Source organism: Phyllostomus discolor, chromosome 3 (genome assembly GCF_004126475.2).
Source record: "Phyllostomus discolor isolate MPI-MPIP mPhyDis1 chromosome 3, mPhyDis1.pri.v3, whole genome shotgun sequence".
Classification (NCBI taxonomy): Eukaryota; Metazoa; Chordata; class Mammalia; order Chiroptera; family Phyllostomidae; genus Phyllostomus; species Phyllostomus discolor.
This window is the reverse complement of record NC_040905.2, coordinates 175,036,585-175,108,673: the sequence shown is the minus strand read 5'-3', so window position 1 is coordinate 175,108,673 and position 72,089 is coordinate 175,036,585.

Sequence of the window (72,089 nt, the reverse complement as noted above, 5' to 3'; positions counted from 1 at the left end):
TTTAAATCAGTCAGTTTTAAGACACATGACCAAAATAGTATTACTCAAATTGCGGACATTATCTATTTCACTTAGCTAACTTCATTATGTTACTTCCTCATTTGGAAATTTTGAATCAATTCCCATTGTCCACAGGATAACTGTCCCATCCCTAAACCTAAACGCCAGGTATTTTACAGTATTCATTAGTCAGATTATGTATTCATTGTCCTCTCGACACACCCTGGGTATTCTGGACATTTTATCTTTTGCTATTTTCATTGCCCTTGCTAAACATAGCTTCCTTCCTCCTCTCCACTTGTCTATTCTTGCTTTGAGAATGGGTTCAATGTCAATGGACAGATGCAGGGTGAAGGCTGGTGGGGAAGGGACTGAAGGAGGTACCTTGTGAGGAACTCACTTGGCTGATCCAGAAGAGAGACCTCCCCACTAGAACTGAGGAGGTGGCTTTGGGGGTGAAATGGTTAACTAAATTCTGGGAGGAAGCATGATTGACAGCAACTTTGGGGCTATGGGAGATTGCCAAGAAACTCCTCAACAAAAGAAAGGAGGGTTGAAACTTGCTTTGAGAGAAAAAAGTGATATAAGTTTTTCACTGGGTTTCTTTCACCCCGTATTTCCCTTCCTGGATGTGGAAGCCTTCGTCCAGAATCGGACTGAGGAGTCCTCACTGCCCACTGATCCATGTCTTCCCCTCTACGCCCTGATCCCTCTGCCTTTCCATCGACTGCTGTCCTGCCACTCAGTGCTGGCTCTGAAAGGGTATGGAATGTTCCAAACTCACCCCTGTTTTCAATTCTAGAAGTGGACAGCATTGCTTTTGCTATTCCCAGCTTACCAGGTCTATTACAACTAACAGGATGGCCTGACTTGACCTCTTGCCAACAAATTTTGAAAAGTGACAACTCCCTTTGTCCTTGGTCTTGTGCGGGTACAGCAATGCATGGCCTATAAATGCACAGACAATGGAGCTGCAGATCCAAATCACACTGTAATCCTAAAGTACCCCACAGACGGCATCCCATCCCGTCAACAGTTAATGCGGGGAATTATTAGTACGCAGATCTGATCCTCGATTCCAATAATTGGGGCCATTCTAGCATCCGTAACTGGAACGATCATAGATTTTATGATGCTTTCAGATAAAAATTCCCCCTTTCGATTTTTAACTGCTTATTCATCTCTCCCGCCCTCACCCTTGTCTATATACCTTTCTCTTTAAATGGAAACATAAGTCTGCCATTTAATAAAGTCCCAATAACGATCCTTCTTGAAAGGGCTAATAATTACCCCCCATTTAACATTCCAGTCACATGATGGTGGAGGAGAATAAATCAGTTAAACAGCGAGATACAGCACAGCTAATTTTCATGTAAAACAGAGGTGATTGCTTTTTTTAAAAAACCATTGTGATTTTTTAAGCTGTTGAAGCCCAAACACCCTTGTCTATCAGTTTATGAATTATTAATTAAAAAAAAAAGAAAAGAAACGAGGCTTTCTTTTTCTAAATATCATCTGTTAAGCCACCATGGCCTGAAGAGGCTCACACTGATTCCTGATTTACATAGTCCCAGTTGGAAGTTAATGAAGACTGCTGAGCCACCTTTCAACATGCAGATAAACCTCCATGTATTTAAAAGCAGGGAATCTGTGCTTGTTCCTGGCAAATTATTCATCTAAGATCTGAAGTTTCTGACACTGCCTGCGTCAGATAAACTGTCACCCAAATTACAAACTAATTAGTGATTCAAACATTTTCGAGCTGATTGATGACAGAATAATTTACGCTTGTTTCTCAGTTTCCAGCTGGCACAGGCTGCTGACTGGAGCCCTAATTAACGCGAGTACATCAGTCATGTTCTGCCAAGGCAGCACGTACAATTAAAAGGCAGTTTAAATGGAATATCACATTAAAAAGGCTGGGAGATGCAAATGTGAGGAAACAGCGCTTTAGGAAGAAATGACAACAAAAACCCACAAACCAAAACAGAATGAAAAAAAAAAAAGATTTTTTTTTAATGGAGAAATAAATTGTACTCTATGTTGAGTATTTAAAAAAAAAAAACAAAAACCTAAGAGGAGGCAGACCGGGCATACTAAATATTTTTGTATTTAAGGGCTTTCATTGAAATGAGTATTTATTGCGCTTTTCAGTGCAAACAGTTCAGATAATAGCCCTTTACATTTGTTCCTGGGAAAAGGGGCCTCCTCCTGCTCCTCCTCAGCAACATTTGGGTGGGTGGGATCTCTTGAGATCTCATGGATGGTTCCCGGGTTCCTCCACCCAGCCCAGTTCTGTCTGGAAGGCCGAACTCACATTGCATTTTGTTGATGGCCCTGGTCTCTGCTGATCTCTTTTAGCACTTCAATCTGTCCCACACCCTTGACACTTAGGACTGCCTAGCATTATCTCTTCTTCTTCTTTTAAATAGACTTTGTTTCATAGAACAGTTTTCAGGCCACAGCAAAACTGAACAGAAAGTACAAAATTCTCAGATACTCCCTGATGCCCAACACACTCAGCCTCTCCCACCCACTATCAACACTGTGTACCCAAGTGGTACATTTGTTACCAACTGTGAACCTGCATGGATACAACATTATCGCTCAAAGTCCATAGTTTACATTAGGGTCTGCTTTTTGTGTTTTATATGCTCTATGGGTTTGGACAAATGTAGTGACATGCATCTCCATCGTGGTATCACACAGAATAGTTTCACTGTCCTAAAATTCTCTTGTGCCTCTCTCTCCCCTTATTCTTGGCAACCACTAATTCTTTTTTTTTTATTGTCTCCATAGTTTTCCCTTTTTCAGAATGTCATACAGTTGGCATCATGTAGTACATAGCCTTTTCTGATTGTTTCCTTTCACCTAGTAATGTACATTTGAAGTTCGCTCCTGTCTTTTCATGGCTTGATAACTCATTTCTTTTTAGCTCTGAATATTTTTCCAGTGTCTGGATGGACCACAGTTTGTTTTATCCATTCACCTACTGAAGGACCTTTTGGTTGCTCCCAAGTTTTGGTAATTCTGAATGCTTTAAAGATAGGTGTGCAGGTTTTTGTGTGGATATAAGTTCTCAACTCATTTGCATAAACACCAAGGAACACAGTTGCTGGATCATTTATTCACTTTTAACATGGACATGTGCTACTCTGTCTTTGAGACTTGAGCTACTTGAAGGAAAGGAACACATGTGATATGTCTTTAGATCTCTTTGTATTTTCAGCAGAACATGGTATAATGTTTTGCAAAGAATAATAATACCAGATTATATTATAATTTCTAGTTTATAAGCCTTCCTATAGCTTTTATTTCTCTTCCTTTTTTATATTTATTGATTGCTTTAACAGTCTAAGATCACTACCTAGTGTTTTCTTATACAATAATACCCATGACAGCCTATACTGGGGGTACAATTATTGTTTTCTGTTTTTGATTAAGAAAACAGACAGAGGTTAAATAAATTGCCCAAGACCACATAACAAGTAAATGAGAGAGCTGGGCCTCTTACAATGGCCTCCATGGCTTCTCCTTCAAGGCTACAGACTTCCCATGGTGCTTTTAAAATTCTGAGGATCCCAGAGCCAAGCTCAGGCTGGAAATCAGATCTTCAGAGAGCCTCTAATCCATGTCCTATTATGGTATTTATATTGAGCAGACAGGGAACATCGGAACATCTGTTCAGTTCTTCCCCTGGCTTTGTTTCTAGAGAAGACTCTCTACACTTAAGTAGAAAGTAGAATTTTATTCTACAGATCATCAGTGAGAACCTAGTCTAGGCATAGAACTTGGTTCTCGAGACACTGCTGTGGACAAGTCTGAAGGCCTGCTCTGTGAACCTATTGTCCAGAGGGATACACGCATACTGATGCTATCAGACTCCAGGACTTACACCAGCAGCCCCCTGATTCTCAGGGCTTTTCAGCTTTGGGCTGAATTACACCACTGGCTTTTCCGGTTCTCCAGCTTGAGGATGGCTGATTGTGGGATGTCTGGCCTCTATAACTGCATGGGGCAATTCCTGTAATAAATCAATCTCTCTCTCTCTTTCCCTCCTATGGGTTCTGTTTCTCTGGAGAACCCTGACTAATACAAACATCCACTGTATAACATAAACAGTGAACTATGACTGCGATAGCTGTTAAGGGAAGGGTGTGACAATGGAGTAAAACGGGGGAAGCTGTTTAACCTACTTTCAGGAGTTGCGTCGTGAGAAAGCAGCTTTGCAGCAGGGACATGACAAAGGATGTAGATTGAGGCAGGAGCATACTCCGGGCTCCGATCCATAGTTTGACGTTTATGCCTGCGTCAGAGGCAACGGAAGGAAACTGCTCGCTGTCTCTCGTGAGCAAAGGGGAGGAGATGCCTAATCATGAGTTAGCACACAAACTATGTGGAAGCTGTGAGTTTGTAGATCAATACATCCCTGGAGAGCAAGAAGATAAGCACCTATTCGAGGCCCGAAGATCATTTCCTTTCCCTAAAAATCCCAAAGCAAGAATGTGTCATGGGAATTGGCTTTTGTAGCAGGGCCCGCCCTGAATGGACGGGCACTTCAGAGTCTCCTGAAAGTCACCTGCTGCATTCCGCCTGGTGTCCTGTGAGTGCAGGAAAGAGAGAGCCCACGGCGATTGTATAGGAGAGACTGATTACATTATCCTTTTTAGCCTTTAAAAAACATGTCATGTGTTATCCAAAATGAATACGAAATACACAAAAAATATAAAAATGTAATACATAGACATTTACTTGTCAACCATGTAGAAAACAGACGCTATGACTTCGCCACACTTATGCTGGCTCTTTCTCGCTTTAATGAAGTGACCGTGAGATGACAGCTAAGGCACAACACCCCCCCTGTGCCCTCTCCCTCCCTCCTCAGAGGTAACTATCATCTGAAGTTAACCTGCATTTCTTTAAACTTTTACTTTGTTTTTACCTTAAAACTCTATTTACAATTTTACTATATAAACATGCCTATGAAAATTTATAACTTTGTGCATTTAACAATTTTAAGTAAATCGTATGCTACTGTGTATTCCTTTTTGCAATTGCTTCTTAATTCCCCATTATGTTTTTCGATGCATCCAAGTAGAAGTGATTAATTCATTTTAACTCTTGCATAATTTTACACATATTGAATAATCCCCAGTTCTGTTATCTAGTTCCCTGCTGAGGAAGGCTGCTTCTCCTCTTCTCTATCACAGATGGCTGTGAAGAACATTGTTGGACAGTCTCCCCATGCTCCTGCTCATATGTGAGGATTCCTGTAAGGTCCATTTCTAGAAAAGGAATTGCTGGGTTGCAAGTATGCATGCATGGTGTCAGCCTGAGAGTTCTCAAGTGTTTTCCAAAGTGGAAACACAAATTATGTACCCACCAGCAAAACAGGTTCTCCTTTGCCATATTCTTACCACTATTTCAGGTTTTTACATTTTAAAATTTTTAATATTTTCCCACTCTTTTGGATGTGAAATGGTATCTCATTGTTGCTTTAACTTGCATTTCCTTGATTCTTAGTAAAGCAGAAACCATTTTCATATGTTTATTGGACATTGAGATTTTGTCTTGGGTGAATTGCCTGTGCATATACTTTACCCATATTCTTACATTTGTCTTTTTTAAAAGTATATTTTATTGATTATGCTATCACGGTTATCCCATTTTGTTCTCCCCTTTGTCCACCTCTGCCCTGCAATCCCTTCCCATAGCACCCCCCTGCCTTAGTTCACATCCATGGGTCATACATGTAAGTTCTTCGGTTTCTACACTTCCTATACTATTCTTAACCTCCCCCTGTCTATTTTCTATGGACCATTTATGTTTCTTATTCCCTGTACCTTTTCCTCCACTCTGCCCCCTCCTCCTCACTGATGATAACCCTCCATGTGATCTCCATTTCTGTGATTCTGTTCCTGTTCTAGTAGTTTGCTTAGTTCATTTTTGTATTTGTTTTTAGGTTCAGTTGTTGATAGTTGTGAGTTTGTTGTCATTTTATTGTTCATAGTTTTGATCTTTTCTTTTTCTTAGATAAGTCCCTTTAACATTTCATATAATAAGGGCTTGGTGATGATGAACTCTTTTAACTTGACCTTAACTGGGAAGAACTTTATCAGCCCTTCCATTCTAAATGATAGCTTTTCTGGATAGATTAATCTAGGCTGTAGGTCTTTGCCTTTCATGACTTGGAATACTTTTTTTCCACCCTCTTCTTGCCTGCAAGGTTTCTTTTGAGAAATCAGCTGAGAGTCTCATGGAAACTCCTTTGTAGGTAACTCTCTCCTTTTCTCTTGCTGCTTTTAAGATTCTTTCCTTATCTTTAATCTTGGGTAATGTAATTATGATATGGCTTTCAGCCACTTCCCCTACTACCCACAAGGAAATTGGGCCATCCTGGTGCTGCTTCCTGGGTGGGTGGGTTGTGTACATTCTGGGACCCCATGTATCTCTCCAACAAATTCTCCTGTGGGACTGGCAGTTTCTCCCACCACTACAACCCCCACAGGTTTCTACAGCCAGAGATATTGAGGCTTTAGTTTCCCTTGATGGAACCCTAGGATTGTGCAGTCTGTCTCGCTCCCCAGTTGTTCCTCCTGGCTTATTCACACATGAATGTGGGACCAGCCGGTCTGCCAGCTGCTGCCTTGCCTGCCCCATTCCACTTCCTTGCCGGGCATCCTCTCCATCTTGGCTTCCCTTCTCTGCTTCTCCTGCTAGTCTGGATGAATGTTTCTTCTTTAACTCCTTGGTTGTTGGAATTGCATTCAGTTCAATTTTCTGGCAATTCTGGTTGTTTTTTGTTTTTGTTTGTTGTTATCCTTTTTTGGTTGTGCGAAGAAGCAAAGTGTATCTATTTATGCCTCCATCTTGGCCAGAAGTCCTCTTATGTGCCTTTTTATTATTGAGATGTGGTCCTATATCTATTCTGGACACTAATCCTTCATCAAAAAAATTTTCTTCTACTATATCACTTGTCTTTAAGTTTTGTTAAAAGAATTAGGGTGTATCAATGGACACTAGACTGCTCCCAAATTTTGGCTACTGTAATAATGCTGCAATGAACACAGGGATGCATATATGTTTTTAAATTACTGTTTTGGATTTCTTTGGATAAATACCCAGAAGTAGATTTGCTGGACCACTTACACCATATATGAAAATAAAATCCAAATAGGTTAAAAACTTCAATGTAAGGCCTGAAACCATAAAACTTCTAGAAGAAAACATAGGCAGTGAAGTCTTTGACATAGCTCTTAGCAATACATTTTTGAATATGTCCTCTCCAGCAAGGGAAATAAAAGAAGATGTAAACAAATGGGACTACATCAAACTAAAGAGTTTTTGCACAGCAAAGGAAACCATCAATAAAAAAATATCAACCTAGTGAATGAGAGAAGATATTTATTTATTTATTAAATTTTATTTATTTATTTTTAGAGAGATGGGGAGGGAAGCATAAAGAGAGGGAGAGAAATATGAATGTGTGGTTGCCTCTCATGAGCCCCCTTCCGGTTGACCTGGCCTGCAACCCAGCCATGTGCCCTGACTGGGGATTGAACCAGTGACTCTTTGGTTAACAGGGTGGCACTCAATCCACTGAGCCACATCAGGCAGGGCAAGAGAAGATATTTACATATGATATATCTGATAAGGGATTAATATCCAAAACTGATAAAGAACTCATGTAACTTAACAACAAACAAAAATACAATTAAAACATGGTCAGAGGACCTGAATAAATATTTCTACAAAGAGGATGCACAGAAACCCAATAGATGTATGAAAAGATGGTCAACATCACTGATCATCAGAGAAATGCAAATTAAAACCACAGTGAAATATCACCTCATACCTGTTAGAATGGCTGTCACCAGTAAATCAATTAACAATAAGTACTGGTGAGGATTTGGTGAAAAAGGAACCCTCATGGACTGTCAGTGGGATTGTAAATTTGTGCAGCCTTTATGGAAAAAAGTATGAGTGTTCCATAAAATATTAAAAATGGAACTACACTTAGACAAATGGATAAAGAAGCAATACATATATAATGGAATATTAGCCACAAAAAAGGATGACATCTTGCCATTTATGACAACATGGATGGACCTAGAAGATATTATTAGATAAGCTAAGTGAGATAAGCCAGAAAAAAAATACCATATGATTTCACTCTTATGTGGGATCCAAAAAACACAATAAAGAAACAAACAAAACAGAAATAAATATATACATACAGAGAATATATTGGTTGTTGCCAGAAGGGAGGAGATTGAGGGGATGGGTGAAAAGGTGAAGGAGATCAATAAGTACAAATTGCCAGTTATAAAAACAGTCATAGGGATGTAAAATACAGCATAGAAATATAGTCAATAATATTGTAATAACTATGTACAGTATGAGATGGGTACTAGACTTACTGGGGTGATTACTTCATAAGGTATATACATGTTGAATCACTATGCTGTACACCTGAAATTAATATTGTATGTCAATTGTAATGAAAAGAAAAAGAATTGGTATATGAGTGACTAAATCTTTACCAATTTCGTGGAACATACATTTTCACAAGTAATATTTTCTAAACCATTTTCTTAGGGGCTTCTATAATTGGTCCTACAATGCTGGCACACCTAAAACTTTTGGGAATTTCTATCTTGGAGTTACGTTCAAAGTCAGTAGGGCAACTTAAAAAAGAAATGAGCTTTGCTCCTTTAGAGCAAAGGTCACCAAATTCTTCTATAAAGGACAAGATAGTAAACATTTTAAAATGTGTGGGCCAAGGGGCAACTACTCAACTGTGCTGTTGTGTTGTGTAAAAACAGCCATTGACAGCGTGCAGGCAGGGAGTGTGCAGGTGTCGCAGTGAAACTGTACCTGCAGAAATAGGCTATTCACAAAGAGTCAGTGCTTTAGAGTCACATACTACTTTTGACTAGTAAACTCACTGCTTAATTAATCTGTTTTGTTACAGGTTTTTAGAGTTTGGTTAATCTTTACTTCAAAAATGTGGTATCAAATGTCATTTAGTTCTTGCCCATATTCAAATTCACCCTTGAACAATGGAGAGCCAACCCGCTGAGAATATGAACATTCAAATTAAAGTGAGATAGGGTGCAAAGGAAATAAAGTCAAACAGCTAGAAACACTTGAGCCACGGCATATCATCTTCAATAGAATCACTTTTGAATATTTTGGGCTGATTAGAAGCTATAAAAACAACCCCCAAATTGTAATAACTTAGCTCAGTAAGTTTATTTCTGCCTTTCCTCATAGTTCAATGTAAGTTGGGGCGGGGGGCTCAAAGGGAAGTGCTGTCCCCCAGTGCAGTCATTTAGGGATCTTTTTCCTTATGTGTCCAACCTTTTGGCACCTATGGGCCACACTGGAAGAAGAAGAGTTGTCTAGGGCCACACATTAAACACATTATGACACATAATCACAAAAATGTCTCATAATGTTTTAAATAAATTTATGATTTTGTGTTGGGCTGCATTCATAGCCATAGCAGGCCATGGATTGGACACCCCTGTGTGACCCGGTCACCTTTCAGATGGTCTTTGGGATGTCCAGCAGATTGTCTGTGTATGACCAGATGTGGAAAGAAAGTGAATATGGATGCATTGCTGAAGGCTTTATTGGCAGGTCTGGGAGAGGCAGGATAGCCTTCTGCCCACTTTTCATTTGGCCAGAGCTCAGTCACATGGCCACACCTATCTGCAATGGAGGCTGGGAAATGTAGTCTAGTCGTAAGGCCAGAAGGAGAGGAAATTGTCAGGGTGAAAGTCTAGCCAGTCTGTAATACATCTTTTAATGAGTACAAGGCCTTTGAGGAGTAAAAGTTATAGTGTATTGGCTTTTTACAAAGTGAACATATTACTATAACATAATTGTGCTTTTTAGCTAATCAATGATCAAGAGTCTGAGTTCTAAGGACTACAATAACATGTAAGCCTGTATGATGAAACTAAATGCTTCATTAGCCTGACCTAGTGCATACCTAATGAACAACAGGAGTATTCCTGCCAGACTTTTACATTTTGCCCCTTGAAAAGGAATCAACATTTCTAGATGTTCATCCTGACCAATTTAATTTTAGGAAAGAATGACATAAGGCAAATCTATAAATGACCAATATTATTATATGAAGCTTGTCAGAACTATGCCAAGGGTAAGGTGCATGTGTGGTAGTTTAAGAAAACCACAGTTTTGAACCTAGAAAATTCACTTTACCTTTCTGAGCTCAGTTTTCTCATCTGTAGAATAAGATGGATTAAATGATATCCAAATTTCTTTGAACTCTAAAATTCATGGAGAATAGATGAAAGTTTCATATACATGATTTTGGCTCAGCTGGTATATATTGGGACTTTAATAAAAATAACATTTTGAAAATAAAGTCATCCCTGAAAAATGCTTTTTATAATCTTGAGTGTGTGTGGGGGGGTGTGGGGGGCAAAGTAAAGAGAGACTAAAGGGGCCCATTGTGCACTGATTCTGATTTTTGGTCACATTAACCAGGATGAAGATATAAGATAGAGTACAAGTGTCCATCTCTATGCCTTAAAAAAATCAAGATATAATTGACACATAACATGTTAGTTTCAGGTGTACAATATACTGATCTGAAATTTGCATATATTGCAAAATGATCACCACAATAAATCTAGTTAACATCCATCACCACACAGTTACACATTGTGTGTGTGTGTGTGTGTGTGTGTGATGAGAACTTTTAAGATCTACTCTCAGCACCATTTAAATATATAACACTGTATTATTCAATATACATTGCATTCCCAGGGCTTATTATTCTATAACTGGAAGTTTGTACCCTTTGACCCCCTCCCATCATTTCACCCCCTACGCTGCCCCCAGTTGCCTCTGGCAACCACCAGTTTGTTCTCTGTACTTATGGGTTCATTTCTCCCCCACAGATTCCATTGATGCCTTTTGATATCTTCCCCTCCTTTGAATATTCACTGAGGTCAAACATCCTTTATGACACTGATCTTCCTTTATCTGTCCTTAAGTTTATTATGTACATCCTATCCTAGATTGTACTTTCCTTGAGAGCAATTAAAAGATCCTGCCATAATGACTAGTATAAGCAGGTCTGGCAAACTTTCTGTGAAAGGCCAGGTAGGTAAATATCTTTGGCTTTGCAGGCTGTACAATCTGTCACAGCCACTCATCTCTGCTGTTGTAGCTCAAAGCCAGACACAGCACATAAACGAATGAGGGTGGGAGGCTGCGTTAAAAAAAAAAAAAAAAAAACCTTTATTTATGGACACTGAAATTTGAATTTCATATAATGCTCGTGAAATAGTCTTCTTATTTTGATTTATTTGTAACCATTCAAAAATGTAAAACCATTTTTAGCTGATGGGTCATATAAAAACAAGTAGCAGGCTGAATTTGGCCCATGGGTGATGGTTTCCTGACCCCTGTTGTAAGCTGTATGTTTTTATTAGTGTTTGCTGCCAAATTCAATTAAATATGACTTATTTACAAAGTTTTATTTTAAAAAATGGCATGTAAGATGATCTCTCTCCCTATTTTGTTAGATCTAGGGGTTTTTTTTTATGAGTGATTACCATTCTAAAGAGAAATAGAAAGGATAATTCATGTAACAATTTTTTTTCAAAAAAGAACAATTACCAGTGATGCTAATAAACTTTTCTCATGAATATAACATGAATGATGTTGGTGTTACCTTTTATTAAGTTGATGGAGTGAAAAATATCAAGTGTTCATGTTATGATAAAGGAGACAGACAGTAAACTTTGGTATCTGAAATAGAATGCTCGTTCTGTTTCTCGATAACTTGTCAGAGTCTCTTTTTCCTCTTCTACCATGTCGGCATAATAATACCTTTCTTGTACCATTGGTTTGAGGGTTAGAGGTAATGTATGTGAGCATCCAGCACAGTCCCAGAAGCATGATCCACTTTTAGAAAACATAACTTAACATTCTATCTTCTGCTCCTTCTGAAGAGTGATCAGCTTGGGATACTGAAAGCTTGAACCACCTTTGTAACATAAGAGCAGGAATTGAGAATTCCCTGTGGATACTTAAACCTGGAATGCAAACATGGGAGGGCTTCATGACTTTGATTTTATAGCTTGTGGCCATATGCCGCTCCATCCCAGTAGAGCTTGGAACTCAGGTAAGCTGCAGAGAAACACTGTAGCCATAATGGGAAAAATTAATTTGGAGAGAAAAAGCAGACAATTTTCTCTGTTACATACTAAGACTTTGCTCTCATCTATTGTCAGTTATTGGAGGATCTTGAACCCAAGAAACTCATGCCTTTGTGTTTCTAGGGGAGAAAAGGAAATAAGAAATGCATGATTGATATAAGAAAAAGCATTAGATAGAGAAATCTATAGTGAATAGTAAGCATTGTGAACTTTTTGAGGTTAAAGTATATCCCCTTGATTGGAAGATATAAATCAACTCTTTTAACTTAACTTATTAAAGCCAAACCTTCATTGAATTATGATACATGTTCCACACATCCTGCCCCTCTTAGCTCTCAACTTAGCTAAGCTGCAAACCCAGGACAGGGTGGGGGTGATTCTGAGAGTGAACAGCTGCTTTAACAGCAGGTTGTGGGAAACACCACAACAGGAGGAGGGTCAACCTACATGACTCGTCTAGGTCAAAACACAAATCAGAAAACAAACAAACAAACCCAAAAGACAGGTTGACTTATAAAAGAAAGCAACTTACACTTTAAAGTGTACAGCATTGACTACTGTTTTAAAACATCAGAGGCTAAAAAATTTGATTATTAATCATCTAGTTATAATTACTTTTTCTTCTGAATCCACTTGAAGTATCTGGTGAATGAAATGTTTGCTGCCTGCACTTTCTACGTATGCCCTCTTTTGGATGGGAGAGACGTGCCCTGCTCTTTCTATAATCATATAGTATACAGGTTTTGGCTAGAGGCTTGCAATTTATAAACCACAATCTGTTGAATTTCAATTCAACAGACATTTATTTAACATCTGTTATGGGTTGAGTTGTGTCTCCCAAAACTTGTTGAAGATTTAATGCCTACTGCTAGTAAATGTGACCTTACTTGGAAATAAGGTCTTTTGCAGATGATCAAGATAAGATGAGGTCATTAGGGTGGGCCCTAATCCAATATGATTGGTGTACTTGTAAAAAGGGAACTTTTAGATGGAGATAGGCATGCACAGAGGGAGGATGCCATGTACACATAAAGGCGGAAATTGGGGTGCTGCATCCATATGTAAGCCAAGGGATGCCAAAGCTACCAGAAGGTGGGAGGGAGCCACTAACAGATTCCCCATCAATGCCCTCAGAAGGAACCAACACCTTGATCTAGGACTTTTTCTTTGAGAACTGTGAGACAATAAGTTGTTGTTACTGCAGCTGTATCAAATGAATACTGCATCTATGTGACAATATTTACAATATTTCTGTAAGTGTTGTCATTACTCAAATTTTTTTAAAAGGTGGTAGAATGGACTGGATAAATCACTGTGAATTTTTGGTAGCAAGACAAAGGCAAAGAGTTGTGCTTTGTAGTTTGCAAGGGGCGTGGGGTTTTTAAAGACTACGCCTGGGTAGTCTACAGAAAACTATTGAAGCCAAGGATGCAACTGGTAAGAAAGCATATCTCCTTTGAACTCTAAAATTAGGTAAGGGAGCAGTAGTAATCAAGTCATCGTTTGATCAGGTCATATTTATGAGATGGAGATGGAGGCAATAGCTGGTTTTGGGCATTGATAAAGAGTAAGAGAACAGATGATTCTCACAGTAATCATGATGAGGTAGCTTTTCTCCATTATTGCATGTCGTGTTTATTGCACTTATGACCGAACTGACATTTTCAGAGAAGTAGACTCTTGTTGCATTACCTTGGGATTATGACTTTTTTTTTTTGCCACAAGCAGTATTTCAAATCCCTGACACATTTTGAAGATGCTAAAATCTCTGGAATTGGAAATTGAGTTAGGTTCTAGGGTAAAGGGCCTTACCAGCAAAAAGAGGCTGGACTTGGTTACCTAGTTGGTATTGTGGAGTTTATAGTCACAGAAGGAGATGACAACCCAAATGGATTTCCATGAGTTCATCGAGTAGGATGCCTGAGACTTGACATTCTTTCTATGGTATTCAAATGGTATAAAGCAGAAGAAATGGGAGAATGGCATCATCTTTCCTTCTGTTCAGTCATAGTTTGTCTCCGCTGTTGCAATTTCACTGATTGGCAAGTCTAACCTGCTTGAGTTTCCATGTCTCTTTGTTTTGAGGATTGCCTTCAGAGTCTATGCTGAAACCATGACAGAGAGGACGCCTACTCAGAAGTAGGGAAAGAACTCACTTGTGATTCTCAAGAGGTTTGTTTGTCCAAGTCTACAAGGCTGATGAGATGTTTGCCTGTGAAACATTCTGTGTTAGCCAAGGGGTGTGAAATGTGACTCATAACAGCACTTGAACTCTGGCTCACAGTGTGCACTGCCAACATGCTCATGGGAAGAGGGAAGTGTGTGGAGCCGCTTCCGCCAGGTCCTCCAGTTCCAGAGCCCCATTCTGCTGCCTCACAAATGATTCTGGCATTACCAGCGGTTCATCTGGACAACTCCACTTCTACTGAGCATGTTTTAGGAATGTGGAATTTTCGGGGGAAGAAATGGGAAATGACGGATTAAAGGTAGATAAAGAGAAACAAGGAATAATTGTGAACAGGCCTAATTGGCAAGCAGCAAGTTTTTCCTTCTAAAACATATATTAAGGAATTGTCTTAAGAAGGTGAGTTCTTTTGGCAGTACAATTCCCTGCCCTCAGGACCTTGGTGTCCTCACTTTCTTTTCAGCCTTCCCCTGTACTAACTGTTTGCTGCCAGAGGCAATTTTAATAATGCTTGTTAAGCCAGTTACCGCAAAGCCTTTCTCAATGACAGCCGATCATCTCCTCTGTATATATCTATGGTGCTCTGTCAGTGTAGCTGTCCCTCCCTCCCCTACCCTCTTTAGTGACATCCTACACTCTGTGCTACTCACTGGAGCTTTTATTCTGAAAAATAAATTCAACAAAGAGTGATGGTATTTGTGTGCCCACCATGGGCTCTTACAAATGTTTTAAAATGTGTTTTCTAAAGGTTTTACAAATAATAAAAATGTGCACCGTTTTGAAAGTTGCACGTTGAATCGATTGTATTTGCTTGGGATATATCCAGTAAAGTCCTATTTTTTCTTTTTGACTTAAATTATCTCTCCTTTCAATGGGCACTGAGGGAAAAAAAGTGTATATGAAACAGGCAGGTCCACAAATAATTCTTTAGATAGGTAATGCAACTCACTTCATTTTACAAAGATGGGATGTCACATCAAAACCAGAAGCTTTTGTGCTTTTACTAATATGAAAGAAAGAGTGGTCTTGATAAGGGGAGATAAGTGAAGGAATGAAGGAATGAATGAAGCAGATCATTGAAAGTAGCCAGTTTGACCTACTGCATAGCTTGATTTAAGTTAACACTTTTGAAATTGCTTTAAATCAAGCACAGTTTACTCTTGAATGGCACAGGTTTGAATTGTGCAGGTCCACCTATATGTGGATTTTTTTCAGTAAATACCTGTCTTATTTTCTACCCATGATGGGAATCCACAGATGCAGAAGGATGACTGTATGCATTTTATATAGGGGACTTGAGCATCTTCAAATTTTGGAATCCAAGGGTGATCCTGGAATGGAGCCCCTGTGGATACTGAAGGATGACTAAGTTTTGGGATTCAAAATTTACATGCAGATTTTTGACTGCTTGGAGGGTTGGCATTGCAACCCCCACATTGTTCAAGAGTCTATTATAATTCTAAGACCCTGGTTGAAGTTATGAAGTACTAATGTATTTTCAGGGTCCTTAACCATTAGTGTAATTTCTAGACTCTACTACATGCTATTACCAGGAAAGAAACTTACATCACAGGAGTAACTTCTATTCTATTTCCTTGTGTAAGCCAAGGTTATGAGCTGATTATACTAGGAACTGCACGACCTTGCAAGAGTTCTTATGTGCTTCTCACAAATATAAAAGAATGAGTCAACAAACAAAGACCCTTTGAAGGTATAAAACAAGACTGTGTTCAACCAAGTTATTTTGAAAATAATTAACTAAATATAGAAGAATATATGGTTTCTGAGCAGTTGTTTGCAAAATAAACAGTGTTTTTCACTTTGTTTTCCCCCTACCAGTGTGTGTTTGTAGACACAACTGAAGTGCCTGCATATGTGGCTCGCTGAGAAGGAAGTCAATGGCTGGTGCTGAGAGGGCTTGAAGTGTTTATTGCTGTGATGATAGACTAGCACACTTGAAAAAGTGGTGTACTAAAGGGACCCAAGTGGCTGGAAGGAGTGGCTGAGCCTGTTGTGTGGGGCACACCTGAATCATTCACTCTGATGGGGTTCCCAACCCTAAAGACTATGATCTGGCAAAATGGCCCAACTATTTTGGAGGTGGCAAAAATGATGGAGGACTCCACTAAGTAGAGATTCAGGCTCTCTTATATTGCCTCTCTCCTTTCTCATGTTTCTCTCTCTCTCTCTCTCTTTCTCCCATGCCCACATGCAAATATATTAGATGTGTAATAGACACATTAGGAATCATAAAAGTCCTTAAACGTTAAGAGTAATGATTTTCAAATTAATTTTAGCAGCAGAAAAGTTACTCCCAAATGGGTTTTCACTCAGGACTCCTAAATATGAAAAAGACAGAAGTGGAGATTTAGTTGACATTTCTAAAGTATATCCCACTTACCCCTGGCCCACCTCTCCTCTCCATTTCTAGGCCTCTAGAGTATCTCCTGGAATCCAAATCCAAGAGAACTTTTCTATTCGGCTTTACAAGGAAATGACCATAAATTATCTGTAGTAAATAACTTTACAATCATGTGATTAAACATTTCCATAAATAAACGTGGAGTAAGTTTTAGTCTTTGTGGAAAGGGAATGAGACATCCTAGCTCATACACCTTGGCAATATTTTTCTAGCTCATACACCTTAGAGATATTTTTGCACAGCACAAACTTTATTTTATATGTCTTTTTGAAGCACATCAAGTCATCAATTATATACAAAGATCTCAAGCCACATTTTTAGTTTAATATGAATTTGTGTACTAATATAGTAATATATTTCAAAAACGCTAAAATGATTTTCAAATACAAAATCTTTTTTCAGGTATAGGACAATCAACAAGGGCTTTGAACTATAGTTTTACAAGCCCCCAGGAAAGTGGGCAAGCTGCTTACATTTCTGATTTTTAGTTTTCTCATCTATATAAAACAGGAATAATACCATCTGTGATAGGCTGAATACTGTCCTCTCCAGATGTCCTCATCATAATCCTAGAACCTGTGAATATGTTACTATAAAAGGTGAAAGGGACTCTGTAGATGTGGCTAAGTTAAAGATCTTGAGAGAGAAAGATTCTTTATGGGATCTAAATGAACATTACAAGTATCCTTAAAAGAGGTGGTTAGAGGAAGATATTTGACTACAGAAGAGGAGACTGTGATGTGACTCAAGTGATGCAGCCACAAGCCAAGGAATGCCAGGAACCACCAGAAGCTGGAAAAGAAAAAGAGCAGATTCTCCCCAGGAGCCTCCAGAAGGAACCCAGCTGATGACACTGATTTTTAGCCCTGTAAAACTCATTTTGGACTTCTGGCCTCTACAAATGAAGGAGAATAAATGTCTGCTGTCTTAAGCCACCAATTTTATAATTTATTGCAGTAGCAATAGGAAACTATTAGAGCTGTCATGCATGATTTTTGTGATGACCACAATAAGATCACGCATTCACATGCGCAGAATGTTAGTGTACATAGTTTTAAGGAATAGTGTCACTGTCATTGTTCCTCCTCTATGAAACATATATAATTTCAAAAATAAATTTTATGTTTGAAAATCAAATCAGTGAGTGCCTATACAAAGGAAGGCTTAACTACTCAATGGCTGTCAAAGATGACAAGGCTGTAATCAATACACAAACAAGTATCTAGATTTCCAGGGCAGAGACCATTATTGTGGAGACGTGGTTTGATTTCATGTGCCATAGCTCTTTTCTGCATCAGCATTTTGGTGCCTATTTTCTTATTGTCCTAGCCTAACCCCATGGATTATGGAGAGTTTACTGAATATCTTTATTTTTTCCCAGTGGATTTACTCTTCTAATTATGTTTGGCAGAGGCTAATTTTAAAATAAATTTGAGCTTGTGATTGATGATGGCAGGAGAGGGGAAAGCCAGCCCATTCCTCCCCTTGATGATGAAGCCTTCCCAGGTGGTGTTGTAAGAACTGATTGCCTATATTTTGAGTTGGGAATGGAAAGACTATGTTTGTAGGTATGTGTGTGAGTAATGCATCTGAGTCTTCATTACATATTTTTAAATTGGAAATCATATGAGAGAGGACTAACATTTGGTAAAGCAAAAATCTTGTGGGAGAAAAATAGTTATTGTAATAATACATTATGATATTTTCTATTAGCAAGTAGATGGCATATAATCATCTCTTTTGATTCCTTGAGGTTATTTAACTTTTTGGATATTTATTTATAATTATATGCTTTTCTGTTCATCTGTATTGAAACCCTGTAAAATGGAGATGTAGAATTATTGGTTCTTAATGTGTAGCCTCATTCCCTCAACAGATATTTTACAATAGCAATCAGATCATTCTTTGCCAAGAAATTGTGTTAATATTCACTTTTAGGGATAGATCTTTTCCTCCATTTATAAAGGTAGCAAAGGGGATATTCCTTTCAATGTTGATGATGTCTTATTCAATTTAAAGGACCGGTGATATTTAACACCTGTAAAGAGAGCCAAGTGTGAAAGATCAATATCCTTCATCCAGTGCACAAAATTTGATAGCCTGATGTTTGTTTAAAACAACTTAAATAACCATTTCTTTCCAAAGTTAGACTAAACAGTGTTGGACATTCTGTCTTGCATTCTGCATGTGAGCATAGTGAAGGTAGAGAAAAGCTTTAGGAAAGATTACAGGTTGTTCTGTTTTCTTTGGTGGAAGCATTGTTCTTTCCTTTTCATTGGTGAGACTCCCAAAAAGGGCCCTTCCAATGCAGATTCTTTCATAAAGAGAAATGGTCAGTTAAAATCCAGCCATTGTTCTCAGCAGAGTCAGAAGGTGAGTGTATGTGGTGAGGGAGAAATGAATACAGGGTGTTTCAAAGCTGCTTGAAGTTTTGAACATTGCCTACTTTTATGTAACTATTAAGTAACTACTGAAATGTTGAGGAAAGAGTTCCTTGAGAAAAAAAAGTTTTAAAAAGTGGAGGTAACTTCTTCAGGTCTTTGGGAGTTATGAGACTACAAATCTCATGATAAATTTAAAGGGTGAGTCTTGAAGTCTCTACTGCAAGACCAGTTTTTTTTTTTCTGTTTTCCAGAATTTCAAGAGCAAACATTCAAAGTTTCTAATGGTCCTCAACTAGCCAGTCACAATGGATGGAACTTGGTTCCTGAATATTGGTCCAAGGACCACAACTTTTAGATAGTTCCATACCTATAATTTTCTCTATGGTTACCTTTAATTCTTTATTGATTTCTATATTACTCAGTTTGACTTCTTCAAATCTTAGGCCTCATATTTCTTAATGTGTGTTCAGAAACGTCTATTCTCACATATACTTCTTAGTTTGCTTTTATGTAATTTTTTTTGTTTATTTCTTGAGCTCTGCCTGCTCATGAGTTTTTCTGTCTTTGCTCTAGCTATATCATCACTGATTTTAGTACATATCCTTTATGTTCTTGTGTTATGTATAGGTTTAAAACATTCCTGTTGATCAGGCGAACTGTTCATGTATTCATTGCAGTCTCTCCAAAGTGTTTTTAAATATATTTTCAATTCTATTACTTATTTTTGAACAAGGTATGTTAACCGGAGTTTCATGTGGTGAGAGGAATAAAAATCAGGTTATAGGCTATCAGAAAACCATTTAAAGAAGTGGGGCACTGTGAGAATGAGCAATCCCTTTTAGGCTTTACTTGTCCTAACCATGTGTAACACTGCAGAACTACTCACAGTGCCAGGTTTTTTCTTCCCTTTTAGCCTCACAAACAAAATGTGTCCTGCAAATATGACTGGCCAGAGTGTTTCTGGAGACTTAGTGCTGCTTTTGCTCCAGGAAAGTTATTGCACCTCATTGTTCCAGAATAGGGACTTTTAATTTTACCTCTTTGTTTGGGCCAGCGATTTGGAGATCTGTTTCTTGGGGTTGTTTCTGAGGTCTGCACACATAGGTCTCCTCTCCCTGTGGTGCCCCTGTTGGGACTTCAGTTCACTTGTTAGGCCTTCCTTGAATGTGTAATTTTAGGTTTATAGATGCCTCCAAAATTTGGCAAGGTTGAGTTGGAGTTTTGTTTTGTTTTGTTTTTCTTAATGTTCTTGTTGCTGTTAGGTGATTTCAAAGAAAAGAAAGGTAAAACAACCAACTTTATTCATCTACTTAAAAATTGGAATAAAAAACTGTGTTCTAGGCTATAAGAAACTCTTGTAAAGATATATGATTGTGAGTATAAGTTTTATATATGCACTGTTAGCATTCTCTAGAGAAGCAGAATCAATAACAGAACTCCTTCTTGCTCTTCTTTCTCTTTCAGTGTATAGATGGGTAGATAAATGGATAAATGGATAAATAGATAGATTTATTATAAGAAATTGTCTCATACAGTTATGAAAGCTGAGAAGTCCCTTGATCTGCTAGCTACAGGAGAGCCAGTGGTTTAGTTCCAGTCCAACTAGGAAGGTCTGAGAACCAGGACAACTGATGGTGTAAGTTCCTGTCCAAGTGCAGGAGAACACCAAGGTCCCAGTCCAAAGACAGGCAAAGAGAGCGAATTTTCCCTTCCTCTGTCTGTCAGCTGTATTCAGGCCTTCAACAGATGGGTGATGGCCACCCACACTGAGGAAGGCAACTTGTTTCCCTCAGTCTACAAATTGAAATGACAATCTCACCTGGCAGCACTCTCACACAAACACCTGGACTAATGTTGAACCAAATACCTGGGCATCCTGGGCTCCTGTCAAGTCAACATGTAAAATTAACCATCATATGCACCAAGTTTTATGTTATCACCCAAGGATTAGTATATTTAATGCTTGCATCAAAGCTGAGCTGAATGCCACTTCTACAAGGAGATTTTTCCTAACAATTTATTAGAACAACCACCTGGCAATATTATCCTTACAAACCAACACTGTATCTTTATTCTTGTTCATTTAATATAAATACCCATTCCTTATCTTCACCCTTATCTCCTCACACTGCAAGTTAAAGGCAATCTACTATTTACAGATCGCCTGTTATATTTTGTCTTAAGATATTTTAGGGTGACTTACTACTTGGTGACCAAACCACTATCTTAGTAGTTCTGGTTATCTCAAAGAAAAATAGTGGGGCAAACATATTGTTTTGACAAGATTGCCAAACCTTACTATAAACCGTGATAAAAATTCATATACTTAAAGGTGCTTTCGTAACCATGATGTGGAAGAAATAAAAGGAGTGGGTGTAAGTAACTGAACATAAATTCTTGATACTTGTGTACCCTAAAGGCAGTTTAGAAGTAAGCTAACAAAAACTTGTGTGTTCTTCCTGTACCGGAAAATTCTTAAGATGTGACAGTGTGATGGCAGCCTTGTCAGGAGGAGGAAAAATTGGATGACTGTAGATTCCTCACCCAATGTCTAAAAACAGTACTCAGATTTCCACTCATCAACCTGAGGAGATGAATAGCTGAAATCACATTATACCTATATTTTCTGAAGTAAAAACTGTCAACATTACTGTCACTGACAGTGTTCTGACTGAGCTGGAAGGACATTTTTGGCAGTTCACAATCTGTTAGCTCATATTTCCACAGCTCAGGGGAAATGGCCTCAATACTTCAAGACCCAGTGCATGGCTTGTCAGGGAGAAATCAGGGTCAGAAGTAGAGTCATTAATCCAGTACTTTCAAAGTTCTAGAAGAAAGATACAATGCATGATGTCAACAGATCTGATCAAGATAAAAGAACAGATCTGATGGAGATAAACATGTACGCAGTGTCACATGTAATGTTATTGTTTAGATGTGGCTAATTGTTCAATATATTTTACATAAAGAATTATTCAGTGTTCATTTATTTGTTGCCTATATATTAATATGATTCCATGCACTATTCCAGGTGCTATAAATATAACAGCAAATCAGTAAATTCCTACCCTTTAGGAATTAACTTTCATGTCTTGTATATTTGTGTGGAGATAGGGATAGCGGAAACTGAAGGGACATATAATGCACAAATTAAAAAATAAAGGTATTTCCAATTACACTAAGTGTTACGTGGGCAACAGAACAGATTTAGCACACAGAGTGATTAGCAGGCTGGTGGTTCTTTGGAATGGATGATGGGAAGATCCCCTCTCAAGAGGCAGCATTTGCACTCTGACATATGTCATTGCGTAAGTGCACTGTGTGTGCTATAGTGCATATAAGTCTTTAGAGACTGTAGTTGACCTTATCGTAGTGACTCGGCCAGTGATAAGCTCCATGGGCCATGCAGCTGATGCAGGATATTTTATTTGAGGAATTGAGGGCTGAGGCAGCCATTTCTTTGATTTCACTTTAAATTTTATGCATGTTTTATACATGTACATAAAGAATTATTTAATGGCTGTGTTTTAAATATGGACATAGAGAATTCTGTGACCCTGTTTTGTTTTTTAAACATGTGGAGATTATGTTTTTTACAGAGAATTTAGTGAACAAGTTTCATGCCTGTACATAGAGACCTATGCTTTTTATAGATCTCTACATAATGTATAAAACATTCATAAAACTATAAAACACAGGGTACTTGACTTTACAAAGCTCAGACACAGGGATTGTCTCATTTAATCCTCACAACACAATGCCTCACAGTGCCCACAGGTAACTGTTATTATTATTGTCATTTCATAGAAAGGAAAGTGAAGCACAGAATGATACACAAAACCTGCTCCAGGGGGAAATGCATACAAATCATTTGACTTTAAATTTGGCCTTCTCACCACTACAGATGTCACTTTGTGTGGGGGGGCACCACTTGAGTATTTTCGGAGAACAACCTGGTATTAAAACATATTTAGGTTCATATCTAAAAAGTTATATGATTAAGACAGGGAATACTAAGGCAACAAAAAATCTAAATGTCAGAAATATTTTGACTCTGATTTTGCAATAACTTTATTTTGTAGTATAATGAGGCAAGCTCAGACAGATAATGCCTTCATTTAATAAACTTTAGCCAAAGAGTATTGCTGAGATTGTTGTGAACTTTGCAATGAAATAACAATGAATAAACACACTAAGTATTGATACTGTACAAAATATTAGTTATTAAATTCCTAGCCCAATAGACTAAAAAAAAAAGTCTATTTTTAAAATGGAAAAGCATCTATCTATCTATCTACCAAATTATTTTTCTTTCTTTAGGGATTCAAAATGCTTCAGGAACTTTTCTGTAGACATTCTCAAAATGATGCACCTTTAAGCTGAGATTAAGCATGTCGCATTTGTTAAAAAATGTTCTATCTGTTGCCTCTAAGTGGGCTTGCTGCTTGATACAGGGATGAAGTATACAAAGTGAATGCTTATTGCATTCCAGTCTCCTGGGTTAAAATCCCCTTTCCCTTGAGTAGGTTTTATCTTCAAACTTTCAGGAATTTCGTGACCTGGTACTTCCTCTTCCCAGCCTGACTTATCGAAACATATTGTCAGGACAAACTCTGACATTTATTAATCCTTAAGTACAAATGAACGTATTCAGGACAGATTCTGACATTCATTAATCCTAAGGTACAAAGAACTGATAGCAGCTTAAAGCAATGGTCCCCAACCTTTTTGGCACCAGGGACTGGTTTAGTGGAAGACAATTGTTCCACAGTTGGGGGTGGGGGTTGGGGGGGTAGGAAGCAGAGCTCAAGTGGGGATGTGATAGGTATCTGTGCATCTTCCTGCTGTGTGGCTGGGTTCCCAACAGGCCATGGACTGGTTCTAGTACAAGGCCTCAAGGGTTGGGGACCTCTGGCTTAAAGTACTTATTCTCCCAATGGACATTTATGTTTTAATAAGAACCAGAAAACAAACTCAAACAATAGAATTTCAGATACCAGAAAGGGAGTAGAAACCTCTCTGAAATTATAGTAGGCAGTTTTATCATCTACCTTATTTCTGAGCAGTTGAAAACTGTCTCTGTGAACTGTCAGAAAATGTAACTATCCTACCTTTTAATGATGAACAAACTAAAATGTATGTCTGCCAGACTTTTTTTCACAGCATTAGCTTTCTTCTCTACCTCATGACCACGCAGGTTCTGACATGCACTGAAGTAATTAAATGCCATGAAGCATCTTCAAATTTTGTTCATGCTCAGTGAAATCATATCTTTTTCCACACTTCTTAGTAGGTGTGGAGTCAGAGCCTGAAGGAAGATCACACACATTAGTCCCTCCAACAACGATGAGCTAGGCATCATCAAAGTAACACTTCTCTCTGATGGGGCAATCTCCACAGCCACCATCTAGGTGGGGCCCTGTCCCCACCGATTTAATTTTAGTGAGCTTTGGTGAAAATCAACATCAAAGGAAGCCTTGGAATAAAAGAAAAAATACTGATGACTAACAACAGGAGACACAATGTTAAGCATTTTATTGCCAACATTTCATAGAATCCCCACAATAAACCTGTGGGGAAGATGTTGCTATATCCACACCCAGTTTAAAGATAAGGAAATGAAGGCACTGGGTAAATATGTGACTTGACCCAGATCAAATAGATAGGCAGCAGACAATGGGATTTCAACTCAGGTGTGGCTGACTCCGAAGTCCATTTTCTTAGCTTCTATTTGTGCTGAAAAAGTGCACATGGATGGAAGGAGATAGTATTTTTGCTGGGCATTCCTAAGTGGGTCCTTGCTTGCTCTCATGTATTGGAAGGCCATTAAGATAGAGGAATTTGGACTGTTCAGGGCATCATGGAGGCAGTGGATCATGGAGCTTGGGCTGGAGAGGGATGGAAATGAGCAAAGAGCTGTAAGGGGAGAAGAGGTGGTGTCCAAAGGCTTCAGATCTCAGTAAGTTCCAAATATCTGTGGTGAGTGAGTAAAAAGAGTGGAAGGATTTGTAGTGGTGGTCAGGAGTAGGATATTTAAAATAGTTATTTCTGTTGTAGAACAGTCTTGATAATAAAAAGGTCCAAGGTGTGTGTGGTCATGGGTGTCAGTGACTGGGGAGAGGGTGAATGTGTGGGGTGAAGAGGGAGCTCATTGAAATTGAAAAAGTCAAGAGAGAATCAAAATATTAGGCCATTAAGAAAAGGGCTGTCCATTAGGAACTGAAGGCACATTGGGTATTAAGAGTTGAGGATGGAGAGACAGGCTATGAGTTCAAATCTTATATGGAAAGTGGCTATGAGTTTTGTAGATGACTTTGAAAGAAGAGAAAAACTGGAAGAGGAGAAAAGGTTATTATAGCTGAATAACATAAAATACAAAGAAACAATTTTTTTTATTTTTTAATAATTTTACTTATTTATTTTATAGAGAGAGGGGAAGGGAAAGGGAAAGAGAGGGAAAGAAACATTATTGTGTGGTTGCCTCTCGTGCACCCACCACTGGGGACCTGGCCCACAACCCAGGCATGTGCCCTGACTGGGAATTGAACTGGTGACCCTTTGGTTTGCAGGCTGGCACTCAATCCACTGAGCCACAGGAACACATTTTTAAAATGAGAAGTAATGTTTACATGTTTGAGCTTATTTAGCACAATTTCTGGCGCAGATTAGGTTGTCAACAAATGTTTGTAGAAGTGAATTCAGAAGGAGGAAGAAACCTCAAGTGATCTGAAGAAAAGGAAGAAAGCTGGACTATGGGGAGGACTGTAATCAGTGGCAGACTAATTTAGAGAACAGATAAAAGGGCAGTGCATTTGTTAATAATTTCCTCCTGATTCTGGTTTATTGCCTGTTAGAACTTTTAAAACAGAGATTGGAGAGTGCAAAGGTATTCCTTTCATATCAGAACAAATATTGGAAAGAAATGAGTGTTATCAGCATTTTCCAAACTTCAGGCCTAATCTTATTAAAGACCTACCAACAACCATAAATATAGTATCGGCCACTGGATCTGAGTGTTTCATGTGTTTTAACCCATTTAAAATCTCCCCAGGGATTATTTAAAGCCATTCAGTTCAAGAACTGATGTAAAGTCAAGGAAAGTACATTTTCTTACTGATCAGAGGTCCTCAGCTCTTTCAACCATGACACACAGGATTTTTATAGGTATAACACACTCTTATACTAAAATTTTGATAGTTCAGTGAAATAAATAAAAACTTATTGGCACTACATTTCTTTTTTTTTTAAAGAGTTTATTTATTTATTTTTAGAGAGGGAGATCGAGAGAGAGAGAAACATCAATGTGCAGTTGCTGGGGGTCATGGCCTGCAACCCAGGCATGTGCCCCGACTGGGAATCCAACCTGCAACACTTTGGTTCACAGCCCGTGCTCAGTCTGCTGAGCTATGCCAGCCAGGGCAACTGACACTACATTTCAAATAGCTTCCCATGGAGGTTCTTGCAAGAATGATGGAGTAAAGGTAGGGATAGGGTCTCTCCTCAATGACCTGCTGGTTACCTCTATGGCCGCCTATTTCACTCTCCCTCCAGAAGTTTGAGGTACAGGGGAGGAAGACCAATGTTACTATAGGAATGACTTTGAATTTTATCTAATTCATAACAGATTAATTATTTATAAATATTGGTGTTTTAGCACTTATTAGAAACATCACTCCACATAGTCAATTGTAAATCATCCACATGTCTGTCCCCTTAAATCAGTGACACATAATACTTTTATTTGCATATACATCTTCTGGCCTCTGTCTCCTCAAAAGAATAAGGGTGGAACAGGCATATAAAAACACTATCCTCATGTTTTCAAGGCATTCAGCGGCAGCACTCTCCTGTTCTCTCTCCATAAAAGTAATTAAATCTATGGCAGATGAAGTTAATAGGTGGCAGACTTCATGGCAAATGAGAATTTCTGGTTCAATTTCCTGTGAAAATAAACTGATTTTTACAACTGTATTCCTGTCAGACTCTAAAACCTATCGTGTTTTCAGGGCTCTGTATAGCTTTCTCAGAAATCCTTGCATTGGCCTAGAGGTTTCTCAGCCTCTTTCTTAGTATCAGGCTGTAATGGTGGGGTCACAGAGGCCACTGGAGCTGCTGTGTGGAGCAGAGTGAGGGAGGGGACTCGGGGCATAAAATGCAGCTTTATTTTTTGCCTCTTTTGGGGACTTTATGCACAGCTTCTCGGTGGATGATGTCCTTTCCAATTGGGACACTGGGCAGGTTGATTCTTCCCTCTCTGTCTTAATCAAACAGTGAATCAAATGGGGATGTTAATGTAAACACGGGTCTTCTTATTTCATTTCAGCACTGAGGTGTCTCTTGGCAACGCAGGGTCCTGGCGCCTTGATGGACTGAAAAACCAATGTTTATAAACCATTCTTTTCTCTAGATTTGCATAATGGTTCAGAGGTTTTGTTATCAGTTCACAAAGTAGACAGTCTTTTCCCTTTTATAGTCTTTAAAATGATTTGCATTTAGGAATGGAAATTTTTTCCAGGATCATGACTAGAAACCAATGAAGTTCTTTCTTTGTAATTCTCTTCCTTCCCTCTCTCCCTCCTTTCCTTTCCTTTCCTTTCCTTTCCTTTCCTTTCCTTTCCTTTCCTTTCCTTTCCTTTCCTTTCCTTTCCTTTCCTTTCCTTCCCTTCCCTTCCCTTCCCTTCCCTTCCCTTCCCTTCCCTTCCCTTCCCTTCCCTTCCCTTCCCTTCCCTTCCCTTCCCTTCCCTTCCCTCTCTCTCTTTTTTGTCAGCAGTGGAATTCTTTCAAGTGAAATATGTGAATTGATTGAAAGTATTTGATTGATTGAAACTGAATTGCTCTGATTGACGTTGAAGAGAGAAGCCTACAGACTACCCACTAGGAATGCCTGTCCCTTCCCCTTCCTAATGGTTCTTGATAAATCACCAATGAACCCCATGACTCAGTGGAATGTGGTTTGTTTTGGGAACAAAACACCACTCTTTTGGTTGTTTTTAAAATGTGGACAACAGTCTGATGACAGCAGAATGATCTCAGTGGATTTCCCCTGCTCAGTCTTCTTCTTGGTAATCCCTGCATATCCCTGCTCACCTTTCAAATGTGAACACCATGCATGCCGGTAGGTTTGGGAACAAGATGACTCAGACATCTCCCAAAGCAGGGATCTGAGAACTGCTGAAAATGTGTCATTCTTTACCCTAAGGAAGTCTGACTTAACAACTCCTTGAGAAAATATCCCAAAAGAAATAGATATTTTTGTCCAATGCATATTATTCATTATTAATCAACTGTGTTTTAACCACCATACCACAAACACTTGGGACTGCAGAATTATTTGGCACAGTTACACTTTTCAACAACTGTTTTCCTAAAATATTGTATTATCATGGTTAAACTAACAGGGGATCCAAAATAATTTAAGAAGCCTATATAAAGAAAAAGGAGTCATAGATTTCTACCATTCTGTACAAATTATTGATTGTCTCTGTCTAGTCTTAGGAGATGGATTTCTAGTGGTACGACTTAGGTGAGGTGGCATTGGAGGGAGGCCTTTAGGGAACATGTCCCTACCTTGTGCTTTTAAAGTCCTGTCACCAAGGAGACCACTTCCTCTCTTAATACACAGGCTGTAATAGCAATTAACATTCATGAATTCTTCAAGCCAGTTCTTAGGGTTTCTCACTAGTTTAGTCTGTTCCACTCAAATAATTTTTATGGCAGCTGTCTTTGGGTGTTTTATTAATAAGCAAACAATTGTGAGATCTCTCTTTAGGTTATATTTTCTGTCATGATTGCATGAATCCATATATGCTATTATGCACACACACACACACACACAAGTTAATCCTTACTTCTGTTTCTTTTCACTAATCTCCATAGGATATATGATTTTCTTTGTGTAACTTTGTCCTAACATTTGTTTATATGAATACATTCATTTCCTCCAGTCTCTCCTTCCTTCATGCTTTTAATAGCAAATTATCAAACTCCAGTCAATTATTGCCCTTTCGTGTGCATATGAGCACCACATCTCTGCAGCGTGAAGGGTAATTTAGTTTTACAGACATTCCTTACTTACAGAATCCATCATAGACATTCTCATCTCTGTATCTCTGTTGCGAAGATTAAACCTTATTTGCCACTCTGGGAATAGATAAATAATAGAACTGATTTTTTAAAAATCTTCAAAAATTTTAACTCAATATGGATTGGAAAAACTTGGGGAAGCAGAGATAAGAGGCAAAAACCCCTACAGATAATATTTGTGGCTTTTCCAGATTGACAGAACACATAATTTATATTTATAACACCACTCTATTTGCCATAAAATACTAGATGTTATCATGAAATGAGCTAAAAAAATGTACGAACAGAATGAAAGTTCACAAGAATACTGCACATGTGAAAATTCATTATTGGGTTGAAAGATAGTTTAATTATGGTGTATTACATTTATTAAGGCCCATATCTGGGGATATGGATGTGAAATTTCCTTCCTCAGTTTTCTCCTTCCTTCAGTTGGTTGAATGAAAAGCATGGGATATAATGTTTTATGTTTTTCTTCCATAGTTAGTAGGTTTATTCCTCTGTTTTGCCAAGGAAGAATGAAAAAAAATATCACTTGAGTAATAATGAAGGAACTATAGGATTCTGTCTGGGATGGCTACAGGGTGGTTCAATTGAATTTCCTAAAACATTTCTGGGTTTACATTCAATTCCATCATCATTTACTGAGACCTGCTATGAGCAGTGGTTGGTGTTGGCTGCTGATGGAGAGGAATCAGGATTAAATAAGATCAGATCCTAGTTGTCAGGGAACCCACAATTAAACATACAGAACTAATACAAATCAACATGAGACTCGAGCTTAGTAATACCAGTACAGCATGTCTTTGAATGCTGTTGTTTTGCTCAGTGTTGTTTCATTATAAGATTGATGAAAAAAAACCTGTCTATTCCCAGCTGGGGCTACTGTCTTCGTGGAGTTTTCATGTTCCTTCCATGTCTGAATGGGTTTTCTCTGGGGACTCCGGTTTCCTCCAAAATCCTAAGACGTGCCCATGAGGTGAGCTGGCATGTCTGCCTAGTGCCGATCTGAGTGGGTGCAGGTGTGTGTGAGAGCGCCCTGCTGGAAGGGCCTCCTGTCCAGGGTGGGGTCTGCCTTGTGCGCTGAGCTGCCTGGAGGTGTTTCTACCACCCATGACTCTGAACTGCAGGAAGTGGGTTGGGAAATCATTATCTTACCTGTTTTTATTCATCTTCCTTAAAAATATGTATAAATCACATTTATTTCAATGTTTAATATTAAAAGTAGGGTCTTTAGAGGCTGGTAAGGTTTTTGTGACCAAAAATATGCCATAGGGTCTTAACTGTTGTTTATATCAATTAGCCTATAATAAAATTGGTTTTGTTATACCTTATTTCACTTAAAGATGCAGTTTCCAAAAATCCGCCTGCCTTCTACATTAAGTGAGGACTAGTGTGTCAAAACAGTACAATGAAAATACTTGGGAGGGGGTGGATAAAGATGGGAAAAGTATTTTTGGCTTACCTGAAAAATCATCTCAATAATATTTTGATTATTAAATAATAAATACCAATTTGATTACTCTAATCTGAAGTACTTTCATAATCTTCTGAGAGAAATTGAATTTACTGTATAGTAACTTAAAATTATCATGTGGCATTTTCTCTTAAAGGCAGGCAATGACACGGATTTTGCCTTGGGAGGGGAGAGGTCAAAGTAAAAAATAGAAATCTTTAGCAAGAGGTCTTTTTGTTGGCTCCAAGAGAATTTGTGTTCCTCTTCAGGCTTCAGGAAAAAGTGATTTTGAAAAGGATAACCAAATCTGGGGCTGGTCCGTGTAATGTAGGGCAGTCGGGCGAGTCCCTTCCTCTGTGCCAAAAAGGCGGACCCTCCTTCCCCTGTCCTGTCAGCAAGAAGCCAGGAGCTGCCTCTGAAGCACAACCGCGCCCTCAGGTTCCCCGCACAGCAGCTTCCGTTTTCCACAGCACGACTAATTTGGAAAATCTGACACTTATCCAAACTGTATTTTCAATATGGGCTGAGATGAGGAGCATGCATTTATCTTAACAAAGCTGCAACTGCATTTCAAATTCCACCTTGCACGGAGTCTCTTTTAATACGCACCTAAACAAATAAGGGAACTGGGGGATTTTCGGGTGCCTTTTCCTTGGTTTTGTTTTCTTTTCTTTAGATATCCTCTACCAAGGCCTTTTCTTGTTAATTTTGTCAGCTCGTTGCTACTTAAAGCCGACATCCACAGAGATGTGTGTATTTGCAGGTCGGCTTCATCAAACATTCATTGTTCAATAGTGTGACAGCTGGTGGCAGGCATACATACTCTTTCTTGTTTGGTTTTCTGATAAAACCTGTCAAGTACTGGTTGACTATAACTGAATTTGTCACCCTCTCAGCAAGGTTATACCTCTTCTTACTATGAAATAAAAACAATAAAACAACATTTCCAACCTCTCTCTTCCTCCCCCTCCCAATTTGACAAGCAAATAGACAAAGAGTAGGTTTTAACCGGACTCACACCAAGTTTCATTGCTGATGAGAAATTCTCACACTTCCAAAAACCTCAGGATCACATTTGTGAGAGAACTTGCTCGTGAGCAATGGAAGATGGAGAAAGGTCAGAGAACCAGAGTACTGGACTTGTGTGTGGCTTGAACTGAGCATCTGAAAACTGTCAGTTCGGACAACAAAGCATTGCGACTAGACACTTGGTGGCCTGTGGGCTGCCTCTATGGAATTTTTCAACTTTTCATATTAGTGTATTGGTATAGATGCCCCAGAGAAAACTGATAAAATCTATTCTTACAGGTTGTATGGCTTTTAAAGAGGAGAGTATATAATAAAGTTGGGATTTGAATTTCACTTTTAGATGCAACAAGGATATAAAATGTTTCAGTAGGAAAATTCATCTTTAAGCAGCTACTAGGTGGACCTGTATGAGAATCCTGTCTGTCTTATATGGAAATTATATCATCTTCAGCCTGTGTGTTAACTTTCTCTAAACTTCTTTTTCCTTCTTTCCTTCCTTCCTTCCTTCCTTCCTCCTTCCTTCCTTCCTTCCCTCCTTCCTTCTTTTTTGGCATTCTAGGAAATGCAAAAATTAACAACTTCCATGCTTATATCAAGATTATTGTTAATACAAATGAGTTAATTTGGCAAAAGAAAGTTTTAAATTATAAAATCTATTTAAATGTTTTTTAAATTAACTATTATTATTTATGATTAGTCTAGGAAGAAAGTACTAGTCCAAGAAGAACTATGCAGAAGGTTTTTCATTCCTAACATGAAGACCAGACTGAAAGAATGCTGAAGAGAAAGCAGAAAGTCATTAAAGTGAATGACATCAAAGGTAATAATAGTTACTGTTCTAGTATGATAACAATATGCGCTGGAAAAAATCAACCTAAATATCCCAGGACCATAGCACCAAAAAATTTATTTCTCGCTAATGCAGTGGGTTGGAGAAGATGACTGTGGTCCACTAAGCATTCAGGAGTGGAGATAGCGCCACCTTCAGTTCATAGCTCCTGTGATCTATGCCAGGTAGTTGCCTTCCACTGGTAGATTGAAGAGAGAGTGTGGTAGAGATATAGAATGTGTATGTGGTTCATCACTGAAAGCAATGGACCTCACTTCAGCTGTATTACATCAGCAAAAACATGATCACATGTTTAAGTCTAACAGCATGGAAGCTCAGAAATACAGTCCAGCATCAGGCCAAGGAGAAAAAGGAATTGTGTTTGATAAATAAATACCCACCACAGTTATTCATTCTTTTTCTTCTTAAGTTGGATAATTTCTATTGGTCTATTTTTATTTTCTTATTCTTATTTCTTATTCTTATTTACTTCTTTGTTTCCACATTTTTTCTTGTTGTTCAAGTACAGTTGTCTTCATTTTTTTCTTTTTTTATTATATTTTAATCATTGTTCAAATACAGTTTTCTCCTTTTTAATCCCAATCCTTTCCCCCCTCCCACCCTCCCCACTTCCCTCCCATTACCACCCTCCCCTTAGTTTATGACCATGTGCCCTTTAAGTTTGTTCCTGTGAGCCCTTCCCACTGACCCCTTAAATTCCCTCTTCTCTCCCCTCCCGTCACTGTGAGCCTGTCCTCTATTTCAGTGTCTTTGACTATATTTTGCTTGTTTCTTTGTTTTGTTGTTTAGATTCCTGTTAAAGGTGATATCATGTGGTATTTGTCTTTCACTGCCTGGCTTATTTCACTCAGCATAATGCTTTCTAGTTCCATCCATGTTGTTGCAAAGGGTAGGAGCTCCTTCTTTCTTTCTGCTGCATAGAATTCCATTGTGTAAATGTACTATAGTTTTTTGATCCATTCATTTACTGATGGGCACCTAGGTTGCTTCCAACACTTGGCTATGGTAAATTGTGCTGCTATGAACTTTGGGGTGCATAGGTTCTTTTGGATTGGTGTTTCAGGGTTCTTAGGATATAATCCTAGCAGTGGAATTGCTGGGTCAAAAGGCAGATCAATTTTTAGTTTTCTGAGAAAACTCCATACTGTTTTCCATAGTCGTTGTACCAGTCTGCAATCCCACCAACAGTGCACTAGGATTCCCCTTTTCGCCACAACCTCTCCAACACTTGTTGTTTGTTGCTTTGTTTATGATGGCCATTCTGACTGGTGTAGAGTGGTATCTCATTGTGGCTTTAATTTGCATCACTCTGATAGCTAGCAATATTGAACATCATTTCATGTGTCTTTGGATATTCTGTATGTCCTCCTTGGAGAAGTGTCTGTTCAAGTCCTTTGCCCATTTTTTAATTGGGTTGCTTGACTTCTTAGAGTGGAGTTATGTAAGTTCTTTGCATATTTTGGAGATTAAACCCTTGTCTGAGGTATCGTTGGCAAATATGTTTTCCCATACAGTTGGTTCTCTTTTTATTTTAATACTGTTTTCTTTAGCTGTGCAGAAGCTTTTTATTTTGATGAGATCCCATTTGTTTATTCTTTCCTTTAGGTCCCTTGCTCTAGGGGACATATCAGTAAAAATGTTGCTGTGTGAAATATCTGAGATTTTCCTGCCTATGTTCTCCTCTAGGACTTCAGTGGTGTCACAGCTTATATTTAAATCTTTTATCCACCTTGAATTTATTTTTGTGTATGGTGTAAGTTGGTGCTTGAGTTTCATTTTTTTTGCATGTAGCTGTCTAGTTCTCCTAAAACCATTTGTTGAAGAGGTTATTTTTACTCCATTTTATGTTGCTGCCCCCTTTGTCAAATATTAATTGACCATAGAGACTTGGGTTTATTTCTGGGCTCTCTGTTCTGTTCCACTGGTCCACGTGCCTGTTTTTATGTCAGTACCAGGCTGTTTTGATTACAGTGGCCTTGTAATACAGTTTGGTATCAGGTATTGTGATCCCTCCTACTTTACTCTTCTTTCTCAAAATTGCAGCAGCTATTCGGGGTCGTTTATGGTTCCACATAAATTTTTGAAGTGTTTGTTCTATGTCTGTGAAATATGCCATTGGTACTTTAATAGGCATTGCATTGAATCTGTAAATTGCTTTGGGTAGTATGGACATTTTGATGATGTTAATTCTTCCGATCCATGAACATGGTATATGTTTCCATTTGTTTGAGTCTTCCTTAATTTCTTCAGTGTTGTGTAGATTTCTGCATACAGATCCTTTACCTCCTTGGTTAGGTTTATTGCTAGGTATTTTATTTTTCTTTTTGCTATATCAAATGGGATGTTTTTCCTGATTTCTGTTTCTGATGTTTCATTGTTAGTATACAAAAATGCCTTTGATTTCTGGATATTGACTTTGTATCCCGCTGTTTTGCCAAATTCATTTATTAAGTCAAACAGTGTTTTGGTGGAGTCTATAGGATTTTCTATGTATACTATCATGTCATCTGCAAACAGTGGCAGTTTTGTTTCCTCCTTTCCGATTTGGATGCCTTTCATTTCCTTTTCTTGTCTGATCACTGTGGCTAAAACTTCCAATACTATATTGAATAGAAGTGGTGAAAGGGGACAACCTTGTCTTGTTCCTGATGTTAGTGGAAAAGATTTTAGTTTTTGCCCATTGATTATGATATAGGCTGTAGTTCTTTCATATGTGGCCTTTATTATGTTGAGGAATGCTCCCTCTATTCCCACTTTGCTGAGTGTTTTTTATCAAAAATGGGTGCTGTGCCTTATCAAATGCTTTTCCCCATCAATTGATAGGATCATGTGGTTTTTGTCTTTGCTTTTGTTTATGTGATGTATTACATTTACTGACTTGTGAATATTGAACCATCCTTGCATCCCTGGGATGAATCCCACTTGGTCATGGTGTATGACCTTTTTAATGTATTATTGGATGTGTTTTCCCAATATTTTGTTGAGGATTTTAGCATCTATGTTCATCAGCTTTATTGGCCTGAAGTTTTCTTTCTTTGTTGTGTCTTTATCTGGTTTTGGGATTAGGATGATGCTGGCTTCATAAAAAGACTTTGGGAATCTTCCATCATTTTGGATTTTTTGGAATAGTCTGTGAAAGATAGGGGTTAGCTCTTCCTTAGGTATTTTGTAGAAGTCTCCTGTGAAACTATCCGGTCCAGGGCTTTTGCGTGTCAGGAGTTTTTTTTTTTTTTTAAGAAATATCTCTCACAAAAAGATTTTATTTATTTTTAGAGACAGGAGAGAGAGAGAGAGAGAGAGAGAGAGAGACATCAAGGTGCGGTTACTGGGGGCTGTGGCCTGCAACCTAGACATGTGCTCTGACTGGGAAGCGAATCTGTGATGCCTGGTTCTCAGCCCACACTCAATCCACTGAGCTACACCAGCCAGGGCAGGAGTTTTTTGATTACTGCTTCAATTTCAATAACTGTGATTGGTCTGTTCAGGTTTTCTGCTGCTTCTTCATTGAGTTTTGGAAGATTATATTTTTCTAGAAATTTATCCATTTCACCTAGGTTTTCAAATTTCTTGGCATACAGTTCTTCATAGTAATTTCTTACAATCCTTTGTATTTCTGTAGTGTCAGTTGTAATTTCTCCTCTTTCATTTCTGATTGTGTTTATTTGGGTCCTCTCTCTTTTTTTTCTTGATGAGTCTGCTTAAAGCCTTGTTGAGTTTGTTTATCTTTTCAGAAAACCAGCTCCTAGATTCACTGATTCTTTTTTTTTATGATTTTATTTATTTATTTTTAGAGAGGGAAGGGAGAGAGAGAGAGAGAGAGAGAAACATCAATGTGCGGTTGCTGGGGGTTATGGCCTGCAACCCAGGCATGTACCCTGGCTGGGAATCGAACCTGGGACGCTTTGGTTCCCAGCCCGCGCTCCATCCACTGAGCTACACCAGCCAGGGTGATTCACTGATTCTTAGAATTGTGTTTTTAGTCTCTATGTCATTTAATTCTGCTCTGATCTTGGTTATTTCCTTCCTTCTACTTGCTCTGGGCTGTCTTTGTTGTTGTTCCTCGAGTTTTTGTAGATGTATGGTTAGGTTGTTTGTTTGAAATGTTTCTATCTTTTTTAGGTAGGCCTGTATCGCTATGAACTTCCCTCTCAGGACTGCCTTGGCCGTGTCCCATAAGTTTTGGGTTGTTGTGAGTTCGTTTTCATTTGTTTCCAGAAACTTTTTGATTGCTTCCCTAACTTCATTCTTGACCCATTTATTGTTTAATAGCATCCTATTCAATCCCCATGATTTTGAGTGTTTGGGGGCTTTTCCCTTGGGGTTGGTTTCTACTTTCAGTCCTCTGTGGCCAGAGAAAATGCTTGGTATGATTTCAATTTTCTTGAATTTGTTGAGGCTTGTTTTGTGTCCTATCATGTGGTCTATCTTTGAAAATGTTCCATGCAGATTTGAAAAGAATGTGTATTTAGCTTCTTTGGGTTGGAGGGCTCTGTGTATATCAGTTAAGTTCATTTCACCTAGGGCATTGTTCAATGCCACGATATCTTTGTTGATATTTTGTTTGGAAGATCTGTCCATTTTTGACAGTGGGGTGTTAAAATCCCCTACTATAATTGTGTTGCTGTCAATATCTTTCTTGAAGTCCTCTAAGATTTTCTTTATGTATTTGGGTGCTCCTATGTTGGGTGCACACATATTTACAATGTTTATGTCTTTTTGGTGGATTCTTCCCTTGAGTATTATGAAGGAAGTCTCTCTCTATGGCCCTTTTTTGGAAGTCTATTTTGTCTGATATGAGTATTGCTACCCCGGCTTTCTTTTTCCTGTCCATTTGCTTGGAAAAAAATTGTTTCCAGCCCTTCACTTTCAGCCTGTATAGGTCTTTTGTCCTGAGGTGGGTTTCTTGTAGACAGCATATATGTAGGTCATGCTTTCTAATCCATTCAGCTATTCTATGTCTTTTGATTGGAGTGTTTAATCCATTTACATTTAAGGTTATTATTGATAGGTACTTATTCATTGCCATTTTTTGTACCTGTGTTCCTCTCTGTTTCTCTCTTTTCCTTCCTTTCCTTAGACCAGTCCTTTTAGCATCTCTTGCAAAGGTGGTTTGGTGGAGGTATATTCTTTTACACTTCTTTTGTCTGGGAAGCTCCTTATTTGGCCTTCTCTCTTGATTGAGAGCCTTGCTGGGTAAAGTAGCCTTGGTCACAGACCTTTGGACCTCATTACTTGGAATATTTCTTGCCATTCTCTTCTGGCTTGGAGTGTTTCCTTTGAGAAGTCAGCTGCTAACTTTATTGGGGCTCTTTTGTATGTTACTTCCTGTTTCTCCCTTGCTGCCTTTAAGATTCTCTCTTTGTCTTGAAATTTTGCCATTTTAATTATGATGTGTCTTGGGGTGGGTGTCTTTGGGTTCCTCTTGATTGGGACTCTCTGTGTTTCCTGGATTTGTGTGGCTTTTTCTCTCATCAAATTAGGGAAGTTTTCCATCATTACTTTTTCAAATAGGTTTTCTATTCCTTGCTTTTCTTCTTCTCCTTCTGGTATCCCTATTATACAGATATTATTACATTTCATATTGTCTTGCATTTCTCTCAATCCCTCTTCATTCTTTCTGAGCCTCTTTTCCTTTTCTTGCTCTTTCTGGTTGTTTTTTCCTACTTTGTCCTCTAGCTCGCTGATCTGATCTTCTACTTCATTGATCCTGCTTTTGATTCCTTCTACTGTGTTCTTCAGTTCAGAAATTGTATTCTTCATTTCCTCTTGACCCTTGTTGATGGTTTCTATTTCCTTTTTCATGTTGAAATAGTTTTCAGTGAGTTCATTGTAGCTTCCCTGTAGTTTCTCGTAGCTCATTGTGAGCTCATTGAGCTTCCTAACAATCATTGCTTTAAACTCAATATCTGATAGTTAAGTTGCCTCTATTTTATATAACATTTTTTCTGAGGCTTCCTCCTTTCCTTTTATTTGAGGATTGTTTCTTTGTCTTCCCATTGTTTGTGAGACTCTTCTTGTTAGCTTTAGCTTCTTAAATTGGCTCTCTGTGTTTATGGTGTGAACTTCTGCGGTAGAATACCAGTGAGATTCAGTGGTGCAGTCTCCTTGATCTCTCGAGCTCACTGGTCTTGGGCTATTGTTTAAGTTGGCTTGTGTTTTTCTTTGGGTTTTGATTGTTGTTGGGTCTTTCTTTGGTGGGCCCTTCCCACCAGCTCCTTAACTGAGGGTCACTCTGTCCACCACCCTTGTATTTTGTTTTTCTGGTGAGGGCAGGTTGTGTTGAAGCTGGTTCTTCCATGTGTATAAGGTTTTAAGGATTCTCCTTTGCTCTTGTTCTGTTGTTTGTATTGGGTAGTTTCTCCACTGTTTAGTTGTATTTCCAGATAGGTCCCGGATTGAGGTTTGTGTGGTTTCCACTCCCTCCTTCACCTTTTTCTGTTGTTATCTGTTGGTGGTTCCTTTGTTGCTGAGTTTCCTCTTCCAGTGGGTATCCTGGTGTTCACTGCTTCCACCTACTCTTTTTTGTGATCAGTTGGAGGAGGGAAGGGAATATAGCTTAAAGCAGCAAGAAAGTACTCTATGATACTTACAGTAGCAGCCGGGAGAGAAGAGGTAGGGGATCCTTTGGCTATGTATAGTGTTAACCGTGATCTTCCACCCCACTAGCCACTTTTAAGAAAGGATGGAAAGAAGATAAGACTTGTTGGGGAGGGAAGGATTGTGAATTGGATCTAGAAAGCAGTGAGGTTGTGGGAGGTCAGATTCTCAGGTACGGTAAGAGTCAAGGATAGTAAATAGGTATAGTGTGTGAGAGAATAGAGTTAACCACTACAGTAATAGAGTTCAGGAAACTTTGAAGTGGGCTAAGATCCAAGAGGGGTGTTGTGAAGTATTTACAATTGTGTAGAACAGCTATTATTTACAATAATATTAGAGCAACAATCATATGACAGAATCTATGTGATCTGGATAACAAGAATAGGGAGTATAGGACCTTGAGTAGTGTGCTAAAGGAACACAAGTGACATGAAAGACAGTAAATTAGCAATACACTATGAAAGAGAGAACAGGGGAAACCTGTCACATGATACAATATAACCAGCCAAGCAAAGGAGACCATACGGAAAGAAGAGGAATACAAAAATGCTATTAAATAAAAGATGTAAGAATAATGAAAAATAATAATACAAATATGCAATAACTTGCAGGTTCTCTGAAATAGCAAAGTGAATTTTGTCTCACTGTCTCAACTGTTGTGATGCCCCTTCTTTGGGTCCAACTCTGGTCTTTTCACAGTTCCAGGGTTTTTTTTGTCTCACTTGTGGGTATTTATTTAAAAAAAGGCAGAAGAAGGAAGCAAGAAGATATAAAATTGGAAAGAAAGGAAGATGGAATAAAACAAGAAAGAAGGAAAGAGGAAAATGGTAATGAAAGATAAAATAATAATAGAAATTTTTAAAAATAAAAGATTACTTAAAAACAAAACAGACAAAAAAACACACAAAAAATCCTCTTGTTGGTTTCAAACTGTCTGAACTGTTTTTTCTGGTCGTGCTGGCTGCGGCAGGCTGAGGGGAGATTGGTATGGCTTTTTTCCCTTCTTGATCTGCACTCAGCCAGTCTTGTGCCCACTCTCCCCAGAGCTAGCCTAATGTCTCTCCAGGGTACCTCGAGTGTAGGATTCAGGTCTTCCTGAGAGCACTCTTTCCCCCGGGGTTACTGCTGTGGGCTGGGATGCAGCTGGTACTTGCTCGGCCAGGCTGCCTCGGTCCCTTCCTAATGCTATGGGGGTGTGCAGGGCCTTCTGCACAAACTTCTGCACCACCTTGGATCGCTACCTGGCAGGGTGGGGAGGAAGCCGAGTGGCTGTTGCTGGGGTATTCCCCAAACAGTTTTTCTTTTTTGAGAAATTCCTCCTACTGAAGTCTTCTGCTTCATACAGCCCAATTCTCCAGCCAGACCAGTGACCATCAGGGTCAGTGCCCATCACTGCGAGACTCTCAACTCTCCCAAGCTGGTGTCCACAGACTCTGCGGGTGATCACGGCCCCTGTGTGTTTGCTACTTTGTCCTTTTTCCCCTCTCTGCCACTTGAAGCAACCAGGTCTCTCCTAGTGCTGTTTAAACCTTGATTGGCCAGGGAGGGAGGGAGCAGTTGACCCGGCTCTCTCCCAAGGACTGGGGCTGCAGCTGCCCTGGTTCCAGAGCTGGTCCCTGGGACCTTATTGTCCTAAAGCACTCTCCTTACGCTCTCATTTTTCAGTGTCTGCTACAATTTTTGGTCTCTTATTTTCATATATGCTGGGGTACTGTTGGCTGTTTGCTCTGTTTCTCTATAGATCAGCTAGGTTTTTCTCCCGTGTGTAGGGCAAGTGGAATCTGCTCCTTCCTACTCTGTCACCATCTTCCCTAAGGACACATCATTTTTCAATTAAAAATTTTTCCTAAAATTATAGAGTTTTAGAAGGCACAGCCTCTTCAGTGTTTGATGTTTTTATTTGTACTTTTTACGCGCTAAAAACATTTATGGTTACAATTAAGTTTGAGCAGACCTCACTTTGTGAATCCCGAAGAATAATATTCATTTGGGAACCACTTTCCTCTCCTGAGTCAGCTAATGTTGCAGTTAGGGTGAGAGGCTGGGAATTTACAAAAGAGGAAAATATGTCAAATTCTACTGTGTTCTTTCATGGGCATTTTTTTTTTTAATTTTTATAAACTAGTTTATTAGAAAGCATGAGAAAGTTCATAACATGTATACATAAAATGACAAAATGTAATCAAGGGGTATTGCTGGGTGTTTGCTGCCACCTGACTAACCACTCAAGTCTGCAAACTGCTTCCTGCCAGCATTCAGAAGCACCTCTGTGTACTGTTCTTGTCACAAACTCCTCCCTTGAACCCAGAAGTGACGATTCTTTTATGGGCACCTTTCTAACACCAAGGGGATCTTCCTTTCCTAGGCTGCTTGAAAATGCTGCATATAGAGTTGTCAGTACATTTCTTAATCCTTAGAATGCCTACTTTCCTCTGCTTGCTTTCCCAAATAGGTATAAAATACATATAAGATCAGCTTAATCCTGTGCCACTGATCTGGTTGTGAAAAGGGTGTTCATTCCTTTTATCTTTAAGAAGTCTTGTTTTCTAGCCCTTCTCCTTCAAATTTTCTAGAGTTATTCCTTAAACACTATCCACTTCAACTCACTAGGCACTTATTCCACTACAAGCTGTCTTTTCTTACCTGAGCTAAAAACTGATAAATTCACCATGGTTCCTTGAAACATTTCTAACTACTTAATCCTTGTTATTGGCAGATTCCATACTTGTGAATTTGCATACTTGCGAAAAATTATTTGTAACTCCCACATTGTACTGGTGGCACTTTCACAGTCAATTGTGGACATGCACAGATTGGTGGAAAATTTGAGGTACTCCACAGGCATGAGGTCATACAGGGAAATTGTCTACTTTTTTGTTTCAGCTCTCACAGTGTAAACAAATGTCCTTTTCACAGTCAGTTGAGTGCCATATATATTTTTGTTTTTGTACTTGTGCTTCTTGTTGATGATTTTCCTTCTTAAAATGGCCTCAAAGCATAGTCTTGAAGAGCTATCTCATGTTCCAAGAGCAAGAAGCCTGTGAGGTGCCTTAGGAAGAAAATGTGTTCTTTCAGGCATGAGATACTGTGCTGATGGCCATGAGTTCAATGCCAATGAATCAACAATATATACTAAATAAGCTACCTTTAAACAGACATGCACATAAAACAAGGGTATATATTTACCAGTTGATGAAAACATTGTGACTAGAAACTTGAAGGAACCTAATCCTGTACTTCCCCTACAAGCAAGGGTTTAGGGTTCTCTAATTCATGTTTTCAGTGATTTAACAGATTATAACTACAGAGAATAACCAGAATGAACTTTGCTTCATTTCTTTCTTTTGTACCAGTATGTCTTCCTTAATCTACTTTTTAAACTTACATGCTCTTTGGTTGGTTTTTACATATGTATGATTTCAAGTACAACTGACGTCCCTAACTCTCCAAATTCTTTATCTGAAGCTTCCCAAATTTCAAGCGCCTACACCCAAGGCTGTGCTAGCTTCTTATACTCAGATGTCCCATAGAGAATTCAAACTCAACTAAGAACAACAAACATCATTTTCTTTCCATCGCCAACTTTTTCCTTCATTTGTTCTTTATCTTTATTAATGCCACTCAGGTGTCCAAGCTGGAAATCTGAATGTTTTTTGGGTTTCCTCTCTCTCTCTTTCCTGAGCACTGAACCAGGCCTTGTTAATAAAACTTCCTAAGTTTTCCTTAAATTTAACATATTTTTCCATTCCTATAATCACTGCTGGTAATCACCATTTACTTTTTTGGTCAAAAGTGGTGAAAAACATTTTAAAAAGATGCCTTAAAATATATTTAAGAAATTGTATAAATTCATATTAATTATAAATGTGAAATTCACTTTAATCAGTCTTTTAGCATTACAGTGCAAGGTCTAGGACTTTCTTACTATTTTTAGTATGAAAGTGATGTTTGGAATTTTTTATCATCGTTCTTGCATAAACTATATCTCAAATGCAATTCTGTGAGTCCACTTTTCTTTTATTTCAAGACAAGTTCTTACTTAACTACATTAAGAAAGCATGGGTCCTGCATGCATTTTATTTTAGAACCCTGATCAGTTTAGTTCTGAGGATCTGTTAACATTCTCTTTCCTGATCTGGGTAATGGTTACAAGTTGTATTCATATTGTGAAAATTAACTGAGATACATAATTATGGTTTGTGCATTTCTGTGTATATATGTTTCACTTTGAAATCAAAGAAAATGCAGTTGAAGGTAATTACTGTAAACTTAGAGGACAGGTAGAACGTTGATCAAAACAGAAATCTGATGGTACAAAATCTGAGCTATGAACTAAAGAAGGGGCAGGATTTGGATGAGTTGAGAGGAAGAGCAGTGGAGGCATGACATGAGAAAGGAGGTAGAGGTGGAAATGTGTAAGGCACATGTGGGAGGAAATCAGGAGGCAAGTGAGACCAACAAAGGGAGTTAATGGCAAGGATCACTAGTAAATAAGCTTGGAGAGAAAGGGTGGGTTCATATTAAATAAGTAATACTGAAAGACAGTTTCATGTAAGGGAAAAAAAATCCCAAGAAAATAGAAATATTTGCTCACTAGAGAATGCACATTTCTTACTTCCTGGATCTCACAAAACAAAATATGTAATGAAAAAACATTATAACAAGTGAGTATACATCAATTTGTTGCAAATTTTTATTTCCCAAGTATAATTACAATTTGTCAAGGAATTAAACATTCATGAAATTTGAAGTTTAAACTTGTTTATTTATTATTTGCTCAAATTAAAAAATTCTCCTGAAATAAAGCTAAAACAAAAATAATTTTTATAAATGGCATGTCAAAAATAATTTTAAATCATACTATTGGGAAATCAAAAACAAAACAATGATAACAAACACTACTTATTAGCTAACATCAACCCCTGAAAATTCATCTGGGAAGACTTTGCATTTGTGAAATGGGAGAGGCTTATACTGAAAGTGTTTTTGCCAAACAACTAAAGCAGCACTTACTTCTGTAAATACCATATAATATAATCTGTAAGTCTCCATAGAATTGAGAGCACTCAAAAATGGCTTGCACATTCACTACTTCCGTCACATGGGACAGGTGGAGACAGGTGATGTGCTCGAATGCGGCACCATTTTGGTATGAAAACTGCCACTTAGTGGAAGTATATTTGTAATAAAAAAGGGCTTTTCCCACATGAAAGCATATCTTTAAAGTTCCATTTTCTCCTCAAATGCAGATGCACTGGGGGTCTCATATGTGCTCTTCACAGTTGAATTATTCTACATTGTATTTACACAAGAAAATCCCAGTTGCTTTCCTTCCCCTTCCTTCTCCAATTCCTGATATAATATTGCCCGCTGGCAATTGGTTCTGAAACTCTGAACTGCTGCCTGACATATTCAGCAGTCATCAAAATATTCAGTCTTCAGAAGGAAAATCCAGGGATTGATAATAAGCCTAAGATTAATGAAGACCAATGAGGTAGCTAATTTCCTCTTGGTAAGAACCTTTTTTATTAAAAGATATTTCTAGGCCTTGGCTTATCTGAATAATTGCATACTTCAATGACTCCCAAATAGCCATATCTGACTTCAAGCTCCTTTCCCTTTCTAGGCATGTGTTTCCAACTGTTTGCCGCACATTTCCACAAATGTTGGCCGAACACTTACTGTTTGCAGAGTGGTACAGTAGATTCAATGGAAGATAACCCATAATAAGTTATGATTCCTGTCTGCGAGCATCTTACAATCTATTTTGTAGCATTAAAACAAATGCACAGAAAAATAAAAGTGAAATATTAAAAAAACAACCAATTTTTGTTGGAGTCCAGAGAATGAACCAATATATAAATATGTTGTTTTTCAGATGTTGAACATGCAATGAATAAAAAAGTAGCAGAATAAGGGGAAAAGAAAGTGGCAGGATTGGTGAGATTTTGATAAGGTGGTCAGGGATGTTCCATCTGATAAGGTGGTATCTGAGCAAGATGTGTGAGAAGTGGGAGAGAGCACAGTGCGGCTCTCTGCAGAAAGCCTTCCAGGAAGAGGGAGGAGCTAGGGCAGAAACCCTGGGTGAGAGGTATGTGTGTATATATTATATCCACATATAATGTATGAATTTTTTAAAAAATTTAACCAAAACTTATACAGTTCTTACTATATGCTGTGTGTTATTTTAAATAATTTACAAATATTTAGTCATTTAATCATTATAATATAAGCCAAGTTTTCTTTTAAAAAAATTTATTGTATTTTTTTCCCATTACCATTTAATCCCTTTCTATTCCCTTTCCTCTGCAAACACCACACTGTTGTCCATGCCCATGAGTCTTTTTTCCTTTGTGCTCAACCACACTCACCCTCTACCTTCCCCCTCCCCCAGCTGTCATCCTGCTCTATATCTGTGAGTCTGTCCCCATTTCCTTGTTAGTTCAGTTTTTTCATTAGATTCCACATATGAGTGAAATCATATAGTATTTGTCTTTTTCTGATTGACTTATTTCACTTAGCATAATGTTTTCCAGGTCCATCCATACTGTCATAGGTGGTAACCTTTTCTTCTTATTTATGGCTGAGTAATATTCCATTGTGTAAATGTCACATAGCTGTTTTATATACTCATTTAGTGATAGACACTTGGGCTGCTTCCATATCTTGGTGATTGTAAATAACGCTGCAATGAACACAGGGTTGCTCATGTTCCTTCAAATTAGTGTTTTGTGTTCCTTCAGATACATTCCCTGAAGTGGGATCACTGGGTCAAAAGGCATATCCATTTTTAATTTTTTGATGTACCTCTGTACTGCTTAAAATGACTGGTCTTTTACCAGACACACCTCATATTTAATAAAATTATCTGTTAATTATCTCTTTTTTATAATATGAGTTATTACATGCCATATCTTATTCATCCCTATTTGCTACTACATTGCTTAACATATAGTAAGTACTCAATAAAGGTTTGTTGATCATATAAATAAAACTTCCCAGTTTTTAATTTAAATAGGAAGATACATTTGGGCTACTGAGTATACATTCTCACAAAAGAGAAAATTTTGATCCATCATATCTTTCTATTCTCAAAGAGCAACAGAGAGTTTGTTCATGGTATAAACTTTTGAGAAAGGCCTTTTCTCATGTTGGTTCAATCTTCTTTTATTTTACCTTCTACTATATAAATGAGTTGTGTCATTTCCATCAGTTTGTTAGTTGTAGTTTCTTTTAAACTGTTTGGCTATTTTAATTTGTGGAGCATAACACTGAAATTAAAAAATTCCAGTTGCCAAATGTAGATATAATTATATAAATTAATGAATTTCACTGAAAAATATAACTCCTCTCTGACATAGATGCTTATATATATTTTAATGTGCAGTATATATATAATGTTTTATATATATACACATATATACATACATACACACTGCACATTTAAATCAAAGCATTGTGTCATCTCTGAGTTCTTCCATTTAAAGAGATGTCGAAACGTTCCTAGGCTCCTGGTATCTATCACAAGTGAACAATGAAATCAGTTCTGATTTGAACACTGTCACTTGGATTACGTTTATCTATTGTAAGGTAGTGCCAAGTTAGCAGGCCTCAGAGATGAATCACAGCACTGATTGTCAACTTGACAGCCTTGAAGATGAGTAGCATTATTTTATCCCTTTCTTCCCAGCAGCATGTGTCAAGATTTCTGAGTGGCTACATGCTTCAAGATTTGCTATTCCTTGAATAAGTGGTAGTGTCCAACATTTGGTTCATATCAGTTCCTCCTGGCTCCCGAATACCTTTATGATGCTCCATTAACTATATAGTGAGTTTGTGATTGGCTAAAATGTGTATTTTTTTTTTATCACAAGTGCTGCTTCAAGTCATAGAGAAAAGAAATACATATATTGCATGATACTATATATAGTGATATGTAGATGTTTCTATAGTGTTTCATAGCATGGAGTAAAGGAAACAGTACGCAGCCTAGAAAGCAGGAATCCCAGTTCACAGCCCTTGGCTCGATGCATGACTGAACCCTGGACAAGTAATCCACACCCTTTGGGCCTGAATGTCCTCATCTCTAAAATTTAAAATTTATACTAAATGATATCTTTGATTCATTGAGATCAAACATTCTGTTTTAAAGAAATGCAACAAATTCAGTACCTATCACTATTAATTAGATTATATTATATCTAAAAATAACTGATAAATAAGATATAATTCTTTAAAACAATTAAATGAAAGAAGAAACTGAATAAAAAAGAAACTCAAAATGAAGAATTTTAGAAATAAAGATATAATCACTGATAGGCAATTAAAATTAGAATATTATAATATACTTATATTAATTAGAAAGAAGCATTTAGTGAATTCATTTCCAGAAGACAGAAGTGGTCAACATTGACTCCAAATGAGGTAAAAATTGAGAACACACCAATTACTACATAAGAAATCAAAAGCATGTCAGAGATGTACTTCTACCAGTGTTACTGGATCAAGACAAAAATTCTATCAAATCTTTAAAAAACAGATGTGAATCTAGACTATTCTGAAGTGTGTGTGTGTGCATGCACACACAAAATTATCTTAATTTATTTCATACAAATAACATAGGGCTGATAACAAATTCTGAAAGATGTAGCATGAAAAGGAGAAAAATAGATACAAGTTTCACATATATTTAAAAATAAAAAAAATAAATTTTAAACAAACAAACCTAAGAGTAAATTCAAGAATAACACAACATAAACAACTATGGTTAATTCTCAAAGTGAAAGGAAAGTTTGATGCAAAAAGCTGCATTAATATAATTCATTGCATTAACAAGGTCAAAAGAAAAAAACATGTAATTAATAAATGGTACAATAGCATTTGATAAAATTGAAGTCCTTTCTGAATAAAAACTCTTAGAAAAGAATATCTCTCATACCAACAGTTTACATTATACTGAATAATAAAACTTTTAAATATTCTCTTATAATAAGCAAATATGTGTGATTTACTATTGTTCTGGAAGATTCACTCTATTTCAGAAGATAAGAGGAAATACACAAATTTTTATAAAGATCCTTAATTATTTCTAGTAGATGATTTGAATTTTATGATAAAAAGGTAAACAATTAGAAGTAATAAGAGTTGAATAAAACACGAAGTATTAGAAGTAATAAGAGTTGAATAAAACACAAATACACACGTCTATTGGTTTCCAATGTTTCAAAAAGCCAGTTGGAAAATATGAAAAAAAAAGGCGTAATTTACATCAAGATATGTGTAAATGTATTCTTCGGTATATAGCCATATATAGGGCAATATATGACACAAGCAATAAGAGAAACTTTATAAAAAATTAACTGAATATCAAAAAGAAAAAAACAGATGAACTGAATGGAGAATTATATTATGCTATTCAATGTGAATACTTAATATAAATATATTGAGTCTTTCCAAGGAAGCCTCCAGGGTAATATTTTGATGTTAATAAAATTATTGTAATGTTCATTTTGATAATTACTTGTTTGAAAATAGCTTTCTCAAGAATAGCTAATTCTTGAGAAAGATGAGCACTCAGAGAAGACTTATTCTCTGGATTAAAAAAAAACAATGTAATGTTGAACTGACCTCAAGTAGGAGTTGGAAAAACAAGAAGGAATTAAAATTCCATGAACAAATCCAAGAACTTACAATGTTTTGAGGTATATTTATCATGGTATTTGCAATTGGTGGAGAAAAAGGATTATTCACCAGATGTTATTGGGGCAAATAGTTGGGTCTATCCAGAAAAAGTATAGCTATTGTTAATCTAACGAGAATGGGTTGGGTGACATCGATGTAACCTGGCAGCCAAGAAGAGTGGACTGGAATGTGCATGTGTGAACAATGCTGACTTCACTGCACTAGTCAGTGAGGAAGGTAGACGCCCCATTAAGTGAGCATGTGCACTGTGTGGCTGTTGCATTCAAAAGGACTGAGCGAGTAGAACAACAAATCTACATCAAATTTTGCACTAAGTTTGAACATTCCTCCATGGAAACTATTCAGATGATTCAGAAGGCTGCAGCTATGGGCAGCTTGTTATTGGCAACTTTATCACAACAACACACCCACTCAAGCATCACGACTCATGCAGAGGTTTTTGCAAAACATCAAATCACCCAGGTGACTCAGCTCCACTACAGCTCAGATCTGGTGCCCTGAGACTTCTGGATTTTTCCAAAACTAAAATCACCTTTGAAAGGGAAGAGATTTCAGCCCATTGATGAGACTCAGGAAAATACAATAAGGCAGCTGATGGTGATCGGGAGAACTGTGTGAGGTCCCAAGATTCCTACTTTGAAGGGAACTGTGGAGTCATTGTTCAATGTACAATGTTTCTTGTATCTTGTATCTTCTTCAATAAATGTCTCTATTTTTCATAGTACATGGCTGGATACCTTTTGCACAGATCTCATATACATAAATAATAACACCATTGAAGTATTTAAAAACTTAGGTGAACATTTACATAACCTTGGGGAATGGAAGTCCTTTCTAATTAGGATACCAATTCCAGATAGCATAAAGAAAAGTATTTGTAGGTTTTGCATGTATATATATGTATATATATTTCATTATACCTAACAAATTAAAACAAAGTTCTTATATGTCAAAATGCCGTAAACGGAATTTATAAGTGAAAGATAAACCAGAAAAAAGTTTGCAAGTCATATGGAAATTTCTTTCAATAATTTAAAAAGATTTAGTTAAAAAACAATTTATAAACTATGACAGGAAACCTACAAAAACATGAAAAAAATCCAATTTTATTCTAAGTAAAGAAGTCATAAATGAAAACAAGCTACCACATTATAGTACCCTATGGTAGAGAGCTCTGAAAATGTACATACATTTATGGTTTGTTGGAAGAGTAAATTGGTAAAAATTTTTGGAGATCTGTTTGGCTATATTTAATTAGGCTATGAACAAAACATTTCTTTTTAAGTAACATATTCCAACAAAAATGTTTATGGATAGGTACAAATATAGACTCAAGTGACTTTTGTTTCAATACAATTGGTATTGAAACAAAATGCTAGGGAGTTGGACACAGACTAACTATTCCCAAATTGGAAACTGACTAAATAAATTGTGAGAGCACCCCTGAAAGAAGGATCCACAGAAGATGCCAGATATAACATGGGTACAGGACTGTGGGAAGTATCTTCAAAATCTTTCATTAATGAAAAAGGAAGATTCCAAAAGAACAACTACATTATTATCCAGGTATTTCTGGAAGAATACAATGTAAAATTAATTAAAGAATTATACCTGTGTGCAAAGCTTTCAATTTTGTGTAGAATAAAAGTATTAGTTTTGGAATAAATTTTTTTAAAAAGCCATGGGTTACATAAAAATAAGTGAAAACTGGGTGGATGAGAGAGACATACAGGCATAAAATGTCTGGGCACCACTCAAGGAGGGAATGATTTCTATTCACTGATATCATGTCACAAGGATCCACAATCAAGTTCAAGTTGCAGCTATAACTCCTTATTAGTGGGTGGCCTTGGGCAAGTCATTTAACATTTCTTCATTTCCATTTTCTGTTGTGAATTGGAGATTGCAGGGTGCCAGAGCATGAAATGAGATATACACAAAGCAATGTTCAATAATATTCTTAGCATGAGGTGATTCCAAAAGGTACAAGGTAAGAGGAAAAACAAAATCTAAGAAATCATACCTATAGAAATATTGGATTGGAGCTTCAGGCCAAGGTGGTGACATAGGTAGATACACTTTTGCTTCCTCGCACAACCAAATAAAGACAATGACCAATTTAAAAATCAAAAACAACAACAACTCCCAGAAAATCAAACTGTATGGAAGTCCAAAAACCAAGGAGTTAAAGAAGGAAGATTCATCAAGACTGATATAGAAGGAGTGGAGAAAGGCACCCAGGGTAGAGAGGACACACAGCAAGGTGACAGAACAGGCTGGGAGAGGCTGCAGCTGGCAGACTGGATAGGTGGTCCCACATTTATGTGTGGATAAGCCAAGAGGAGCAACTAGGGAATGAGACAGACCACACAACCCAGGGTTCCAGTGTGGGAAAACTAAAGCCTACAACCTCTGCCTGTAGAAACCTGTGGGGTTGTGGCAGTGGGAGAAACTGCCAGTCTCACAGGAGAGTTCGTTGGAGAGACCCAGGGGGTCTTAGAATGTATACAAGCCCACCTGCCTAAGAATCAGTAACAGAAGGGCCCAATTGCTTATAGGGAAGTTATTGAAAGCTGGGCAGGAGCTGAGCAACGGGCATGTTCCCTCTCTGACTCCTCCCCCATATATAGCGCCACAATGCAGCAAAGTGGGTTGCCTTGCCTTGATGAATACCTAAGATTACAGGAAATCCAGGAAGCTCAGAGAGTCGCAAAGAAGTTGGACCCAAGGAAGCACACACCAAGGCACATCATAATTACATCACCTGAGATTAAAGATAAAGAGAGAATCTTAAGAGGGGCAAAAGAAAAGGAGACAGTTACCTACAAAGGAGTTTCCATGAGACTATCAGCTGATTTCTCAAAAGAAATCTTACAGGCAAGAAGGGGCTGGAAAGAAGTGTTCAAAGTCATGAAAGGCAAGGACCTATATCCAAGATAACTCGATCCAGCAAAGCAACCATTTAGAATGAAAGGGCAGATAAAGTGCCTCCCAGATAAGGTCAAATGAAAGGAGTTAATCATCACCAAGCCCTTTTACATAAAATGATAATGGGACTTGTTTAAGAAAAAGAAGATCATCAAAAACATGAACAGTAAAATGACAACAAACACAACTATCAACAACCAAATCTAAAAAACAAACAAACAAACACACAAACAAACACCCCTAGGCAAACAGCTAGAACAGGAACAGAATCACAGAAATTAAGATCACATGGAGGGTTATCTCCCTATAGGGAAAGGGGAGAATGTGGGAAAATGTACAGGGAATAAGAAGCATACTTCATAGGTACAAAATAGATAGGCAGAGTTAAAAATAGTATAGGAAATGGAGAAGCCAAAAAACTTATATGTATGATATATCGACATGAACCAAGGGGCAGAGGAGAAATACTGGTGGGAGGTGGGGTGCAGTGTGAAGGGAATTAAAGGTGAGAAAAAAATGGGACAACTAGAATAGCACAATCAATAAAATATAGTTAAAAAAAGAAATATTGTAAATGTGGAATATTTTTCTTACTTATTTTGAATTCCACAAGAAAATTTTTAAAAAGCACAAAAAAGTCTTAAAGGCTATAGCTAAAAATGTATGTTAAAGATTCTAAGGGGTAGATAAAATATGCCTATGTATAAGAAAATCTAGCAGTTCTGGAAAAAGGAGATCCCTGAGACGAGGAGACTCAATTCTCCACGTTGGGTGGGGAATTTAGTCACCATGTAAGTTAATCTTGGGCAGAGAGGGTATAAGATAGGCTATAAGATATGGGAAAAAAAGGAAATGACAAAGTTTGTGTTACAGAGATTATTACCTATTGTGTAAAAAAGATAAGAGGAAAGAACACATCAGGGATTGAATTGAATCTAGATAATACATCAATAAAAATTTTATTTCTAAGATTTGCAGTCATAATGATCAGACTCATACAAATGAATGGGACAGAAACCATTCTCAACTCTGTGCATTAACTGGAGAAAGGATGCTGAAGGAAGGCATCAGGGCAGCTGCTTAGTGGAGTCCACCAGTGAGGCTTAACTTGCATCTAGTACACCAGCTACAATTTTAGCAGAAATTGAAATCTAGGAGGCTTGGCACCCAGGACTGGCATAGGGAGAAAACTAACCCAGGAAAAGAATTAACTTTAAAAAGGTTCAGATGCAAGAGAAAAATGGGTATGGATATTGAACATGCAAATAGATACCTGTGTTTTGGTGACATTTGGTTATCTCTGCAGCCTAAGAAAATCTGACTTCCAGATTTGGAACTGTGGTTGATAATTTTGAGAACTGATTGGCAAAATGAGATCCAACGCCTAAAAATCTTTCAAGACTGAAAAGAAGGCATTATTCATCGTGAAATACATTTTTGAGTAATAGCCACTTAAATTATCCCATACAGATATTTTCTTAAAAGCCTGACCAAGTGCTGTGGCATTTTCCTATTATTCTTCGACATAGCCTGAATCAGATATCAGACTAATTTTGTCAAAAGACAATAATAACCAATCCTCTGAATCTCATTTTGGTGCTTAATCTGGAAATGCTTAGAATAATCTGATAAATTTTATGTCAATTTGATTGATGGCCTGTTACAACAGTTGAAAATTCTTATTTAACTCTGTACTGGTCAACACGATCAAACAGTTTCATCATTTTAACAGATTTCATAGGAAAATGCCTGTATAAATGCCTTCATTATTATTCTGGCTATCTTCTACACAACTGGATCTGTATTATGCCAGTGTAGCCAGCCTCTCATTTTTAAGATAACTGCCTCTGTGTGTATGTGTGTTCTTTTTTTGCATATAGAGTTTGTACTAATGATTATTGACTTCCCAATGTATCCACTTTTGATGAGTAACACTAAGAACCACACCCAAAATGTTTCATTTACTCAATAAATCTTTATAGAGTGCTCTCTTTTTTTTCATTCATTGAACAAATATTTACTAAATACAGCAAATATTACTGGTGTAATAGACCCCATGCTAGGCCCTAGAAATTTGGCCATGAACAGAATACTCAAGATGGTTAACATGCTTTTTCTCTCATCCTTAAGTATTCAGTCTTTTTCAGAGGCTTTGCCTTTTTCTAGATAATTCCATAGGGTTTTCCCTCATTTCATTCAGTTTCTGCTCAAAAGTCATGTCTTCAAAGATGCCTACGCTATCTATACACTCCCCACACATTCGCCATCTGTGTTTATCCTCCTATACTGCTTCAATTTTTATTCACTGATCTTGTTATTGAAACTGTGTGGCATATTTTTCTGTCTTTCCCTATTATACTGTGAGTTCAAGGATACACACTCCATATCGTTTACACTAGGCCTAGAATAGTGCATGAAAAATAGTAAGAGATCAAAATTTTTGTGGAATGAATAAATGAATGAAACTGAAATCTCAAAATTTGGATAAAATAAGTTACCTTTACTTATGAACTCACATTTTAATGACTAGAGAAAGGCAAGTGAACAATTACTAGTGGAAGATGTACTAAAGAGTCATCTAAAAGGCTATTTGGAAGAGTAAAGACAGGGTCACTGGATAGGTGAGGCTTGAATTCCTTACTGATGAGGAGCTAACTTGTGAGCTTTCTGGAGAGAGAGAACATTAAAGGCCAAGTCTCTTAGGGTTGAGAAGGAGACTAGTACCATTGTTAGGCTAACAGTAGAACAAGAGAGGGGAGAGAAGTGTGGAATGCAACCAAAGAGGTGGGAAGGGGCCAGATTGTGGGGAGCCTTAAGAGCCTACTTATGGGGTTTAAATCAGATATAGGGTCAGGCACAAAAAATGCCCCCCTTTTATTATAAAATCATAAGCATATAATTCTGTAACATAACAATATCATACCCAAGCACACCATAGGACATTTTAGGTGAAATGTTCAAAGTGCTGTCCATCTTGTGCAAGACGTTCACATACCCTACCAATCACACTCAAGCAAGCCTTACTTCTGCTGGACCCTGTGTACAATAAACTTTGGAGATATCAATTACAAGCATTCACCACTCTGCGTAGAGAATAAATTGTGGGGAGGGGACGCAGAAGAACCAGTTATTGCTGTAGAACAGATGAGGTGTGATGGTGGCCTGATTAGAGTGATTGCCATGGAAATGGAGAGAAGCAGACAAACAACAATAGTGGTTTTGAAGTGGAGCCATCAGGACTTGCTGGGAGATTGAAGGTGGGAATTTGAAAGTTGAAATCAACAGAGACCTTTGTGATGATTCCCGGGTTTTTGGCTTGAATCTTTTGCAGAAGGTGATGCCATTTGCTGGTGTGTAAATTGTTTGGAATCTGCCTTAGCTGATCATTATACTGGCCCATAATGTTTCACATTTCACTTCAGGATTATTTTGCCTTTGACAATTTAGAATTTACATCTGTTTTCACTGCCATAGCTAACCCACCAAAGTCAGTTGTTGATTCAAGAATGTTGCTTTTCTTACTTCTAAGACTTAATTTTGAATCATGATAAATGCAATATGTGCAAATGAAAATAGAAAATATATTTTGTTAATTTTTCTGATCTTTGGCATGGAATAATACTTGATAGATAATGTAGAAGCTATTGATCAAACTGACATTTGGAGTGATAGACTGGTTTTAATTTCTTACCATCTCCCAGTCAGGCAACCAATGGTCTAGTTTTAGTTCACATTCTCCTGTGAAAATTGGTCAATTTAGAGAGAATTCTATTGTAATCAATATTAAAGTTACACAATTTTAATTAAAATAATTATTTAAACAGGGCCCTCAAGCCCTAAGAATACTGGTTTTGTAATTGTTAAATAAAAAACTAGTTTTCCACAAATAGTTGAATTTTAAGAATCTCTTTTGTTCTAGGATAAACGGGATTACCCATAACTGTTTGTGGCTTTTAATCGGTTTGTCTAATAACTGCTATAGCAGAAAGTGTGCTTTTCGTTGCCCTCTTTATCTAAAACTAATATTATAATAAGTCTCTCTTGAGACTGTGTCTCAAGATTTACAAAGGATAATTCTGTTTTTCCATGTGATTGGCAATATTTATTTTTTTCCTAAAAGTATTGCTCAATAACAGGAGGCTGTTTTAATGACAGTTTAATGATAGACCCTCCGATGACAGTTTATATTGTGAAATTATTCATTTTAACATTACCCATATCCCTTAGCTCATTTGCCATGAGTACTTAGTTATTCTTTTGGGTAGTGTGTGTGAATTTTTCATCCCTTCTCTCATCTCTCTGTAAGGAAATCTTAGAGGCTAATTAGTTCATCAATCATAATTTTATTTTTGGGAGCAGTAATTCAGTTCTACTCTTCTGGTAAAGGAAGTATTTAATCATTTCTTTCTTTTGAAGTAAATTTACGTATGATGCCTCTGTGGCTAGATCAAATGCCATGGTATTTCCTACCTAAAAGGGCATTTCTACTGAGGCTATTGGGTTGAAGCTAAAGATAAATCGATTGTTTCAGAAGCCAACTTCGATAAGTTATCTTTCTGGTAAGAAGATGTCATATGAATGATTCTGTCATTTTTGAAAATGAGCATGACATTTACTATAATAGACAAGTGTAAATAGGTGATCTCAGGCTATGTCTGAAAACCTGGTAGTAGGAGTTCTGCTAAAACTAAAATGATTATACCTGGCACTGGGAGCTGAGCCAGCCAGTGGTAGGTTGACCTGAGGGGAGCAACCGACTCCTGTGCTGCAATAGATTGCAGCTGATTTTTAAAATCAAAACGTAAGAGCTAGACTAAGTCTTCCATTTACAATGTAAGCCCCTTCAAAATATTTTCCTCCGCCCTATAAATTTCATAATTTGTTATGTTAATGTATAAAAAGAGTAAGTTTTATAGTATAATCATGTTCTTATTTATATTAATAAAAAGGCCAAAGTGTAACTGTAAACCTGATCTGTGTCCTTGCATTTCAGATGAGCATACTAACCATATAATATAATAAGTCAGTTGTTATTCAGACAACGTGCCATGACAAGATATAGGGAAAGTAGAAATAAAGCAGTGATGAAGGTATTTGTGAAGCTAAGAAATGTAAAATATGGTGCTATTCAACCATTCCCCAAAAATTCAGGCAACTGTCCAGACTATGGGGTCATGACTGAAATATCGGAGCTATATGTAGTTGAATCCTAAGCAAGAATCTCTTGCTGACCTTGTTCTCATTTCCTTCATTGACTTACATGTTCATTTTCCATTCTTACTCTGCTTCACTCATTTGTATTTCTTCCACCCCTGTCTTTGAGATTAAAAGATGTGTGCAAATTAGAATCCACTTTTCATAAAGGAAAGCTGAGTAGCCCTGGCTCAAATGAACCTGCTGGCAGAGCAGGAAAGTAAAGTAAGCAGAACTGAAGGTGTATTCCTCTTGAAAGGTTAAGTCACTCCCAGAAGTTGCAGCCTAAATTGGCAGTCAGGTTGAAAACATTTAAGCTCTTAATCACCCTACTCCTACAAATGCATTTGTATTGCACTTGCTCTAGGAATATAGGAGAAAGGTTCTTAAACTGATTAATGGATGCAAGAAGTGGTGTAGCAAATTGTAGTAAAATAGGAAAGTACCAGTGAGATGGACATACTTTTGTCTCTAAAAGGAAAGCATTCTCAAGGTTTAGTTTTAAAACTCTGCACTGCTGGACACTAACATTTTTGTGGGACAGGAAAAAAAAAATTTATTTCCAATGCTGGTGCTTGCTACAGCTGGAGATGGCTAAGGGGTATAGTGAGAATTAATTTTACTGTCTCAATTCAGAGTTAATTTAGTGTGCTGCCATCAAACTGAAACGGCTGAACTAAAACCACCAGTAGCAGCAGCAGCATCTTTTAAAGCTGCCTCTTAAATGGTGTGGGACATATCTGAATGTAAGGGAAGAAATTAAGATGAGGGTTCAGGGCTGTTTAATCCAGGTTGAATACCTGATAGACTAATATCCTCAAAGGATAATATAGTGTGCTCCTTACAAAATGTCCTTCAAACACAATATGGCAAGTCTAGAGAAAGAAAGGTTTCTTCTTAAGGGAGGTGATGGATTTGAAAAAAATTGGGAATATCTTTGTTGAAAATTTAAAATAATTCCTTTTATTCTTTGTGTAAAAGTAACTCTTAATTAGGATTTTCAATATTTGAGCAAGATTTATAAGTCTAATCAAGCACTTTTTGTTAAATTTCCTAAGGTACCATTATTTTGAATCAGCACCTTAATGGAGTCAGTAATGTGTAAATTGAATCTACAGAGATACTGTAAGATTTTAGCTACTTGCTATGTACATGAAAACATAACATTTTGAGTATGTTATATAAATAATAATGATTTTCCATTTATATGACATTAAATAGGGTAAATTTACAAAATAAATAAGAAACATCTATTTTGAAATATGTACTTTACTCAGTCCTTTCAATCAGTTTGTCATTTCTTCATGAACTCAGGTTAGCCATGACATACACACATCAATTGTTTTGTTCTCGGCAGAATTCTGGCAACTTGAACTTATTAGTTGTGATTGTTAACATTGATTATTTTTTTCAGTAAAAGCTTCATTTAGTTAGGTCAGAGTTCTCTCTGACACATATCAAACCTTCTCATAAGTCAAACTGTCATCTGTTTATCTGTCCTCTCAGGTAGTGTAATACATTTTTTTCCAACTCATCAATTCTTTTTACATATCTGGTGAAAATGGCATGAGGAGCTCCTGCTTTAGGTGTTCATGCAGCCCCAATTAAAAAATAAACAAATGCTAAGACAGAGATTGACACATGTGATGGAAATCCTGTAGAGGAAAAATGTGGCGGAAGAACAAGGGGACTGAAGCTGCAGGTTTTAGGCTGGGGGACCCCACAGAGACAGAGAGGACCACAGACTAAACTGCTGCAGGAAAGGTGGGCACACAGTGTCCTGCACATGCGGCAGGAAACAAGAATTGGGTCCTCAGCATGACATGGATAAAGAAGGATGATAAAAGCTGGGACTACCACCCAGGGACATAGCCTTTATTCAGTGACAGCGCTGATGTGGTCAGAGGGAGCAAAGTGATGACATAATAAGGAACAGTGCCAGCCCACCTGATGGCCCAACGACCAGAATTTCTTTGCTCCTAATAGATGATGGGCCTCCCAGTATGTCAGTTGCACACCGTGGGTTCCAGGGGCTAGGGAGGGGCATCTTCAAAACTATCAGAGTTGGAGGGAGAAGAGAAAACTCTCACTCAAAATTACTCACTAAATAAAATTCCAAAATGCCTGAGGAAAAGTAACCCTAAAAAGGAAGGCAGTCAATGTAATAACTGAAAGAATTCATGCCATAAGAAGTCCAAATAATAGAGCAATCTGATAGTGACTTTGAAATCTATATTTAGGATTCTAAGAAAGATAAAAAATTAATAATCCATAAAACAGAACAAAATAAAATATTATTAATTCAGAATAGAGATATAGTGGCAATCACAGATATTAAAAATGTAGTAATTTAAATTTAAAAGATAAATATATGAGAATAATAATAAACTTGAAATCAAAGAAAGAATTAATGGATTGCTACATGACAATAAATCATCCAGACCAAATTTCAGAAAAAGGATAAAAAATAGAAAAGTGAATTAAAGTAAAATGAGGATGGAGCAAGAAGCTATAAAATACTTATTATAAAAGGTCCAACAATAGATAATAGTGAGTGTAAGTAAAATAGTATTCCGAAAGAAATAACTGAGAATTTTCATAGTGAAAAATATTAGTCCTTAGATTGAAAGTTCATACCAATTACTGAACTAGATAAATAATAATAAATCTATATCTAGATGCATTACAATAAAATGTAGATATCTAGATTTAATACAGCATCGATAAAAGACCTACAAAAAACAGACAAATTGATAGGCAACTCCACATAAACTAGATTATCAGAAGTCAAGGGATTTGTATTTTTAAAAGTATTGAAAGAACACTCAAACTAGAATTTTATACCCAGATAAATTATCATTAAGAGTTAAAATAGTTGACTACATTGTAATAATTTTTATGTTAGACATAGTTTTCATGTAATTATACACCTTGGAGGATACTCCATGTTGGTACTTACTGATCTAATCTTTCTTCTCAATTCTTGCTTAGTAGTCTATAAAATATGTGTAGCATAATTTAATACTTACTGATGTTTTGATTATATTCTATTTTTGCTATCTTAACAGTGCTATAAGGGAAAGCTTTACATGTTATTTTTTTCCATGTGTATGAAATTTCTTTAGGAATGTCAAGGACTTCCAGTTTAGAGGGCATGTAAGATTCAGATAGAAACTTGCCAAACTGGTTTTGAAGCACCTGAACCAGTATAATCATGTGCCACTTAATCATGGGCATATGTTCTGAAAAATGCATCATTAGGTGATTGCAACCTTAAGCAAACATTATAGCGTGTACTTTACCCAAACATAGATGGTATAGCCTACTACACACCTAAACTCTATGGTATAGCCTATTGCTCCTAGACTCTAAACCCATACAGCATGTTACTTTACAAAACAACACAAGATCAAATCAAGCACAAACAAAAATAATGCAATTAAGAGACACAAACATGAGATGTATATGGTTACTGCCAGTGTAACATGGCATACTATTGTACAGCAAACACTTTTTATAATTAGAAAGAGTGCACTCTAAAATAATAACAAAGAGTATGGTATAGTGAATACATAAACCAGTAACAGTCATTTATTATCAAGTATTATGTACTATATATACTTGTATCTGCAGTATGTTTATACAACTAGCAATGCAGTAGGTTTGCTTACACCAGCACCATCACAAACATGCATTGTGAATAATGCATTGCACTATGATGTTGCAAATGCTATAACATCACTAGGCAATATGATTTTTCAGCTCCATTATAATCACATGGGACAACTGTTACATATTTTGTCCATCGTTGACTGAAACATCATTATGTGGCACATGACTATATGTACACTGCACTTTTATCAATGGGAGAAAGAAAATTTATGTTCCTGTATCCTAACAAACATATGATATCAGTACTTATTTTAGTTTTTGCCAGCTAAAGTATTATTTTTGTTATTGCATGGTTGTTATAATTATTATTGGATGATGTCATTGAACTCTTAAGTCATAGTTTAATATGATTGAAAAGTTATATTTAGATGTTTTATTTTCAATTTCTTGACTGCTAAAGAGATTAAGCATATTTTCATGTATTTATAATTTACTTGTACTTTCTTCTCTGTGAATTGTTTGCTCATGTTTTCTTCATATTCATGCTGACTTTTCTATTTGTTGATTATTAACGTATAAGATTTAAAAATGTATTCTTGATGTTACATTATTTTTCTGCTAAATGTGTGTATAAAAACTTTTTTCCAGTCCATCATTTAAATTTTAATTTTGATTAGTTTGTAGTCCCCTTGCTCCTTGAATTCCAATTAATCTCAACTTTGAATTAGTCATAATATTGATAACAATGAAAGAGAATATGACATGAAGCAATCTTTTGAAATGATGGTAGATAGCTATTTGAACCTCCCATGTTAGAAGGGTGTAGACTAATCTGAAAAACACATGCTAGAAACAATATTACAAAAACAACTAGTTTGTATGATTGGCAGCGCATGTCTCAGAAATGCTTACTGTAATTGATTTTCTTTTATCATATCATTTGTGAAAGGTGGCTTAAAGTAAGTATTCCATATTTCAAATATAAATGTAAACTGTATCAATTTTGACTTTCACTGCAAAGACTGCCTTTACTCATTAACACCATGAGGTAGATATTTTAAAACAAAATTTGTCATATGATGAATTTAGGTGAATTGATTATGAATTCAAATGAACTATTGCTAGGAATGTTTGGATTGCAGGAAAGAAACTAAATAGAGACTAGCCATCATGAACCATACCCATACGAGATGGTAAACTTCATTGATAACTGTTGTGTGTATTCTGACTGCTCCTGATTGGCCATTTTCCCATCTTTTTCCTCCTTCATAGTTCTCCCTATTCTCTGAGGCATAACAATATTGAAATTAGGCCAATTAATAAACCTACAGTGGCCTCTAATGTTCAAATGTAGGGATGGGTTACACACCTTTTACTTTAAAGCAAAAGCTAGAAATAATTAAGCTTAGGGAGTAAGGTATATTTGAAAGCCAAGATAGACCCAAAACTAAGTTTCTTGTCCCAGTTAGCCAAGTTGTGAATGCAAAGAAAAAGTGCTTGAAAAAATTTAAAAGTGATATTTTAGTGAACCTTCAAATGATTAAAAAGCAAAGCAGGTTTATTGTAGATATGGAGATAGTTTTTAGTGGTCTGGATAGATCAAACCAGCCACACATTCCCTTACGTTGAAGCCTCAGCCAGAGAAAGATCCTAACTTTCTTCAATTCTATGAAGGCTGAAAGAGGTGAGGAAGCTACAGAAGAAAAGTATGAAGCTAGAAGTGGTTGGTTCATCAGGTTTAAAGAAAGAGGCTGTCTCCATAAGATAGAAATGCAAGGTAAAACTGCAAGTGCTAATGTAGTATAGGACTTTCATGGCTAGAAAAGAGGAGAAGAATATGGAATTGTCCTGGCTTCAAAACTTCAAAGGACAGGCTAACTTTCTTGTTGGGGGCTAATGCATCTGGTAACTTTTAAAATAAAGCCAATGTTCATTTACCATGTTGAAAATCCTAGGGCCCTAGAGAATTATGCTAAATCTACTCTGCCTGTGATGTATAAATGGAACAACAAAGCCTGGATAACTGCACGTGGCGTACAATATTGTTTACTGAATATTTTAATTCTCAACAGTCTCTTCTTGAGATACACTGGTCAGAAAAAAGATTTCTTTTAAAATGTTACTGATTATTGATAACACATCTGGTCACCTGAGAACTCTAATGGAGATGTATAAGATCAATGTTGTTTTCATAGCTGCTAACACAATATCCATTCTGCAGCCCACCTATCAAGAAGTAATTTTAACTACTTCTGGTGTGACTGGTGTGGCTCAGTGGATTGAATGCTGACCTGCAAACCAAAGGGTTACTGGTTTGATTCCTACTTGTGACAAATGCCTGGGTTGCAGGCCAGGTCCCCAGTAGGGGGAACTTGAGAGGCAACCACACAGTAATGTTTCCCTGTCTTTCTCCCTCCTTTCCCCTCTCTCTACGGAAAAATAAAATCTTTTTTTAAAAAAAAGAAGTAACTTTGACTTTTAAGTCTTATTATTTAAGAAACATATTTTATAAAGTTGTATAGCTGCCATAGACAGTGATCCATTTGATGGACCTGGATAAAATAAATTGAAAACCTTCTGGAAAAGTTTCACCATTTTATAGGCCATCAATAACATTTGTGATTCAGAGAAAAAGATAAAAATATCAACATTGACAGAAGTTTGGAAGAAGTTGACGCAATTCTCACAGATAATTTTGAGGGGTTCAGGACATCAGTGGAGGAAGTAACTGCACAAGTGATGGAAATAGCAAGAAAATAAAAATTAGGAGTGGGTCCTGAAGTTGTGACTGAATTGCTGCAATCTTATGACAAAACTGTAAGGGATGAGGATTTACTTCTTATGGACAATTGAAGAAACATGTTTTTTGAGATGCTGTGGAGATGCTCTGACCACTATCGAAATGACCATTAAAAAAGGATTTAAAATATTACATAAACTTAGTTGATAAAACAGTGTCATTGTCTGAGAAGGCTGACTCCAAGTTTGGAAATTCTTCTGTGGGTAAAATACTATCAAACAGCATTGCATGGAACAGAAAAATTGTTTCTATAAGGAAGAGTCCACAAAAAATTGTCCACAGCTACCACAACCTTCAGCAACCACCACTCTGCTCTGTACTATCAGCAGTGAGCAACATCATGGCAAGACTCCACCACAATTAGGTTATAACCCCCTGAAGGCTCAGATGATGCCTAGCATTTTTTAAGCAATAAAGTAGTTTAAAATTGAGATATGTACATTGTTCTTTTAGACATAATGCTATGTCACACTTACTGGACAATAGTAGAATGTAAACACAACTTTTATATCCACTGAAAAACCAAAGCATTTGTGTAACCTGCTTTATTGTGATACTTTCTTGCACTGGTCTGGAACCAAACCCTCACTGTCTCTGAGATAAGACTGCATTGATTTAAATCACATGTTTAATTTGACCAATTCACAATTCTACCAGCAGGACAAGTTTTTATGGCTCCACATCCTCACCAAAATTTGATAGCATCAGTCTTTAAAATTTTTGTCACAATGGAGTACTTATAAATTGATCTTATTAATTTGCATTTCTGTGATTACTTCAGAGGTTGGACATCTTATCATACTTCGACAGCCATTCATTTTCTAGTCTATGAGTTGCCTATTCATGTCTTTTAATCATTTTCCAATTAGAGGTTCTTTTTCTTTTTCTTATTACATTTTAAGAGCTCATTATAGATTCTAGAAATTAATTCTTTGCCAGCTGTATGTGTTGCAATTATTTTTTCAAATCCAGGTTGAGGATCTTTTTTAGGCTTTAAAAAAATGACATCTTTTGATAAACAGCAGTTTTAAAATTTGTTGTAGCTGAATATATAAGTTTTTTTCCCACTATGGCTTATACTTTTATATGTATTGTTCAAGGAATCATTTCCTGGCTTGATGACATAAACATGTTCTTATTTTTTTTCTAAAAGGTTTATAGTTTTGCTATTCACATTTTACTATTACCCATTGGGCATTAATTTTAATATATGGAATGAGGTATAGATTCAATTCCATATTATATTATTAGATATCCAACTACCCCAGGACCACTTATTAAAAGTTTTCATTTTTCCATTACTCTTCCATTCCAGCTGTTTTCTACTTCAAGACTGTTTTTGTTATTCTTGTCCACTTGTTTTTACATATAAACTTTTGAGTTTCTTTATCAAATTTCTGGTGGATTTTAATGCAAATTTTACTAAATTCAGAAATCAGTTTGGGGAATGCTAACATCTCTACAATAGAGATGTATATATAAACAAGGTTTATCCCTGTCTTTAAGTTATCTTTAATGTATTCACTATATATTTTGTAACTTTCTCTTCAAAGTTCTTACACATAATTTATAAAATTTATTTCTCTTATTTTTATTGCTATTGCAAATGATATCTCTTTTTAAATTACTTTTTCTACATACTTATTACTTGAAAATGAAAATGCTTTTGGTATTTATCCACACATCTTGCTAAGTATTTTATTAATTAATAAAATAATTTCTTTTAATTTGCATTTCTTTGAGGATTAGTGATGTTAAGCATCTTTTCATACATATATTGGCCATCTGTATGTCCTCTTTGGAGAAGTGTCTATTCAAGTCCTTTGATTATTTTTAATTAGATTGTTTTTTTCTCTTTGCTGTTAAGTTGCATGGGTTGTATATAAATTTTGGAAATTAACCTCTTATCAGATATATCATTGGCAAACATGTTCTCCCATTCACTGGGCTGTCTTTTCATTTTGTTGATGGTTTCCTTTACTGTGCAAAAACTTTTTAGTTTGACATAATCTCATTTGTTTATTTTTTCTTTTGTTTCTCTTGCCTGTGGGGAGATATCAGAGAAAATGTTGCTATGAAAAATGTCTGAGATTTTATCTATGTTTTCTTTTAGGATTTTTATGGTTTTGAGTCTTACATTTAAGTCTTTAATCAATCCATTTTTGAGTTTATTCTTGTGTATGGTGTAAAAAGTTGTTCTATTTTCATTCTTTTGCATTACCTGTACAATTTTCCCAACACCATTTATTGAATAGGCTATATTTAACCTATTATATGTTCTTGCCTCCCTTGTCAAATATTAATTGACCTTAAAGGCTTGAGTTTATATCTGAGATCTGTATTCTGTTCCATTTATCTATGTTTGTTTTTATGCCAGTACCATGCTGTTTTGATTACTATGGCCTTGTAGTATAGTTTGATATCAGGTAGCATGATTCTTCCAACCTGTTCTTCTTTCTCAAGATTGCTGTGGGTATTTGTTTTTGTTTTGTTTTTTTTTTGTAATTCCATATAAATTTTGGGAATATTTGCTCTAGTTCTCTGAAATATGTCATTTCTATCTTGATAAAATTGTGGTGAATCTATACATTGCATTGGGTATTATGGACATTTTAATGATGTTAAGTCTTCCTATCCATGGACACAATATATGCTTCCACTTATTTGTATATTTTTCAATTTCTTTCTTCAGTGTCTTATAATTTTCCAAGTATAAGTCTTTTACATACTTGGCTAAATTTATTCCTAGGTATTTTTTGAAGCAGTTGTGAATGGGATTATTTTCATAGTTTCCCTTTCTATTAGTTCATTATTGGTGTTTACAAAATGCAACTGATTTCTCTATATTTATTTTGTATCCTGCATTTTACTGAATTCATTCATTGCTTCTAGTAGTTTTATGTGTATGTGTGTGGAATCTTTAGGGTTCTCTATATACAGTATTGTCATCTGCAAATAAAGACAGTTTTATTTCTTCCTTTCCAATTTGGATGGCTTGTATACCTTCTTGTCTGATCACTGTAGCTAGGACATCCAGGTCTATGTTGTTAAGTGGTGAAAGTGGATCTCCCTGTCTTGTTCCTGATCTTAAGGAAAATGCTTTTAGCTTTTGCCCATTGAGTATGATGTTGGCTGTGGGTTTGTCATACGTGGCCTTTATTGCATTGAGGTATGTTCCCTCTATTCTCACTGTGCTGAGAGTTTTTATTATAAATGGTTGCTGGATTTTTTCAAATGCTTTCTCTGAATCTATTAATATGATCATGTGCTATTTATCCTTCATTTTTTTATGTGGTGAATATTGATTTGTGGATATTGTACCAACCTTGCATCACTGGAATAAAGCCCATTTAATCGCAATGTATAATCTTTTCAATGTGTTGCTGGGTCCAGTTTACTAATAATTTGCTGAGGATTTTAGCATTTTTGCTCATCAGGGACATTGGCCTGTAATACTCTTTCTTTGTAGTGTTTTTATCTGGTTTGGAATAATGTTAGCCTAGTAAAATGCAGTTTGGAGCCTTACCTCCTCTTGAATTCATAAAAATGCAGGGTATGTTTGCACAAGGTAATGCTACTTGACTATAAAAAAAGAAGGAAATCTTACTTTTTTTTGACAGCATGGAAGGACCTGGAGAGTATTAGGATACATGATATAAACCAGTCAGAGAAAGATAAGTACCATAAGATTTCACTTGTACATGGAATCTAAGGAACAAAATAAACTAATAAAATAGAAACAGACTCATAGATAGAGAACAGACTGACAGCTGCCAGAGGGGAGGTTTAAAAAAGGTGAAGGGATTAAGAAAAAAATAAAACTCATAGATGCAGAAAACCATATGGTGACTACCAGAGGGAAAGGGGGTAAGGAGAGACAGAAGAGAGTAAAGGGGGTATAAATGGTGATGGAAGGAGACTCGACTTGGGGCGGTGAACACAATACAATATACAGATGATGTATTATGGAATTGTACATCTAATCCTATATAATTTTATTAACCAATGATACCCCAATACATTTAATAAAAATAAATAAATAAATAAATAAACCAGTATACAGACAAAAATAGTAATTTCGTTACTATTTTTATTTTCAATGTATGTCTGAATAATAGTAGTACTTTGTTTTTCTTGATTTAATTTGCTGACTCAATCTCCACTTGTTTTTCTTTCTTTCTTTAAAATATTATATCATGAGCCCTCCTAACATTTACCCCATTAAAACAGCACTTTCAGAGGGTGTGTTATATCTCAGCAGGAGATATACCAGAATTTACTGAACTATTTATACTGCTGGGGATACCTGTGTTATTATCATTTTTATTTTAAAATATTGAGATATTTTTGCACATAAATCATTGTCCAAATTTCTCAACAATTTCTTATGATACATCTTAATAGTAAAGTTACAGTACCAAAGAGTAGGATTGTTTTTGAGATTCTCAGTATGTATTGCTAAGTGACTTTGCTGACAGGTCATTACGATTTGCTGACAACCGGCAGTGCACGAAAACATCCATCTCACCACATCCTCATCAGTACATGGGATTACCCTTTATTTTCTTTTCCTAATTTGATAGCCAAAGATAATACCTCATCTTAATTTGCATTTATTTGATTACTAGCGAGGCTTACCTTTTTCACATGGTATTTTTTAAGCTTTTGGTGTTTTTATCTGTCTTTTGACTTTAGCAGGGTCTCATTAATATGAAAGCATGTTTCAACAATAATAGACATTAACCCTTTAAAATCAACTTGTATTTGTATTATATTTTTATTTGTGATCTCTTTTTAATTGCTCAGTGAAGTTTGTTATTCTTGTGCTATTAAATGTAACAGTTACTTCCTTGATCAATTTCTTGCATTGTTTACATGTGTTGTTAGAAAGTGTGCCCATTCTTTTCTGGGTATTTATAAATGATAGTGGCGCTTGGTTGCATTGTAAATTTACCTATTATTAGCTTGAATTAATTCAAATCTATAAACTCTTCCTTCCAAAAGAAAAATTGTAGGTCTTGGATTATGTTGTTTTTATTTTGTATCTACAGGCTTGACATACTTCCTGGTACATAACAGCTATTCAAGAAATATTTATTGAATAAATTGAATGGTGTATGTTTCAACTTAAAATTGTTCTATGGTCTTAGTTTTAAATAAAAATAGAATACATAAATCTCCTGATGTATTACTTTGGTAACTTCTAAGTATTTTTGAAAGTTAATACTTATGTTCTTTGGCCACTTTTTAATGCTGAACTGTGCATAGGTTTAACCTACTGTATTAACCCTCAAACAGCTCACTGATCATCATTGTCCATTAAATAGGGCTTGAGGGTATGCCCTGTGGTCACAGAACAGTAATTTTCTCTTTGCGTGAAGTGACACCTCTATGATAGGTAGAGACGATCTCATTTTTATTCTGATTTTGACCTCTGAGCTCCATGCTCTCCCCAAGGGAGAGAACTGCTTGGCAGCATTGGTTGAGCTGAACTGATATATTAGGCTCTTCAGATCATCAATTCTGGCACGCAAATTTTATTCACATTTTAAAACATATACTGAATATCTCACTTCCTCATTTCAGCTCTCCCTTTCTCACAGAATTAGATGCTTTCTCATCTGTTTTCCCATGAATTTTTACATATTATATTAATAGCTCCTAAAAGTGAACAGTTATCCAATGCTTACCATACATTTCCTCATACGTACTATCTTTACTAGCATCTGGGTCAGATGCTATTATCACCCCCAATTTTTCAGTAAAGGATAAGAGCACAGCAGCAATAACTTGCCCACACGTATACCGCTGATAAGTGTCTACATCAGAATTCAAACATTATTTGAACGCCAACCTGAAGCTCTTAACTGCTTCTTATATCACTGGTTTTAAATAAATTACTCTTAAGGACAGGAAGAACAATGTATGGAATTTTGTATATCTAGTACCTGATTCAGTTCTGGAACTTAGTAGGTATTCACAACAATTTAGTAATTCAGAAAATGGTATATGAGTCTGGGAAGGCCTGCCTAGTAGGGCCAGACTGGCTGCATACCAGCTAAGTTTCTCTAACCCATGGTCCTGGAATGGCTTGGGTGTTTGAATCCTGTCCAAACTACCCATATGTATACATAGAACCGGAACTTAGAGATTGTTTCACGCAGTGTGACCAGGTGTTCATTTTAATTTTTAAAAAGGTATTTTCCTGCTATACTCCACTGGCAGAAGCAGAATAATGGATTCACTACACATCATAAAGTCATACCAAATTGTGAGTCATTTTTCGCAGATAATGTTGGTGGCACAGTGTCTTTAGGTTTGTCTCCTCGTGTTTTGTGTTTTCTGTTTTTACTGTTGTTGCCTGTGTATGAATCTCTGACAGGCAAACAGCATTAGCATACCATTTTGCCACTGAAGAATGGTATAACCAAAAGGCAGCATTTTCTACTTCTGCTCCTTTTTCAGGGGCAAGATTAACACACATATACAATAAAACTATTGAGCTATTTTAATACTTTTCCTGTCATACATTCAGGGCCCTCTAAAGTTGTCATCAGCTACTGTTTCATTTAATTCCCTGGCCTTCAGGGTAATATAAGAAAATTGAAGAGATTAGGAGCTATCTTTTTCCTGTTCAATACATTTGTGTTGCTGTAAATTGGCACCAACCTTCAATCTCACGGTCAGGGCTCTCCAGGGTCCTCCTACTGATATGACAGCCCAGTCGGCATGATAAATGGTGCACACCCTCCAGCAGGACAGACTGATTCCACAGCCCTCTTCCCTGCTCTCACAAAGACTCAGCATATCACACCGAGTGGCTGCCCCACAGCACGGATGTTCCTCAAGTTAATTAGAAGACACAGTTTCCCTGATTAATTATTTTATGGCCACTGATGAAAATTACTTTGACACTAATAAATTGGAATAATGGCAAGTTCCCATCCAGAAAACTGCACTTTAACATTATATGTATTTTCTCTTTCACCTATTACCCAAGTGGAAAGTTGTCTCATTTGAAGGCAAAGGCAATTTCACTGAGTGAAAATGCAAAGATCCCAATAAGTGTGATGACCCTGGTTGAAGTATTTAAAATTTGCAATCTCTTTCCAGGTGCATATATGACAGGAAAGGAAACAGCTAGTGACACTCACACTTACCCATGCAGAAAGAGAAGAGAAAAATAGTTACACACAGAGAAATATTCACTTTAAAATAAAAGCATATCATTTTTGCAAGGTCAATCCGTGAATTTAATATAAAGAATATAAAGAAAACATTCTAAATGATTGACTGTGGATACAAGGAATAAATGATTTGATCTTGCTCACAGTCAGTTATTATTTTTAAGAGCTGAAGTTCTGGGGATTTGAAGATACATGGCAGATATGTCTTCAGAAAGATTTCTTTTATTTTTTGAAACATTTCTTTTAATTTTTCTTTTACAAATATTTATTGTAGAGACAGCAGTACTAGTAAAAAGTTAAGTATGTAATTTTCTCTGACACCAGATACTTTAACCTTTCCATAAAATGCCAGAATTCTTCATAAATATGAACTGCCCAGCTCCCTGTCCTTCCACCCATCCCCATCCTGGTGAACTAAACCTGGAGTTTCTCTGTGATGCTGTGACTATTCTGCATCTTCCCTTCTGCCCTAGGGAGTATGGGGACAGAACATGTCATCACTCCCACTTCCCATCCACCCGGCACATCCTGTCACAAAACACTGGCTGCCAAGGGGAATGAAGCTGTGGAAACTATTTGCCAGGACACCTTGAGTGGCATATCCCAAGGTTACAGCCAGTGCAGGTGTTTATCCTACTTAAATTTGGCCTGAGCATGTCATTTTTTGACAAGAAAAAATTTTCCATGATACTGCAATAACTACTGAATGAAAACTCTTTAATAAGGCGTTTGAGATTCTATCCAATGTGAATTCCATCTCCCTCCCCAGTCTTGTAAACCCATTATATGCTCTTCCATGTCTCCCAAAATTGTATATGCTTTAACCACATCTGTTGTGCCTTCCTTTTCTCCCTATGTACTACTTCTTCACCTATTGGCTCCCAGCTCCAAGCTTAATATTCTATACTCTGCTCTGCTGAGTGAAACTGCAGCTAGTTTGAAAATTACCTTTCCCAGACATACCTGTCAGCTGGCTTCTGGTTGGTTCTGCCAATGAGGGCAGAAGAAGGAGACTAGGAGGTAGGAAAAGGGACAAGCAGCTTCCTTTTTGCTTTCAGTTCCTGTCAGCATCACTCAACAACAGAGGGCGGGGAAAGGTCCAGCCTGCAGTGCTCAGCTGCCCAGCTCTGCACTCCCAGGGAAGTCTGAGAGCTAGCTGTGTGGGGCTCTGTCTTCTAAGCTCTTATGCTCTGGTAACCTCACCTCTTCTTCTTTACTTATTTAAAAACAACATAAGTTTCGAAGACTTATCGGCTTTATGGGGCCTTCTCAGTCACAGAAAATAGAATCAATCCAGAAATATATAGGTCCAGAGTATGATACAAAAGATGATCGCTTTGGTCTTTGTCAGGTAAGTTCTGACAAAGCTGAACAGGCTGAAGCAGATTGAAGAGATGGAATTCTGGACAAGATGTAAGAGAATACAAAATCCTAGATATTTGTAGACCATCCAAGAAC